At 37.5% G+C, this 72,089-nt stretch overlaps 1 protein-coding gene and 2 long non-coding RNA genes across 16 annotated transcripts; 2 read left to right on the top strand and 1 right to left on the bottom strand.

The window, feature by feature from the left end:
* Positions 1 to 18,609: 18,609 nt before the first annotated feature.
* On the top strand, positions 18,610 to 20,546 carry LOC113285726. Its single transcript, XM_026534497.1, has 4 exons — positions 18,610 to 18,897; positions 19,268 to 19,421; positions 19,892 to 19,985; positions 20,127 to 20,546. Exons 1-4 carry the CDS (start codon positions 18,809 to 18,811, stop codon positions 20,423 to 20,425), a joined length of 636 nt encoding a protein of 211 aa, XP_026390282.1. The 5' UTR covers positions 18,610 to 18,808; the 3' UTR covers positions 20,426 to 20,546.
* Positions 20,547 to 21,064: 518 nt separating this feature from the next.
* On the top strand, positions 21,065 to 25,949 carry LOC113287801. 11 transcript variants are annotated; one of them, XR_003330331.1, is made up of 6 exons: positions 21,162 to 21,690; positions 21,783 to 21,895; positions 22,413 to 22,557; positions 22,853 to 22,981; positions 23,875 to 25,271; positions 25,351 to 25,949. It is a non-coding gene; the product is annotated as an uncharacterized LOC113287801 (long non-coding RNA). The 11 variants fall into 11 exon arrangements; XR_003330330.1 differs by having other exon boundaries at positions 23,875 to 24,058; positions 25,351 to 25,942; XR_003330332.1 differs by lacking the exons at positions 23,875 to 25,271; positions 25,351 to 25,949 and adding an exon at positions 21,065 to 21,155 and having other exon boundaries at positions 21,564 to 21,690; positions 22,853 to 23,472.
* Positions 25,950 to 68,467: 42,518 nt separating this feature from the next.
* Positions 68,468 to 72,032, bottom strand: LOC113287802. Of its 4 annotated transcripts, none has more exons than XR_003330342.1 (5): positions 71,119 to 72,032; positions 70,699 to 70,789; positions 70,497 to 70,577; positions 69,184 to 69,387; positions 68,468 to 68,800 (listed from the first exon to the last, which is right to left on the bottom strand). It is a non-coding gene; the product is annotated as an uncharacterized LOC113287802 (long non-coding RNA). The 4 variants fall into 4 exon arrangements; XR_003330341.1 differs by having other exon boundaries at positions 69,184 to 69,391; XR_003330340.1 differs by having other exon boundaries at positions 70,497 to 70,581.
* Positions 72,033 to 72,089: the final 57 nt, after the last annotated feature.

Below are 72,089 nucleotides of genomic sequence, written 5' to 3' on the forward strand. Positions count from 1 at the left end.
TCATGCAACACGGTAATATCTTTCCTTAACTCTTTCGCTTCAAATGGTAACAGTTTCTCCTTGTTCATGCTTTTAGTTTCATCTTTAGAACATTGAGGACAATGTTAGATTGAAGTTTGGGGGTATGGGAGAAACTTTTTAGTTGCTATTAATAAACTCCAGAGCCTAGAAATTTATGCGTATTCAGGATGGCACTAACTAATATAAGTGTATGGAAGCATCTTGGTTGTAGGAGTTGAGGAACCAATATGATTAGATGGAAACATCTATAGAGTCGATTCATAAAAGCACAGAGCTCAGGTGTTAGAAATAACATGATAGTTGCACCATATCTCGTTGAGTCCTTTTCATTTCTTTTTTTCATTTTATTTTTTCATATTAAACTATATTTCTCTAAGTGATTAGGTGGGGCACACGATTCAAGTTGTTACCACTGCTAGGGTGAATTAGAGTGTCTGAGTTACTAAAAAAAAAAAAAAAAGACCGGACCAGTTAGACCAATCGGAATAAGTATTAACACTTGGATAGCAATATGCGTGTGTTCTCCCTGTTTCCGTCGCCTAAGCAAGCGTGGAATGCAGGACCCGTGGGAACTATCGTGTAATCTGCTGACAAGAAGCATGCGCTTGGATCAAAAAGATTTATTCATGCCGTTAAGTTAAAAAAAATGGTTATTGTTCTGTGTAGTCAACTGCTGGTTCCCTTGTATTTGCCAGTTTGTTGATCTAGATTTAAGTTATTTACCACTGGTTCCCTTGTATATGCCAGTTGTGTTGATATTAGTCAGACCGGTATCTCAGTCCATTAGGATAGGTTCATTCTGGCAGTGGCCTTCAGACAGATACGTGAAACATCGATCATTTGGTTAACATCAAAACCATCTACATTTTTCTATTTCCATATCCTTTTTTCTATCCATATGATTAGTTTGACTCCGAATATGATGTCCATAGTGCAACTATCTGAGTAGATCTCTGTCACTTTATATGAATTTTAGTATGCTTGAGTGTAAACTCGTGTACAACAATTGGAATTTCGCATCAGGGTACTTCCTCCTGTAGTCAGTGATTGTAATCCAACCAAGGAGATTCTTTAGTGCCTTCCAAGGTTCGTTGTAGATAGCTAGGGTCTGGAGTAAAGGTTTTGTGGGTACACCTCTGGTAAACCCTCCGGAGACAACACTCCGCCGCTAAGGCCACCTAGTGGTTTAACGGCTTGCTGCACGTGCTAAGTGTAATCATTTTACTTTTTATATTAGATTTGCTCGAGGACTAGCAAATAATAAGTTTGGGGGTGTTTGATAGACACTTTTTTGTGTCTAATTTTTCCTCAATGTCCGTATTGTTGGAACTCTATTTTTGTACTAATATTGTGTTTTTATGTATTTTTAGGAAATAAACATTTTTGGAAAGATCTGCTCGAAAAATTATGCGGGGCATCCCCGGAGGACATTTGTTATTCGGACTCTCATTTTGGTTAAGGGGCAACCCAATTACTAAGGGGCACCTCAGTTGGGCATTTTCTATTTACACTCCACAGACGATTAGGGGCACTTCATCTCTTTAAATTCAAAAACTTTTTTTAGCGGGAAATGAAGTTCTCAACTGTTAGAGTTTCAATCAACAAAATGAAGGTGTTTTAGGGAGATTCAATCGCTCAAACTTGGTAGGAAGATGTGATATGGCATGAGGAACACATTATGGGCAGTGGGTTCGATCAGAAGTGGCTGGAAAACGCGTGATGATCCTTGAGCCCAAAACAGAGCACGTGCACTGTAACACGAGCAAAAATGGAGTTCTTGTGTGCATGGAAGAGTCATACTAGCGTTGGAAGAGTGTTGAGGCGTGGATAAGACATTTGGGAGCGTGCAGGATCAAAGTTAACGCGTGCATGGGATTAAAAATGGAAATTTTTGTTATTATTGGCAGCCAAGAATATTTGGATTAAATGGAGAATATATGCAATCAATGGTCGGATTTTTGGCTCCAATTCACTATAAATACAAGGAAAAACAGTTTGGGAAAGGATAGGAAGTTTAGGGAGAGTTTGGAAGAGAATAGAGACGTAAAATCGAAGAACTAGGCGCTGTGAAGAAGAAATTCCTGCTGCTAACTGAAGAACACGAAGAACATTGGACGAGGCAGGAAAGTCGTTAAAAACTGTCGCTTTATTGCGACACTTTTCCACTCCTTTCCGCGACTGAGTCATTGTACCAACAACACTATCTCTGTGTCGTTGATTCTGGACGCCTTCTGTGGGTCGCAGAATCCTGTTTTATACTATTTACTTCTCTTTCTCTTCATTGTAAAACACTTTTGAGCATCAATGAAATATTTTGAGAGGTTTTCCAACATGATGAGCGGCTAAAATACCTGGTGACTGAGGCGACGGAAGAGCTATTCACTCATGTTTGATTGGTAAATTCTTTTTATAATTTCTTAATTATTTATTTTATTTAATTCACTTGGATCAATTAAAAAAACAGATAAAAATGGTTTTCTTAATTATTTGTGAATCAGTTTGATGTTTTATGCTTAGAATTAATTCTTTGATAAATCATGCTTAAGGATTACAATTTAATATTTGGACACCTTATAGATTAATAAGTGATTTAATGGAAAAAGAACTAGATAATAATTATGAAATATTTTTGTAACCAATCAACTTGAAGTAATAGTGAATCCTGAGCCTTAATCTTTCTAAAATCTTGACATTACTATTAATTTCCTTCATTTATTTATTTGTTTAAATCTTAAAAAAAAAGAGTTACCTTCACAAGTTCGAAAAAAAGCCAGTTTTCACCACTATCTACAACAACATTTGAGTTACATCAGTAGCCATGGCCGCTGGATTTTTGGCACGTTGGTGTTAGATTCAAACGTGGTGTGGCAACATCAGTTTTAATAGCCACATTGATCCCCATGTTCTGTGGAACATTGTTTGGCTCGGTTGGCGCGACCACTTTGCCTAAATTAGGGTTTGGCATATCAAAACCCTAATTAGCGTGTATGGCATGTAGTATGTGGCATGTGACACGTTTGGTATGTGCACTTGGCATGCCTGTTTGGCGTGTGCGATTGGCATGCTTGGCATGCTGTTTGGCATGTGCGCCTGGCATGCGCGTTTGGCATGTTTGGCATGCCGTTGGGCATGTGCGCCTGGCATGTTTTTTTTTAGCATGTTGGCATGGTTTTGGGAAGCAAACTTGGTAGGGTAACATTTTGACACAATTTCCACCCTTTTTAAAGCCGTGGCAGGTTTAAAGAAACCTGATTGGTCAATGAAGCAGGGAGCCAACCAAGCATGGGAGTGGCCACCCTTTTGGTGCGCGTGGCAGGTTTAGTTCGACCTGATTGGTCGATGGGAAACAGGGCCGACAAGTATGGACCCAGCCACAAATTATGTGTGTGTGGCGAGTTTAAGGCGACCTGATTGGTCGAGGGAAATAGGGTCGGTTTAGGATGGGGCGTGGCCAATGGAAAATGGCGCTGGTTGGCCTAAGGCATGGCCACGCCTCTTTTTGTTGCTGCTCCTATCATGCCACTCCTTGTTTTCTGATTCTGGGCAAGATTTTGCATCTGATAATCCATGCCGGATTAATTACCTAGTTTTCCTAGGCTTAATTTCGACAAGCAAGATCTGATATACTGCGCAAGACGCAAAACTCTAACTTTTGCAAATACGTCAGGATAATTGATTGAATTTTATATGTTGACACAGAGTTCTTTTAAGTTCGTTTCCAGAGAGCAGCATGTTGTCTGATTGAATACCTTATGTAACGACCTTATCTTTGATATTTGGAAATGCGTGCTACTCTGATGCGAGTGAGCACAAATTTTCAAGCCATATCAACATTAAGGGTTCAGCCGGGGAACATATCACAGAAAGCATTTAAAGAAACTTATATTAATTGAGTGTGGGCAAGGTGCCAAAATTTACAGAATGCCTGGGATTGTTGCTACATGCATCATTCTGGGTAAATTTCATAAGAAAATATTGAGTTGCTCAATAAATGTGGTAGTGAAGAGGTTGACACTCATGGATCCGTTTCCTTACAGAGTGACGTCACATCAGATGTAAGGTTTTACAATTCTAATCCTAAGCTACAAACCACCATCAACACCATTACAGACAGAGGTAACCCGAACTTCTGCATATTTTAGTTTCCCATGGAGGAAGTGATAGAGTCGTCAGTACGGAGGCAAGATGGTGTTACCTTTATCATGGTCAACCCACTGACCATATAAGAAAGAACCGCGTAAACCACACTTGGGGACTGAGTCTCAACACGAAATCCCTTCACTGTCAAGGACCTCTTCAAATCAGAAGAGACAGTCACACAAGAATTCATAACCATGACAAGTTCACCACTCTTCAAAGATGTAGCGTAAGGATATCATCATATCCCTGTCTAGAATGGGCCTGACCAACAAGCAGTATTTGGCTCGGCCATTCATAAGAATTGAAGAATCAAAGAGGAAAGTTGCGCCTCAGCAAACCACACAGACCAACCGCATCAGGTCCGCCACATCACCTACTCAGAACTCAGCACCGCCTACCCAAAGCCTGCACTAAGCTGCGCATCAACAACCACATCACCGACGAATTCAGATTCAGTGTTTTTAGATTTCCAATTTCCTATGGAAAGGGGTGCATGGGCTGCCAGAAGTTTGGATACAATACAGGAGAAAATAAGCTCAGGATAATTACACCTGGGGACTGCCAGCACGAGATGCCTTCACGTCCCTCAACCAGGTTATTTCTGATATCAACATCATCACTGTCAAAGCTTTACGAGCCGCATGAATTTCTCAACATAAAGCCGTATACTGCATCAAAGACCCCAAAAGAAGATCCAGAGATGCTTATAGCCGTATCACCCCTGAACAAAGCCAGAGACGACGCCCCTCAGCTGCAGGATTTCTACCAAGGGACTCGCCTGATGATCAACAGTAAAACAGAATTATAGTTCCCGTGAATGTTCCGATATTCTGTAATAAACAAGAAAATTCGCATTGACTGTTGCATGAAGCACAATTACATACGAAGAATCACGTGAATCGTACTTGAGGGATTGAAGACTTGCATAAAATCCCCTCACCATCAAAAATCTATCCATCTCATAGAATATAGACAACCAGAGCGCCGCAAATTTGATGAGGATTTATTGCCCTCCAAAAGTACGTCGCGGAGATATTTTTACATATCCGTTCATGCCATCGGATCTAAAGTGTAAATGGGGACTTCTCATCACATCCCATTCCATACAACACTCCAAGATTCAGAGGATGGTTCAAAGGATGTCACTTGGAACGAAGCCAAGCATATCGTTATCGCAATCATAAGGGCAAGAATGAGCCTATGAGATAAAGAGTCAGAATGAACGCAATTTCATTCCAGTCAATGCTCAGGACTTTAAAGAACTTTTTAGTTATGACTCAGCAGTCCAGGCACCAAACAACTTAAAGTCAATGCCTCTTGCAATTGAGCGTAATGGAGTTTGGAAAATTTTGAAATCCACTGGAGAGGCTAGACACTCATTCTTATGGAGACAGAACCTCATTACACATTCCAGAGAAGATCGATGATACAGCTTTTACACCCTTTGGTCCAGGAAGAAGAATCATCACATGATTAAGATGAGTCCTAACAGCCGTATAGGACACCTCCAAGAAGTCATCATATATATTTGGCATGTCTTTGGAATCATTAATGCCTTATGGCTTAGCAGCGGGGATATCTCCATAAAAAAGCACCTACCTTGATTTCTCCTTGCTCGCATTGCTGCTGATCATAATTATTGGAGATTGCTTTGTTATCGTTGACGCTCGCTCTACCTCCCTAACAAAGAAAGTCATTCACACTGAACCAAATGCTCAAGTTCGGTCAACTACTCGTGGATATTATACTCCCAGACAAAATACGAAGACGAGATCAACTTACCTTGCTGCTGATTGGCGTACACGAAGATAGGGGAGAACCCGGTTGAGCTCAAAGGCCTTGATCAGACATGCTCGCTTTCTTTTCTTACCATTGATGTTCGATGAGCGGTAATTTGTTAAGTCCTCTGCCAAGGAAGTTTAAACCAATTAATATCTCTGCGGTAAGATCTACATACTTCATCTTATTAATTTTGTTTTCGTATGTCACCGTCTAGTGCTTACCCCGCAACAATGTCACTGTTACATGCTAAGAAGGGGACTTAATATTGATGGTGGTTTTTAGTTTAGGGAGAAAACTGTAAAAGTATGTCTAGCTGACCCGTTGTCAGAAATAGTAGACCTTGATATGTCCATATTCCACAAGGAGTCTGAAGAGTAGATTAAAATATGATGTGTGCCTATGCCACTCTTCATATTGTATTGAAACTCAAGATCCTAGATGAACTGTTTACTAGTATAGAGCCTAATGAGTATATAGTCTCTCGCCTGCATTATTCATTAATGTATAGCTTATTGAGTATTTTTCCCATTCTATGTTCCCCGGATGAACTCTTAATATCGATATGACATGACAATTAATGTTCACTTGCATCTGAGTAGCATGAATTTCCCGAAGTATCAAGATTAAGGTATGCATGAAAGTACTTAGTCAGAAGACGCGCTGACTTCTTTCTGAGAATAAAATTAAGAATTTTGTGTCAACGCACAAAATTCACCAAATTTGACCAATTTCGCTGACAGCTCGCAAAATTCAAATTTTAACCTAATTAATTTGCAAAAATTAGGTTTTTTGCGCCCTGCGTAATGTCTCGAACCCTATTGTCGAGACCAAACCTAGGTCAGCTAGGAAATTGATCCGCCATGGACTAGTAGGAGCAAATCCTACCAAAAATCAGAAATAAACAAGAAGTTGCGGCAAGTAAAAGCAGCAGCAAAGAGAGGCGTGGCCAATATGCTCCAACAGGTGCCGCCTGTGGCTGGCTGGCCACGCTCCATGTTGATGCTTGCCGGCCCCCTTTCTCATAGACCAATCAGATCACTTTAAATGTGCCACACACACTTTTAAATAAAGTTGGAAGTTGGCTGGTCGGCATGCCTAAATTTATTAAGGAATTTAATATAGACTACGCATGACGGTCTTAAAACGATTATGGACGTACATTTTGGCCACTCGGTTTATCAAGCTTAGTCGCTCCCTAACGCGACCGGACAAGCATCATCAGGAATACCGGCGGGCCCACTAATTCCTTGGCCAATCGGAGTCCTTCCAAATCCCAAGCGAAGCCACTAAACGTTTACCCAAAGTAGGTTGGCCGCGCGAGTTACAAAACCATAATTTATATTAACAACAGTATATTGCTTCCGCAAAACGATCTTGGCCGCCCAACTTCGCCAGCCAAATTTACCGACCTATATTCAATCTCAATCAATGGGAAGGTACATATACGCTCACTAGCGGCCCGACTATTCTGCTATCCGGACGAACAACTCCCAGCTCGTGCCAAACACCAAAAACGTTGTCCTAAAATAGGTTTGGCCACACGTTATTTTTAAAACCTAAATTGAATCAATGGCATCCATTAACTGCCACAAATTTTCTCGGCCGCCCAACTTTGCCATATGAATCGGCCAGCCTAACTCCTATTTTAGGTATCCAACAAGGTGCGGTCATGATATACGACCACTCCCCTTCCATAAGACACAATCGGCCAAGCCACGGCCTCCCGATATGGCTCCCAAACGATCATCCAAAAGGGGCTGGTCGCGCCGCATACATGAATTTTAAGGCAGCCATTAACTTCCGCAAATCATCTCGGCTGTCCAACTTCGCCATCCGAATTGACCGGCCTAGATTAAATCTTAGGCGGCCAATAAGATGTCACCATAATCGCCAGCCATCAATCTCCTATAGGGACCGACCGGCCTACCTTTGGCATGTATAAATGGCTCCCAGCAGCTTCCTGAAAATGGACGGTCATGCTCTTTTTAAGACATTAGGTTTCGCGACCAACCAAGATAGGATTTATACAACGATGCTTTACATGCATCGATTATTCTGAGCTGCTTTCTTAAAAGCGATGCTTTACATGCATCGAATACATACGATATTTTATGAGTATCGGCTTCATAAATAACTTAGTTATTTAACCTAATAGCGCCACATGCTATTCTTTGCGGAAAGTCTCATGACTTGGCTCGTCACACATGACTACCCGCCACCTAGCTTGCGCGTGATTTGTCAGATAACTAGGTCTTGCACACAATACCCTCTCAGCAACCTGCTGCATATTTTCCAAGAAAATACTCGAGACATCAAACATGTCACAAACTGGGGGATGTTCATCAGGATATTGGTCTGGCGGTTTACAGCGTGCGACATGCAACTCTCACATTATAAGTGTCAGGAAAGGCGGACAATTAGTGGCAACATAGAAGTAGTGGGTGTTAACCAACCAGTTTTCTATCAGAAAAAGACGTGGTTTCCAACATTTTCACACGATCCCACTTCTTCGTCACTCAACTACTCCCACTTTCTATGAGATCAGGGTGCGTTCAACTATGACTTATACAAATAGGTTTTCAACCTATTTCAACCAACAACAGAGTTTTGGGTTATCAACACTAGTATCCAAAAAAAACACCAAGAACTGCTTACATTCCGCAAGCCAGTTCCATATTCTGATACAAGTCATAAAAAAGCCACACCTTCAGAATTAACCATTCTGATATCAATAACTTCTTCGCTTCCCTCCCTAATATCAACCCTTCTCTTTCATTTTGTGACCAAAGCAAGACTAGAACGACTATTTCTTGGTTTAGGCCAGAGTTGTACAGATTGATCTCTTGAATCTAAAGTACTCCCCTGCAATGCATTTGTTTAGGGTTTAAATTCGTTTCTCGGCGGCATACCCAAATTTACCTAAACCAGCAGAATCAGTTTTTACCCCAAAACAAATCTTAATGAATATTTGTTCATATTTGATCAAATTCGGTGGAAAATAATTTATTGTTTGGAACCAAATCATGATTCAAGTTTATCATTCAAAAAAAGCATGGAATAATGATATGTGTCATTGATGTTATTCATGAATGTTGCTGATCGATTTAGAGAAACATAGAACTATTATATTCGGAATACAAGACAGTGTTATCAGTTTGAAGACGTATTACATGTATTTGTACACGTAGCGGAGTATCTATAAATCGACTTTCAGATTTGTGTGATATGCATACTCGTATGTACATCATGGGAGAATCTGTTTGTTTCGTGATCCGGATAGGTATGTATATTCATATACAAACCATTGTGGAACTGTGGTAAGGGAACCGGGTTAAAATAATCAAACCGATATGCGAGCCAAAACAGTTATATGTTCTATAACCAGTTTAGTACATAAACCGGTACGCAAGCTGAATGTTCTGTGACCTCCGGAACCGGCAAAGGTATTGAGTTTGCAAACTGGCACGTGAACTAAAAAGTTTTGTAGACTCCGGAACTTTGACTTGGTTTAAAGTTTTCAAAACGGTACGTGAACTAAAAAGTTTTGTAGAGTCCGGACTCGGTAATTGCATAAGTTTGCAAACCGGTTTATGAACTGAGAAGTTCTATAGACTCCGGAACTCGGTTGTTGCATATAAGTTTGCAAAACGATCCGTGTAATGTGACTCAGCCGACTCAAGAACGGTTCAAGTAATTGTACTTTGTACATTTACAAACTATGTGGATTATGTTTCAATTGCGATTAAATTATTTTTATGAAATAATTTGCATTTGATCGATTCTCTAATTAATACTAGACTCATTTGATCACATGATTATGACTCAATATTAATGTCTTAGTGAACATGAAAATGAGTGTTAAGCTTTTAAGTTCAAATCGTCTAGTTTCCGCTAACCATGTTGAAAATAGTATTTATACACGGTTCGGTTACGGTTTACCTAACCATAGTGTATATCTGTTATACGTGAATAAGATTCAAAACTTTCATTTAACGGTGAATATTGATTGCTTGGTTCCAAACCTATCTTTGCTTAAACTTAAAGCAACCGAATCCTTGAAGTTTATATAAGGGGAACTCTTGGAAACTGGGATCTTTGAGTCCTGACACTACTTTTTGGTATGTCCTAGTTGTATCTAGAGTCGTCCTCTCCAGAAACCCTTTTAGGGTTTAGAGAATACAAAGACTTCACTAGGATTCGTGAAGCCAGGTCAAGTTATCTTTTATCTTGATAACTTGAGTATCTTGATCTTAATTTTTTGTAGAGCCTTTCTCCATCAATCAAGAGAGATAGTAATCAACAAAGTCTCTTCGTACTTTGTTGATTCCGCAAGTTTTATACTTGTAAGGTGAATAATAATCTAGGCTGCACTTCGGGTTGCATAAGTCCGCATTTTGAAGACGAACATACTTTTGCCAAAGTTGTTATCGATTTCCATCACCTGGATCTATTGTTTGATCTGATCATCTGTTTAGATCGTAAACCAGGAAATCAATAATAGGCTTAATCTATGGGAGGAAGATTTGTTTTAAAGTCTTCAATAGAGTTGAAGCAAATCTTAGTTGGTATGAGCCGTCTAAGGGAATAAATGGCGCGGAGTCCTGCTAGGATTCAATAGGCGTAAGGAGCACGATTGTACCCGAATCATTGGGAGACTAAGTCCGGTCTCAACTTCATTCCAGACCGAAGTTAATTGGTACAGTGTCTTTAACGGCTTAATACAGTTTGGTGTTCAATCTGGACTAGGTCACGGGGATTTTCTGCATTTGCGGTTTCTTCGTTAACAAATTTTCTGGTGTTTGTGTTATTTATTTTTCCGCGTTATATTGTTTATATTTATAGTTTAAATATCACAGATTGTGCGTTGATCAATCACAATAGTTAGGTCCAACTTTGTTAGTTGGATAAGACCTGATTGATCCTTGGACATTGGTCTTTACTACCGTCCAAGAACTCTCTTTGTAGTTAGGTTCACAGATTCAATTATGTAAACGTTCTAACAACAAGAGAGAGATACATATATATAAATCTAGGCACTTTCCTTGATTAATTTTTTACTCTCGGAGTTGTGTTGAGTTTGTCCATACTGATTGCTTAAGAAAAAGTTGGTGGTGTATTTTGGTACCCTTGGCGTTTCAAAAACAGCCAAACATGGTTAATCTGTTGACTGGGCACCAAACCCAAATATGGAAAAAGTTGGGCACCAAACGTAAAGGTATACCATTTCATAGGCACCAAACTCAAAATTTCCCTTTTAAAAATTGTGCCTAAAATGAGAAACACTTCCAAATTTTTCGTAAAAACTCTAAATTTGATATTGTTGTTTGTACTCATTGTGTATATCTCTTTAAAATCTTTCCAACGAGATAAAATTTTTAAAATTCCAAGGCACGAATTTTTAGGCATGTTATAATCTAGTTTGCTTGCCAATTATGCCCCTGAAAAAATTGGATACATAGAGAGTTATAGTAATTGAACTAAAAGGGAGCTTTTCAGGTCCCAAAGACTACCATCAAACCATTTCCAATCTTTTTGTCAAATTACACATTTGCGATATGCTTCATTTTACAAAAAAGGGACTCTCTCCCTTCGGGCCCTCCGGTCGATCGGCCCAATTAGATTTGGACAGAGGGAGGGAACACATTTATTTTTATCAATTTATTTTTTAAAGTATCCAAAAATAAAAAGTCTAAAAGCAACTCTAGACTCAAGTGATGCGAGTATAACCAAAGAGAAAAAACAAAAAGCAAAAGAACTAAAAAGAAATGGTTTACTCTATGCTGCCACGCTACGGTGTGGGAGCAAAAATTGGTCGATCCCACGTAATACGTTCGCTTGGTTCAAACGTAGTTTAAATCTTTAGTTGTCATTAAGCGAACATTATACCTTGCCCCACTTTATACTTGATCCTGATTGAAACAGATATATAACATCCGCCCCCACCGAAATTCGAAATCCAAAGTCATTTCCAGTAGCAAGTACTGGGTCGACTAGAGAAAAATCTCCTAAAAGTTGAACATGGGTTTTACGCCGGCCTGTCCGAGATTCGCACAACATCCGCCCCCACTATCGCCTCACCATCGTACAAATATATAACACATTACAAATAGTTACCATGCCTATGCCTGATAAAAACCACACTTTTGACCTTTGCTCGACTATATAGTTTTGGTACGGATTTCGGACCAAATATACTCCGAAACCCTAAAACAAAACCACCATATTTGGTTTAGCCCACTTTTGGACCAAATTTATGAACCATTTTTTGGGAACCAGCCTTTTTTTTTTGAGGGGACCATTGTTTTATTAGGCCACCTTCCCTATACTTATAAGGGGTGTCCTAAAGATAGAAAAATACACATTTACCCTTTACTCTAATTTAAATTAAAACTAACCTAATAACTATGTAAATCTAATCATATATATATATATATATATACATATATATATATATATATATGTGTGTCTAATCTAAATGAATCATTAATCAAAATCAAAAACACCGAAAATCTTTTGTTTTTGAAGTTCCTTGTTTAATTCGTTTTTGATTGAGAAAATTGATCGGAAATCATCAGAATATTGTTTAAATAGAAGTTACAGTGGCACGTTCGGTTAGAAATTATTTACAAAAAACCTAGTTTGCTAACCGAACATTCTGAAACCAAGAACACGAAGAACACTTCGGTTATCACGAATTTATTTTTTCGCAACCGAACTCGGAGTTCGGTTGGTTCGTATTTTTTTTTAACCGAACCCTTCTCTGAAAATCAATATGTTGAGTTCGGTTGGTTCACAAAAAAAAATTGCTAACCGAACATATGTTGATGAGTTCGGTTTATTTGAGAATTTTTTCTCCTAACCGAACTTCACTCTGATATTGAGTTCGGTTAGATATGCTGTTGGGTAAAAGTTTGCGAACTAACCGAACTTCTTACACTTGGTTTAATTTTTTTTTTATGTATCGTTCGGTTAGATGGTTGGTATGAAGTTTGCGAACCAACCGAACTATGTACACTTGGTAAAATCTTATTTTCACGTGATGTTCGGTTAGATATTGTTTGCAAACCAACCGAACTTCTAGATCCTAAAGTTCGGTAACATTGCGGGCAAACCGAACATTACTCTGTAAATCCTATAAACAAAGTTCGGTAACATGTTTGTTAACCGAACGACCTAAAACCTCCATTAACGAGCGAGTTCGGTAACCTGCGTGTTTGGAAAAAGTAACCGAACTACACTTTCAGATGTGTTCGGTTACATGTTCTTCACATAAGGTAACCCAACAAGGCCAAATCTACTTCAAAAATTTACATTTTTTTTGAAAATGTGGAGCAATTCAACCAACATTATCTAAGTTTGAAGCATACCTGGGTACCCAAATACTCTTCCTACGATTTTGTTCGGTTACATGATTCAGATGAGGTATCATCAATTGAATCATCATTTGAATACTCAAGCTTAGTGAACTCAATTTTTGTTTCCATGTTTTTCTTCTTCATCTTCTCTAACTTTACTCTCTCAATAATTCTACTTCTTTTAAAAAAAAAACCATCTGATTTTTTAATCTAACTAATTATCTTTAACTTAATTATTTCACTAATCATTGCACTAACTATTATTATGACTAACTAATCATCACCCAAAATTAATCAGGAAGGTAATTTAGATATTAATATAAATATCTAGATAAGGGGTGACCTAGATTTACTTCTAATGTCTTATCCAAAATAAAACAATGGTCCCCCCAAAAAAGGATGGTCCCCAAAAAATGGTTCAAATTTATAGTTTTGCTCCTCCATTGTGGACGCTTTAAGACCAAATAATACGAGGGAAAAATACGATTTAGTCCAAAAATCAATCCAAATGTATAGTTTAGTCTAGTCTGAGTCAACTAGGTACAAATTAGTCCAAAAATATGGAAAGTACACAAATAACCCTCATTATTTACTATTCAGTCCAAATATTTGCAATTTAGTCCACGCTGACTCATGATGATATCAGCAATTTTGAAAAATATAAAAAATAATTAAAAACAATTTATCTTTTGAACCGCTCGTCCAAAACCGACAAACTTTATATATTTAGAAAGCATTTTTCGAGAGCTACAAAAAGAGTACCCATATGGCTATATAATTTTTATTTTTTAAAAAATTTAATTTATATTTGTGTGTACAATTGTACACCGCTGCAAAGATCCAGAAAACCCCAAATCCATGATAGCCAGACTGCCACCCTAGTCCGCACAGACTGAGAAAAATATCAACCACGCCAAGCTCTTGTTGGATAATATCCAGGTAAGTTTAGCAGATAACCTGCATCGAGGACAGAACAATGAACACAAGAAGTCGCAGCTTGAAAAGAAAGTGATTACCTTTTACCAACATCCACATAAGAATACAAAGCAAGAAAACGATCAAAATAAAAATTAGTCATTTCATGGTCAGACACAATCTATGTGAGCATTACTACACGAACTTAATATGCTTCGAAACATCCCAGTACAGTGATTCATTGCACTTTACCAAAAAAGAGATTACTAACATGCACAATAAATCAATCATACTCACACCCAGACCTACTTTTTCATGAGAAGTATATTGGTGCATTAATATATTCATCCCTGTGAAACATTCCTAAAACCGATCCTTCATAGCCACAAACAAACCTACTTTTTCATTGAAAATACACTGGTGCAGCAATGTGTACACCCCTGCAAAACATGCATAAAATCAATCATTCATATTCACACTCGGGCACACTTTTTCATGGGAATTATATAGGTGTACCAATGTGTATACCCCTACAAAACATGCAGAAAAACGACCATTCATAACCACACATAAACCTACTTTTACATGGGAATTACAGAGGTGCACCAATACGAACATCGCTTCAAAACATGGATAAAACTGATCATTCACAACCTCACACAAACCTATTTTTCATGGGAGTTACCTCCCACAGGTGCAACAATATGTACACCGTTGTAAAACCAGGGAAACCTACTTTTTCATAAGATTTACATAGATGCACCAATATGTACATCCCTGTAAAACATGAACAACACCAATCATTCATATTAACTATCAACAAGTTCACAACTATATACACATTAACTATCTACATGTGTATAATTATGTACACATTAAGATTAAATATGTTATTTCATTAAACGAAGGTGTACTTATGAAATTCAACTAAGAAAGCCTAAAGCACACAATCATGTTATCAATTAGGACCAATACTAAGGTAGGAATCATCAAGGGAACCAAAGTATACAACTAGAACAAATACCTTGCACCGTGTTGCATCATCTTGAGTTGCAAGCATAGCAACATAAGTTGGGAACTACACCTGTAATTGGGATAAAGAAAAAGGTTGAGAACTTGAGATACTAACATCGGTATGATTTTTGTAATTTTTTCTAAATATTGGCAGTTTTCTTCTCAATATTTATATCGACCCCAAAACTATTTTGTAGGCAATGCTCTAATTTGCGGTTTATAATAAATACTAACCAAAGACTAGAAAATCTCAGAGGAGGAAAGTCTATTACTATTAAAAATGTAAGGGAGAACCTGATCCGTAACTTTTATTAAGTCCAGACTTTTTCAGTACTGGCTGCTCCTCTTGTCAGCACGGTTTATAATCCAGAGAAGCTTTGCTTCACATATTGCTGATTCCATATTCAGGTGAGTTACCCGAGCCAATCAAAAAATCTGGACAGTTGGAGCTTAAACCCAGCATCAACAGTAGCTGAAACCATAAATGCTAGAAGCATGACGAAAACTAAACAACATGCACATTAAAAATAGTTTGGAATTTTGACAACATCATCAATCAAGACAAAGGAATACATTCATTCAAGTGAAATACCATGGAAAGCTACAGAAAGATGAAATGCAAATTCTGCATGTAATCATGTTGACAGTAATGACTTGGTCCACATTACATATCAATATGTTTATCTAATTTCTTATACTTCAAAATGAATAACATGTGTACAACTATGTACACCTAAATAATCAATATGTGTATAAATATGTACATCAGAAAAATAAAATATTGCACATCAACAAATTGATCTGACGAAAAACTATAAACAAAAAACAACTACAAAATTATGCCCAGCTTCAAAAAGAATTAACACGGTGTACAAATAAAATGTAAACAAAAAACAACTAAACAAAAAGGTGTACAACTACGTACACAACTACAATTCTTTACAGGTATGTACATATTAACAAGTGTACATGTATGTACACATGTTTTCCAAAGAAGTACAAGTACACATACTACTATTACTCACCACTGTTCTCTTGCTTGACTTACCTATTGATTTTTTACTTGAGTAATAATGGTGAGCTTAAATCATTTCAATAATTGAGGAGAGAAATTTAAAGTAAAAAGGAGAGAAGGTTGTGAAATTTACCAAAGAGACACAACACAGATGAAACATGTCACCATAAATGAAGGATCATAGGTAATGAATATATGATCCCATTTTACCTGCATCACACGGGTATATGGAAATATTATGCGGGGTATATATATTGGGAACCAGAATTCTGTTAGATGTGTCATTTGATAACCTCGGTTAAAAACATATGCTCAAGAAAATGGATTGACACAATGAACTATATCTAATACACCATCTCAGTTCCTACAATAGGCTTATTTCTAGGATGAAAATGGCAGTGAAATCCACCTGCACTCATCTTGTTAAAGGTGGATCAATATGTACACTTGTATTACAGGTGCACCAATTTGTACACTTGTATTACATGTGTACAATTATGTACACATTAACAATCAACATGTGTAAAACAATGTACACATTAAAAACAGGTGTATAATTATGTACACATTAAGAATCAATATGAACTTACCAAAGTCTCACTGAAAGCCTTATGTACAGTGTCCTTCAGTAAACTATGAACCTATGATCATAACACAATGTGTAAAATGAAAGATGAATTCCAAAGATACGATCTTATCACATAGTAAAGCACAAGCAAAAAAGAGATAATCAGCCACTTGTAAACAAACAGATACTTACTTCTTTATCTTTGTCAGTTAGGGTGGGGAGATCGATATGGATTTGAGAGACGTGCAAAGTGAACAATGATCCAGATAGTACTAAAGCATGCTTCACTATGTACATAAAGATGCATATACTTAACAAGTGGTTTTACTTAGTGTGATTTATATGTTGATATGGCATAACAACGTCACCTCTTTAGATCCTATAAATAATAGTAATGCCATTAAAATGAATTACGCAGGCACGTCAAATGGTTATCTATCACTTGCAACTCTATCTAGAAGGAAGTAAATTTTTGTTCTACTCAAAGAATATGGTTAGTCATTAACCTTAATTCTCTTGAATTGATTGTTCCTAGCCTTTTCTCCCTCCCAGCTCCTTCTTAATGTTGCCAGTTCCGATTAAACGTACAAATTGTTATGATCCAAACAGTAGCTAAATCCAGGGAAAAAATTTGTACGTATAAAGCAACAAAAACAAAAGGTGTGAATCCACTAGATTCATACAAAAATAATACGAACAATTGAAAATACGGAAGGAAAAGGGAATGCGGAAATTTGTCTTACTTTCTCTACCAAATCGAACTCAACTATTATCTACTGAAACTAAATTTAAGTTTTAATGTCAATCAACCTCAACTATTTCTTAGCCACAAAAATGCAAAGAAGTTCAGAATAATAAATAATATGATTGGATTATGAATGTACATACCTAACTTCAGTAACAATAGTCTCAGTTACAGCTCTCTTATTGCATTTCCTTTGCCCACGAGTAAACTTCAACGATTTATACAGTCTCCTCAATCATGTTGTACCGTATCTCCTACATCCAACAAAACACCAACCATCTAAATTCCACCAACTTAAAACCCAAATGTTAATCTAATCTCACAATCACAAACTTCATTAGACTATAAAACAACATATTAACCAATTCACAGTTAGATTCCAAATAGGTAGATCTATAAGATCTCAGAATCCAAGATAAACACGAATATGAATCATATATTCATACAATTGTTCAATACCTCATATTTTACGAAGAAAAATTAAGAAAATAAATTGAAATCTAAAAAGAATTTAATCGACAAATCCATTATACGAACACATCCATAAATAATCAAAAAAAGAAAACACAAGAAAATGGGGAATTACCGTGCGAACATCGCATTGATGTTAATAGAAATCAAATTTCTTCAGAGAGTAATTTCAAGTCGTTTTTCAACTTCAACAACACGGATCTCCGCCCGTTCATCAACTTCACTACCAAACTCTATGAAAGACTCTTGATCATGATCAATGTCTTTCCAATTTTGAACATTGAGAAAGAAGATTTTCACATTCAAGAGCCAATTTCTGATTCGCCTCTCTTCACAGCGCTTCACACCGAGACATCGAAAGAATAAGCACAAAGATTTTAAGATCCGGAAACATAAATAGGGTATTTCTGGTAAAATGAAAAAATTCGATTTTCTGGATCGGGAGAAGTTTGGACTAACTCGTCCATATTTGGACTAAACTGTTGTGGATGGGGATTATTTGGACCGGAGAGTACTAGGCCACAGATGAGTGGACTAAACGTCTATTAGTCTCGCGTTCAACCTTCAAAGATTCGGCAGCTAGGTTTTTTTAGAGAAACATGGGAGAAGGTGGAATCATGAGAACAGCAGCAGCAAAGATTGCGAGTTTCAGTTTTCGCGGAACTCCTTCATTAGTACCTGCCTAGTAGGGTACTAGAAGGCCGTCGTGGGAAATCGATGATTGGGATTTCGCTGATCAGGAAGATGAAGCGGAAGTTTTGTTATCGGATTCCATTCAAAATATGCCTAGTAGGGTTATATTTGGAGGCGTTCCGAGTCTAGAGGAAGCTGAAGAAGCAACTTCAGACCTTAAAGTTGCTCTTGATGATATGTAAGGATCCCTCTTATTACCTCTTGATTTAAATTTATAGTTTGCAGCACTATATATGTACACAATGTTCTGTTTCGTTTTATCTTTGATTTCCCCTAATGCTACTATAACTTAGAAAAAATCTTCCAAACATGAAAATTGACCAGTTAAACGACTAAAACTCCAGTGTGTATGGCAGAAAATAGATAATTCTATGTCTATTACAATTTCACATAATTAAAATTTGATTACTTTGTTTCGTATTTTGATAATCGTGATAATAATTTTAGACTAGCTATGCTGTATTGTTGAGAAAGTTAGGTTTTTTCTTTTGGAGCATATGTTCCTTTAGACATATGTACTAATGCTATGATAGTATTAATGGTTGCAGGACATCATCCTTTGATTATGAAGAGCATGAGTCAGAAATTTCAGAATCTAAAGCATGTGTTACTACCTCCAGTGAGGATCCGATTACTATCCCTTCCGAGTCGGGACCTATTTTGCAGGCGTTCTCATTGCTTAAAGAAAGTCCTGCAGCTCAGGTTTTAACTTGAACTTGACTTTCCCTTTATTGCAATTGATTTCTTTAGACTTTCCTTTTTGCATTAAACCTGAGACCATGACATAGTTATGGTGAGTAGATGTCTGTACATCAGAATTGAGTTTACTTGTTCACAGATTGCTCGATTATGACGTGTTGAGTTTATTCCGATTAAACAATATCTGGTCATTTTGTTGCATTTGGCTGAAACTCTTTTGTGCTCACACATGGGCACATATCTATCGTTGTTCCATAGGAACCTAGGAATGGTTGTCCTTGAGAGGAAATTTACATGTAGGCCCTTGAACACGTTTATCTTACATCCATACAGTTTTTCTCAGTGAAACTTCATGATAGCAGCTTATATTCACATATCCCAGTGAGCACCTGTGGCTGTTTAAATGTCCCTTAGGTGGTGGCTTAGTTCGCTGCTACTGAATGTGTGATTTCAGATAATGATTTTGTATGCAGAGTGTTGTTTCTTCACTTGCCTGTGACGAAAATGTCTGGGATGCTGTTATGGGAAATGAAAAGGTTATGGAATTCCTGAAATTACATCAGACTGGTAAGACCAACTCTTTTACTTTGAACCTTTATCAACAATTTGGCGAAGTAAAGATAAAATGTGGAACCAAAAATATTTTTACCTTTTCTTCTGTTCCTCCTACAAAAGGTTTTCATTTCTGTACTCTAAAACCCTTTGCAGATGACGAATACCATGAGCATAAAAAACCCTCGATGTGCTTTGAAGACGTTAAACAGACTGAAGGTTTAGGAAACATGTTTACCAATACAGTAGATACTTTCAAGCTTAAAGTATTGGAGATGATGACCAGTCTATCTACATTGTTTCAAGATCTGTTTGGAGGTCAAGCATCAGGAAGCAACATTCACTTAGATGCCAATGGGAATGCAAGGGCAACCATTGTAGACAGAATCAAGGGATCTTCATTCATGGCACTGGCAATTATAGTGATTATGGTAGTTATCCTAAAGCGTAGATAAATATTCTGACATACAAAGCATTCACTGTTCACAGATAATAGTTCTCGAAGATGTTGCAAGTTATATGTGTGTCTGTAATTATTATTCGTCCCTTTGAAACCTAAATTTAGACGTTTTATAACTTTTGTTTTATTATTGCAACACTTGAGATTTAGCTGGCGCAGTATATATTAGTTCGTTTGCAACTTCTTCTGTGCCATGGGTTTCCTATAATTTTGTGGCAATAAGCTATTGGATGCATGACGTGTGCGCAACGGCAACGAATGTGTAGTGGCAAAACTACCTGCATTATTACCTCCATTGTTACCAGAATATACGTTGCTTCATAGTTAATGCAGGCAAAGACCGTCTTTGTGACTATATTTTGTTAAATGAATCATAATTTCTTTGGTGATGGTATTAGTTACCAGTCACCACAAGTCTCAAGATAAACTGTGGCACCTAGTAACCTACTGGCCTTGACCTTTATCAGTTTATCCGCCTCAGATTTTCTCTTGTTGACAAGTTGTACTATTGTAGTCTTCTAGTTGTAGACCACGTATGTACCAAGCCCCATAAAGTAGAAATTGACGTTTAGTCCCAAAATTATCGGGCTTTAGACAGTCTAGTCCTACCATCTCAGACCTAGTACCGTTCACCAAATCTCGAACGAGTTAATCCATTTTTGAACGATTAAGTCCAAAACCCAATTTTTCATTGGGCAGAAATACCCCACACCTAAATGTTCATCGTAAGTTCAGTTTCCATTTTTTCATTTTCGTTTCATGAAAACTGGTTTTCCAGGCGAAGATAAATAAATCATAAAACCGAATCTCGTCGTTTCCGTGAAGTCTCAAGTTTCAAACCTAATTATGATAATCGAGAAGCACTGGATTCATCTTTGAAGAACCTAGATCGTTTTCATCAGTCATTTGAAGATTAACTGAAAATCGATAGATTTTAGCAAATCAATTCGAAGATGTCATCATTTGGAAGCGATGAAAACATGTTTTTATCATTTAATTTGATTTAATCTTCCTCCCTTTGAACTCTTTAAACAAAGAGAGAAACTCTTTCAACTCCTTTTCTTTTCATCAGATCTGAAGATTTAGAGAAATAATTTTTGTTTTGGTTAATGAAAAATGGATTTCATGGACAGATTACGGAGGGTGGAACTAATGCGTTTGGAGAAGATGCCATTTATGCAGCTTATAATTCCCGTTGAATCTTCTCTTCTGATTTGATTTCTCGAGTGGAAGACATTGACGTTCCTCATTTCCCTCGTGGTAAGATTTTATCGTTTTCTTAGATACACCTTTAGTACGTATGTTTTAGTTGTTATTACAATTTTTTTTGCATTATTGAACTGTGTTTGTAGGAGGAGGGAGTACTTTGAGTAAGCAGAAGAAAACAAATACAACTGAAGATAATGATTTTGGTGGTGACATTGCTGGGAAAATAACTAGATATGCAAATAAAATCGCCTTGAAGGTAATAAAATCAACAAATTAATTTTTGCAAATAGAATCACCTAACTTGAATTTTTAGCATGCTCAAGCAGCTTAAACACATTTGAAGTATTGAATTTAATGTTTAATATGCATGATATTAGTAGTGAACTTATCGGGTCTTTGAATATTCAGAATGTTGCACATGGAATGAAGCTTTGGGGTGTTATTGCAAAGCCAATTCAATTCTCGTGTAAACATATTGTTACAAACTCTTGTCAACACGTTTTTCTGGTCTATGTGAATAGCTAGCTTCACTTTGTTTAATGAATATCCTAACATTGAGTATTTCAAATTGGGGGATAGGAAGATTAACATGGAAACTTGAGATTTTTATCACTTTAAGCACAAAATGAATCGCATCCGAATCCAAATAGTTTAGTAATTTATGGTGAGAGTCTTAAAAAAGAGAAACAAAAATAAATGAATGAATAAGACTAGACCAAAAACTGGGTTGTGTGGTGTGTTCAATGCCTTACTGTCGGTCAGAGATTTTGCAGACAAACAAATGGGAGACTGGTATAGCGCGAGAGTTTCAGAAATAGTGGATGCAGCGGAATGTGCATGTGTAAGTTCAAATAAGTAATTGACACACACGAGAAGCTACAGATCAAAAGAGTTGATGATCACATGCAGGCGTCATGGGTGAGTAAGTGAGTGTCAAGTGTATGTATATGCACTATACCTTGTGGCTCCGTGCACATTTATCATTTTTGTTGTTGCCTGACTGACATATTAATATGCACACGTGATAGAGTCTTAGTGGTAATTGCATCATCACTAACAGTCAATTCATCAAACTAGTTTTATGTATGTACTCAAGAGGTTTTTGATTTTTATTAATGACCAAACACCATTATTGGATTCATTTGAAAAGAAGAAATAATATTTTTTTTTCTTTCTAATCTCATCACACTTTTGTTTATAATGTTAAGAACAGTAATGTCTGAACTTGCTCGGGGATATCTTTTGGGAAGTTTCTGGAGCTCAGCTTTTCCAACCATGTAGCTGCAAATATGGTTCCAAACTGTGGTCATTTTCTGCATAGAAACTGTCTTCGATTTGACGGGTATTCTCTTATTTAAATACTCCGACATTTAAAGGGTAGATAAAGCATTTGGGTAAAAAATAACTTATGTTACGAGTTAAAAACAGTTTGTATTATTAATGTGTATATTAGAGAGACTTATCAGATGTTAGAGAGACCATTAGTCCAAGTTTTTATCTGATTCTCTCCAATCTGCGGGTGTTTTAAACACTTGCTTAATTTATTAGTTTGTGTACATTTTGTTTTTGAATTATTAATGTGTACATATTTGTACACAGGTTGATTATTTAGGTGTAGGTAGTTGTACACATTTTATTTATTTAGGTGTACATAGTTGTACACTTATTTATACAAACCAAAAATTAGGGAAAGCACTAACGTGTATTGGTATTGGAATTTTTATAGGTGTGTACATTGTTGTACACCATTGTGCTATCCCAAGATTTTATAGACTTCAAATTTTTGGGTTTTATAGGTGTATAGTGATACAACTGATATTTTTATTATCAAAATTTTCTTGTCAACTATGTCTCGGTATCTTGTTTCTACTAAGATGGATTCTTTATAACCAACCTTTGTGCATATCAAATTGTTTAAGTTTAGACTTTCATGTAATTGAAGTCTCATATACAAGTAGGTATCTTGATCAAATCTACGTAAAATTTTAGGAATTTATGGATAGTTTTTGAAATGGATCAGTGTGACTAATTATGAGTATTACTTTTGTATGATTTTTTTTCTGGGTTGTTATTAATGGTGTGGTCGTATGGATTTGGGATTTTTGGATTAGGGGATTCAGGTACCCAATTTCTTTTAGGCAGCTTACTGTATGTATATTTGTATTTTAATTTGTGTTAGTAAATGAAAATTTTGATCTTGTGAATCCGTGCTTATCTTTTTTTCCTTTGTTTCAGTTTGGGGAGGTAGATATATATTGATAGTTCATTGGTTGCTAGCTGCTCTTCTGTGGTTGAAGTAACTGTTATGGTCAATAATGAATGTCTATATTGGACTTTGAGAGAGGATTTATTTAAAATTCTTTTGGAATTGGTTAATAAGAAGCAAGATAAATTTGAACTTGTCTTTATAGAAAAACAGGTACGTCAAATCATTTTGCATAGCTTTCAGGTTATCGTTGCTCTCAGTTTTGGATTTTTCCAGAGTTAGTTTGATATGTGTACAATCTGTGATATAGAAGAGTCCATAAGCTTATACTTGCATAGAGACTAGGGTGTACAACCTGGTATACATGTAAAAACTTGATACCATAAGCTTATGCTTCTATAAAATTAGGGTGTAAACACTAGTACACATATGGAAAAATGAATATTAGTTTATCCTTGGGTAGATAAATGGGGAGTACAAACTGGTACACTTGTGTAGAATTGACTCCATAATATTATGCATGCATCAATAACTAGGGTGTACGTGTGAAAAGAAATGGCTTCATAAGCTTATGTTGCATAAATAACTAGGGTGTACAAACTAGTAAACATGTCTAAAATTTACTCTATAAGATTATGCTTGTGTAAAACTTGGGTGTACAAACTGGTACACATGTGGATAAAATAACTCTATAAGGTTTATGCTTGGTTAAATAGAAAGAGTGTAAAATTTGGTACACATGTGAAAAATTGACTCCATAAGATTATGTGTGAGTAAATAAGCTTATGGAGTATTGTGCTTACCTTTTCTTTCTAGTTACTTAATTTTTTTTTGTTTGCTTCTCTTGTAACCTCATGCACTGCCTTAGCACTCTTAACTGCAAGCAAACATTCATGTCCCAATAAGAAATTGATGCCTCACCCGAGTATCACATGTTTAAGATTTGTTGATTATCAATTTGTACATAGTTGTACACGTATTGATTCTTAATGTACACATGTTCAATTTTAATGTGCAAATAATTGTACACTCGTCAATGTAAACATGATTGTACGCCTATTGATTGTTCACGAGTGCACATGGTGAAATTCATTTTAATTTCAAATTTATTGATTAAGATAACTACCTTAGGACATCTCCAACTTAATTATTCTGGAGAAACACTTCATGTTGTTCATTCATATCCGTTTACACTTAGCTCGTCTTTCATGAACTCTCAAAATTGTCGGCGGTCCTTGCATTTTTTCTATTGTACTGGCAGTTTTATACTTCCCACTGAGCTTGCTTCAATTGTCTGTTAGATTTCTCTCGAAAATAATAGCAAAATGAAAGGAAATGATCATGAAAGACTGGTATTAGGGTCCGATGATATCACCATGTTCCTTTGGGAAACTGTTGTCAGTAAACACCCTAAAGCACCTGATTGGTAACCAGCAAACACTTCTTGGCCCTCTTATTCATAGAAAATTCATAAAAGCTAATGGAAGCTGGTCTTTTCTGTACAGCTACACTATCTTTTTAGCCTTCTCCCACTAAGTTCGTGATGCAATCTACTGGTTCAAGGTATCCTCGTTTCTAATGTTCAATCTCAAACGGTGGAGATGACTTACAGGGTGACATAACCAGATGGAATTGGTGCATCTGAGTAATTGGTGCTATTGAGATGGTAAAACTCTGAAGTGGTGATCTGGTGAATAAATATGAAATGCCAATGGAATTGCAAAGATGAAATCTGAATTGTGTGATGTTGGCGGTAGAGAATTTATGTTGTTGTTGGATGGGTAGTGTTGTTGTAGAGAAGTGCAGCTAATATTGCAAAGCTACAGAAACGGATAAAAAATTTGAGTTGAATGGTTGAGGTGTTGTAGTTGTTTGCCGCAGTATGGTTAAGAGTGGTTGAGCGTTGGAGCTGGTTTTGGTAATGAGTTTGGGTTGTAAACATGTTGTATTTTTGTAGATGTGTACATGTTTGTACACCAATGTAAACAAAGTTTTAAAAAAAAAAATGAAAATTATATAGTCATAGGGGTACTCTTTTTGCAGCTCTCTGAAAGAGCTTTCCGAATATATAAAATTTGTGAATTATGAGTCACTTTGGACTAAACTGCAAATATTTGGACTGAATTGTAAATTAAGAATGTTATTTGTGTACTTTCCATAAAAATGGACTAATTTGTACCTAGTTGAATGGGTTACGACTAACTAGTATATTTGGATGGGATTTTGGACTAAACCCCCCCCCCCCCCCCCCCCCCCCCCCCCCCCGATAAATGGGTAAATTTAGCAGTTGGGATTCGATAGGCCGGTTCCTAATTTCCCTAGTTGGCCTCGAAAACCATCCTCGCCATGATGGGAAAACGATTAAGTGATGGAGATGCTATTTAGCGACCTTGACTACAACACTAATGATAGAGTCTTTATTGCCGATGACTTATTTATATTGCTCGATATAATGAATATCTCGAACGGTCTACTCTATCATGTCTATAAATATCCACACCATCCACCATTCCTCTTCATACTTTCTCTGTTTTCTCTTCTTTCTCCAACTTTTCCTACACAGAAATCTTTGATACCTTGTTATTATCATTAAAAATTTTGAAATGGTAAATATACTAATCCACAATGTTATTATTTTCGGTATTGGTGGTTGTTGATAGTGGATTTTTGACGAAGGTCGGACCGGTAAAATCACATCGATAATTATGTATCTCTAACCACATTGAAAGAATAAGAGATTTTATGTCTTCACCTTCCGTGAGAGAAGTGAATCGCGGTAATATGACCTTGTTAAAACAGTGATACATGAAGGCAATATCAGGGCCTCTTGCTCAAAAGCTCTCAATGTTCCATGTATCTCATGCTGAGAAACTCAGTATTCCTTTGAATGTTCGAAATACATTTGAAAGATGTCTGGTGCTATAACCATTCCCAGAATAATATTCAGAACAAAGATGATGCTGTCATCTCATGTCTGAATCAATTAATCGCTTCTAGAGAGGTTGTCTTCTAGTATAAGGCGATTAATTAAAGCGCTTCTAGACAGGTTATCTGCTAATACAAGGCGTTAATCTAGTGCTAATTCTGGATGGATTCCTTTCAGGCATAAGAGGCACCCCCGAGTAAACCCTGAGTAAAAGGCACGGGTGTATTTAGTAATAATGCTCAAAAGAACATCAATAAATGTGGATGAACAAGGATATGGAAAACTAACCAAAAGACGAAATTGAGAGAGAAAAATATTATTTAATTATTATTTTAGGGTTTCATCTTTCAAGGCTCTTTCAATCAAATTCTTTGATTTTCCATATTTTTTTTCAAATCTTGCTTCATGGACCATATGGTTTGCAAAGCAAGTGGTCCCGCAATGATTATGACTTTCTACCATAAAAGTATTAAAAGAATATTATTTTAATATTTCCAAATATTGGTCATCCAAGCGAAAATCTACTACATCATTCGAGCAAAATCAAGAGTTTCAGTCAAGATTGAACTCTTCTGAAAATACAAAACAATGCTCGATCGACCATCGTAAGAATACCAAAATTCTCAGGAATGGTCCGCGGATGACATGGTAACACGGTCACACCACCATTAATGATTAATGACCTAATTTATCTTCTGGAGTTCATATTTGGTTCTGTTAGAGCATTGCTCGGTCGAACTCACAAGTGTTGCTATCTCAAGCTTGTTGCCAAATTTAGTTGTCAAAAATATATCTTGATTTCTAGTCTACAATTAGTTAAGTCTCGGATTAGGATAAAAGTGTAGTTGAGAAACGGACATCGCGGCGTTCTACCGTTTGAAGGCGAAGATCAAACGAACTTTTGGAGAACTTCTTCAAAAAAAGGTAAGTGAAGACTGAACTACCTATTTCTCAAGTTATATTCATCTTTCTATCTATGGGACGATGTCGCATAACTAATTAGACTATCATTAGCATATCAAGAATTTTGAGTCAAGATTCATCTTGTAATTAGTTCTTGAAATATGACTAAGCTAAATGAACACTGTTCATACTTGATGAATTTCGGTTAAGGAAAATTTATTGTTCGCAATCAAAATCATGATTCAAGTTTTATCATTCGAAAATAGCCTGGGAACTACTGTAGATTCGGATATAAGACAGTGTACATACCAGTCTTATAAACTGGGAAAACTGTTATAAGTCTGAAGATGTAATGCATGTACTCAGTACACGAACCGGAGTAGCTATATGTCGAAAAACTGATTTTTGGTACACATATTCGTATATACGTCTTTTAAAAGTTTGGGAACTCGTGAATCCAGAAACGAAGTAGCTATATGTCGACAAACAGATTTTTGGTACGCATATTCGTATGCACACCTTTAAAATTCTGGGAACTCGTGAATCCGGATTAGTACGCAAACCAGTACGCGTACTAGAAAAGAACTGTGGGTTACAGTACTGGCTTGGTATCCATACCGGTACACGTACCAGAAAAGTTTTGTGGAATCCGGAACGTGGCTATGTTTAAATGGTATTCATATCAGTACACTTACCACAAAATTTCTATGGACTCCGGAACTCGGCTATGCTTAAATGGTATCCATACTAGTCACATACCGAAAAATGTTATGTGAAGTCTGGAACTCAGATTATGCCAAATCCCGAGTGTGTTCTAGAAACCATCGATGTTGATTTTGGTAGTGATCTGAAGAAGATGATCGGAAAACTTTGTCATGAAAAACAACGATTGGTAAGGAAAATCGATGAACTTCACTGTGAAGTTTACATTAAAGATTCTAATATTCGATAAGGATATGAAAGGGAAAAAACTCTCCAAGAAAAATTGGATGAACAAATTCAAATTAATAAAGGGTTCATTGCTGAAGCAGATCATTTTGTATCCGCTCTCGATAAAACTCTTGGGATTTCGAGTTCTGTTGAAACTTCCAATATCCCTAAGGATTTGAGAAATTCTCTTAATTCGTTTCTGAAGAATTATCGTCAGTCTGGAGATAAAAGAGGCTTCGGCTTTATGAAAACCTATGCGACTCAGATTGGTTCGAAAGAATCTAATAATGTCACTTCAACAACTATTGGCTCATGTATGGTTTGTGGTGCTCTCAATCATTATCAACATACATGTAATTAAGCTTTTCAGGGAGAAATTTAAGGTTGCTAGTTGTCTTAATAAGAAAGCTAGAATTTTTTTTTCTAACCTCATGAGTCTTAAAAATATAACAAAATATTCCATTAGGAACAATAATGTTAATATGGAAGCTTTTGCTTTAAAGTCAACATCACCGTTTCAATGGTTTATTGACAACGGATGTATCCGACATGTGACAAGCGACCTTCTGTGGTTCGTAAATTCGAGCGACTTTCATGGAGGATCTGTAACATTCGGAGACGGGAGTTGTTGTTACATTAGCAAAAAGGGAACGATCAAGATTCCTGGTGTGCCTAAAATCCATGATGTATTTTACGTCAAAGGTATGAGTGCAAATCTTTTTTCTGTTAGTCAAATTTGTGATAAAGGCCATAAAGTTATCTTCAGTGCTGAAGGATGTGAAATTGAAGATAGGACTGGAAAAGTAATTCTTCCGGGAATTCGTGGAAAAATAATTGTTATCTCTTGGATATTCAGTCTTGTTAGAGAATAGCTCGGTTGAACCCACCAAGCATTGATACGTCAAGTTTGGTTTTAATATTTTAGTGAACCAAAACTCATTTAAAGAGTCGCTTTATTATGTACTAGAGTCAACTTCGTATAGATTAGCTTGAAAGTATTAGGATATGAGATATTAAAAGTATTTCCAAGAGTTGAAGAAGTGAAGAAGTAAGGAGCTACAACGACAAAATCATCCTTCCACTTGAGGTTAGTGATATTTGACTTGAACTGTTTCATTCCCTAACGTATATTTCAAGTCGTGCATATTGAAAACATAACTGCGAAGCATGGATGATTACACTCTAGTTAGACGTAGTATTAAGGAATACAATACGAAGTTGTTAGAGCATTTCTCGGTCGAACTCGCATGGGTTTCTATCTCAAACATGTTTGTCAATGTTAGTGATCAAAACTATAAGTCTTGATTTCTAGTCTATTATAGCTAAGTCTCGGACTATGATAGAAAGTGTAGTTGAGATCAAGGACTTCATGGAGATTCATCATACAAGTAGAAGAAATAATCAAGGAACCGGTGGAACTTCTCGACAAAAAGGTATGTGAAGACTTGAGCTTATCTGTCACTCAAAAGTCTATCTACTCTATCTCCTACTCTTTGAGACAAGAAGTCGTATGCTACATATATAGACTTGGATTATACACATTTGGTATTTCTATCCGAGTATACCTCGCCTATCTATATCTCGAAATATGTGTTGGTAAGCTTTTCGCTTCGATCAAGTTTATCTTTACCATGTAACGAAAGTCATGATATGTTTCAATCATCTTGAAAATTGCTTTGACAAGAAATGGTGTAACAACTATATAACGTCCTCTAAGAATTTTTCAATGAGTAAAATGAGAGTTTAGATTACATAACCAATGGTGGACATAAGCATTATTGTGGAAACACATTTATGTATAAGTCCTATTCCTTGAACCAAAGTTTGCGAACTTTGTTGATCAAGAGAACTGGAAGAATGGCGTGATCCAAGTCCGCGAACTGCCGAAGTTCTCAAACCCGAGAATTTCTGCTGGAGTTTGTAACTTAAGTCCGCGAACCTAGTCTGCGAACTTGAGAAGGTTATATATCTGAAGATGATTTCTGAACTTAAACTTTAAAAAGACTAAGGAATGCAGTTTTCAAACCTTGGCTATAAAAGTTCATGAACCGATTCAAGTGAATCAAATAATCTTTGATTCAATTGTGTCTTGTGTAGTACATGATATTTCCTTGCAATTGAACAACTCTATAACTAGTTCATTTGAAGTCATTTGAATTAGTTATGGTGAAGAAGAACATTGTTGATATGAAACGCTCATATGGCTAAGCTTTTGGTTAACTATTGTTAAACTAACAAATGCATACGTTTGGGTACGGTTAACTAACCTAGAAGCGTGCATTGTCAAGTGTGTGTAACAAGCTAAGTTTTCGATATAACGGTTGAGAAATATTAGCTTGAATCTAAATCATGTTTTCATCTAACAGTGAATATTGAATGCTTTGTTACTAAGCTAACATTGATTGCAAACCCTGATTTGAAATATTATATAAAGGAGACATCTAGTATTGTGCAAAACTAATCCCCACACCTTACGTGTGATACTAGTTTACGTACTAGAGTCGATTCTCCTTTAACCTTTGGTTTTATTTTTCTAAAACCAGGTTAACGACTTAAAGACTTCATTGGGATTGTGAAGCCAGGCCGATACTACTTTTATCGTAGTTGTGTGATTTGATCTTTCATCTTCTATCGTACGAGTACAATCAGATTGATTGGCTTGAGATTGATACTCCGATAGGCAAGATATAAAAAGTAATCACAAACATCTTCGTCTCATTGTTTCCGCAACATCTTGTTTCGCTACCATACGATTAAGATTGTTGTGAGGTGATTGATAACTCTAGGCCGTTCTTTGGGAATATAAAACCAGATTATCAATTGGTCCCTGTTCACCTTGATTATTATCAAAAGACGGAACAAAACTTTTAGGGTTTTATCCGTGGGAGACAGATTGATCCTTTGATAGACTTGTCTGTGAGAGACAGATTTGTTTATTATCAAAGCCTGCGATTTTGGGTCGTAGCAACTCTTAGTTGTGGGTGAGGTCAGCTAAGGTAATCAAGTACGCAGTATCCTGCTAGGATCAGAGGCGTAGGAGCATAACTGTACCTTGGATCAGTGGGAGATTGATTGGGGTTCAACTACAGTCCAGTCTGAAGTTATCTTGGAGTAGGCTAGTGTCTGTAGCGGCTTATTACAATGTGTATTCAATCTGGACTAAGTCCCGAGGTTTTTCTGCATTTGCGGTTTCCTCGTTAACAAAATTTCTGGTGTCTGTCTTATTTCAATTTCCGCATTATATTGTTTTATCTTTATAATTGAAATAATACAGGTTGTGTGTTAGATCATCAATTAGAGTAATCCAACCTTTGGTTGTTGATTGTCATTGATTGATCCTTGGATATTGGTCTTTGGTACCATCCAAGTTATTCCTTGCACTTGGTTAGAACTCGAAGTTCCTGCTTGAGTAAATCAAATCAAGAGAGAGATATAAACTCATTGATATACTTTTAATTGATTGAGTCTTGTTGATTCTCTTAAAAGTATAATCGAGTTTGTCCATACATATTGTTAAGCGAAATATTGGGTGTTTTTGTTAGACCCCCTCTTTAAGTATAACACTTATCTTTTGAACTTTGTATTTAATAATCGACATAATCGTTTAAATGCTATTGTGATTATGTATGGGTATGAGGTGAACATTTCATCCTAAGAAACAATGTTTTACATTAGTTGTGTGAATCAAAAGGGAAATCGCTAGGCTTATTGGTATTTTTATTCATTGCATAATATGTGTGATTAGTATAACCGCTCAGGACTTGTTTATGTTCTTGGTATTCACAAGGCCTGACTTTTGTATTGGTATGACTTTTATTAGTGAAACCGATCTTAAGTAATCTCCTGAGATGGTATGATCGGTTTAGTGTTATTGGTATGACCAACTCTAGGAAAAGGGGAACCGATCCTATGAAGAGGTACATCTGATCACAAGAGGGGAATTGATCCTTGTAAGAGGTGCAACACGTTTTTAGTAGATGGGGGAACCGATCCTATGAACATATGCAACAATTTTTTAATGAAAGGGGAACCGATCCTACGGACATGTGCAGCAAATAGAAGTAGTTACCATAAGTATGTGGGGAACCGATCGTAGTACCTAGTCAACCGAATTTTTGGAAAGCTAGTGTGACTATGCACAATACTCACATGGAGGTAGAACCGAAACTTGTTTTGGTAGAACCATGAAACCCATGATTTATGATTGAGTGTTCTTAATCAATCACATATTTCTTGAAAGTCAGGTGAACCAATTCTAAACTCGTTTGGAAGTGTGACAAATCGGTTTCAAGATTGTAAGTATGAAAGAGGACTTACAAAGTAAAGATGTCGACATACTTTGAACATGTGCAATAACACTTATCTTTTATTGTTCAAAGATATTCCTTAATAGCTAAAAGAAAAATCCCAGATCCAAAAATAAGTTGAGAATCTTTTAATTAAGGTTTTTAATTTTATTTTTGGAAAATGAAAATTGATAATGTGCATTTACTAATTGGAGATTTTCTAAGAGATTTTCGGTCAATGTTTGGACAAATCATTTCCAGGAATTATGGAAACCGAATCTGGAATATATTGCATATATTGAGAATATTTTCGGTTTTGGAAATTCCTTGGTGTCCAAACTTCCTTGGTCTATAAATACCAAAGTTTGCATTTCTAGCAAACTAATCCTCAGAGCCATCAAAACTACCTAGTTGTGTTGTTACTGGTGGAGCCGCCTATTCGGAGAGGAAAGTAACCTAATTAGGTGAAATCTTTTACGGCCGCGCAGTTTAAAGACTTCTTTGGGATTGAGAAGCTCTATTAGTACCGTTGGTGGGAAACTAGATAATTGAGGTTTATTATTAGTTTTCGATTGATTTAATTGACTAACGGTTGTTGAACTTTGATTGCACCTAGTTTGTTTATGCTTGAGAATCTTCTCTTCTGATATAAGATTCACTCAAACTAGATCGAAGTTTTGACGGGGATTTTTAGACTGTTTGTGTATCTAAAGACGTCTTGTGATAACCCATTGTTAACAGGCTCCGTTTTGTACATGATTGATTACAAGAGATTCAAGTTGATTGTGTGCAGGTGTTTATTGAAGATCTAAGAATATTTGAAGACAAAGAAAACTTTGAAGATTTCTGATTTGGGTTCATAATCTTTGGTGTGCACAATACTTGTTTCGGTTAAAGAGGATCCAACTATAATCAGTTTATCCTTGTGGTAGATTGGATTGATTAGTTGAGTAGATCAACATCAATACGTTTATTTTTGATTCAAAGTATTGATTGCAAAATCTAGACGATTACTTCGGGAATTGTTGGTAGATAGATCTAAGGACCTGACAAAGGAGTTTATTGGGATAAACGGAATAGCCTTTTGTCGAACTCACATCACTTGGTTGAAAAGAGTTGCTACCAAACAGATTTGTTGTTCCTTTATTGCTTGGAATACGAACCAAAGGAATTGTTCCAAGTACGTGACTTATTACAAGTTGGAGGCGTGGTGAAAAAGCGGGGGTCTAACAACACCACCCAATATTTCACTTAGCAATCTGTATGGACAAACTCAAACATACTTTTAAGAGAATCAACAAGACTCAATCAATTAAAAGTACATCAACGAGTTTATATCTCTCTCTTGATTTGATTTCCTCAAATAGAAACTGCGAGTACTAATCAAATACAAGGAATAACTTGGATGGTACCAAAGACCAATATCCAAGGATCAATCAATGACAATCAACAACCAAAGGTTGGATTACTCTAACTGATGATCTAACGCACTACCTGTATTATTTCAATTATAAAGATAAAACAATATAATGCGGAAACGGAAATAACACAGACACCAGAAATTTTGTTAACGAGAAAACCGCAAATGCAGAAAAAGCGGGGGTCTAACAACACTACCCAATATTTCGCTTAGCAATCTGTATGGACAAACTCAAATATACTTTTAAGAGAATCAACAAGACTCAATCAATTAAAAGTACATCAACGAGTTTATATCCCTCTCTCTTGATTTGATTTCCTTAAATAGAAACTGCGAGTACTAATCAAATACAAGGAATAACTTGGATGGTACCAAAGACCAATATCCAAGGATCAATCAATGACAATCAACAACCAAAGGTTGGATTACTCTAACTGATGATCTAACGCACAACATGTATTATTTCAATTATAAAGATAAAACAATATAATGCGGAAACTGAAATAACACAGACACCAGAAATTTTGTTAACGAGGAAACCGCAAATGCAGAAAAACCCCGGGACCTAGTCCATATTGAACACACACTGTATTAATCTGCTACAGACACTAGCCTACTCCAAGCAAACTTCGGACTGGACTGTAGTTGAACCCCAATCAGTTTCCCACTGATCCAAGGTACAGTTGTAATCCTACGCCTCTGATCCCATCAGGATACTGCACACTTGATTCCCTTAGCTAATCTAACCCGCAACTAAGATTTGCTACGACCCAAAATCGCAGGCCTTTGAAAATAAACAAATCCGTCTCACATAGACAAGTCTATCAAAGGATCAATCTGTCTCCCACGTAAAAACCCTAAAGTTTTTGTTCCGTCTTTTGATAATAATCAAGGTGAACAGGTACCAATTGATAATCCGGTTTTATATTCCCGAAGAACATCCTAGATAAATCAATCACCTCACAACAATATTAATCGTATGGTAGCGAAACAAGATGTTGCGGAATCACAAACAATGAGACCAAGATGTTTGTGACTACTTTTTATATCTTGCCTATCGGAGATATTAATATCAAGCCAATCAATCTGATTGTACTCGTACGATAGAAGATGCAAGATCAGATCACACAACTACGATAAAAGTAGTATCGGTCTGGATTCAATATCCTAATGAAGTCTTTAAGTCGTTAACCTGGTTTTAGAAGAAGAAAACCAAAGGTTAAAGGAGACATGACTCTAGCACGCAAACTAGTATCACAAGTGAAATGTGGGGATTAGTTTTGCAGATTTGCTAGATGTCCCCTTATATAGTCTTTCAAATCAGGGTTTCGCCTTGGTCACAAAGCAAACAATATCCACCGTTAGATGAAAAACTGATTTAGATTCAAGATAATATTTTTCAACCGTTAGATCGAAAACTTAGCTTGTTATATGCACGCTTCTAGGTTTGTTAACCATACCCAAACTTGTACATCGTTGGTTCAAAAATAGTTAACCAAAAGGTTATCCATATGAGCATTTCATACCAACCATATTCTTCTTCACCATAACTAGTTCAAATAACTCAAATTAACTAGTTAGAGAGTTGTTCAATTGCAAGGAAATATTATGTACTACATAAGACACAATTGAAGCAAAGATGATTTGATTCACTCGAATCGGTTCATGAACTTTATAGCCACGGTATGAAAATTGCATTCCTTAGTCTTTATAAGTTTAAGTTCAGAAATCATCTTCATATGTATAACCTTCTTAAGTTCACACACTAGGTTCGCGGACTTAAGAAACCGGGTAGAGTTTACAAACTCCAGCAGAAAATCTCGGCAAAGACTTTTCGCTGGTTCGCGGACTGGTACTCACGCCACAAGTTTGTCAACTCCAGCAGAATTTCTCGGGATGAGAAGTTCGGCAATTCATAGACTATGTGCGCGGACTTGGAAACAAGCCATTCTTCCGGTTTCTCTTGATCAACAAAGTTCGCAAACTTTAGTTCAAGTGATAGGACTTATGCACATATGTGTTTCCACAATAATACTTATGTCCATCATTGGTTATATAATCTAAACTCTCATTCCAACCATTGAAACATTCTTAGAGGACGTTATATAGTTGTTACACCATTTCTCGTCAAAGTATTTTTCAAAGTGATTGAAACATATCATGACTTTCGTCACTAGGTAAAGATAAACATGGTCGAAGAGAAACGCTTACCAAACACATATTTCGAGATATAGATAGGCGAGGTATACTCGGCTCGAAATACCAAATGTGTATAATCTAAGTATATACATAACATACGACTTTTTGTCTCAAGAAGTAGGAGATAGAGTAGATCGACTTTTGAGTGACAGATAAGTTCAAGTCTTCACATACCTTTTTGTCGAGAAGTTCCACCGGTTCCTTGAGTAGTTCTTCTTCTTGTATGATGAATCGACATGAATTCCTTGAACTCAACTACACTTTCTATCCTAGTCCGAGACTTAGCTATCATAGAATATAAATCAAGACTTATAGTTTTAATCATTAACATTGACAAACATGCTTGAGATAGCAACGCATGCGAGTTCGACCGAGCAATGATCTAAAATTCTCCCCCCTTGTCAATTTGAGTGACAAAACTATCAATACATATGGAATATAAAAAATATAAAGAAACTTTAGTAGCTCCTATTCCATATGCCTAATCTTCAACATTCCTCGAAATCTTTGTCACTTCCAAGTACTCCAATGATCCCAAAGGTTGTAAGTTTAGCATGACCGTTGTTGAAGATCCGTAGCTATAACAATGAGAAAGCATCAGTCTCGATCATTGTTATATAGTGTCATGGTATTATTACACAATGTCAAAGTCCAATTGTATAACAACTTCAACAATAATACTATGGTGATATGTATCACTCCCCCTTAGTCAATACTCCATCTCACATGGAAACCACTCCCCCCTACACAATGATCCTAAAACTATATGTCCTTGTAGGCTGAACTACATATTAATTCTCCCCCTTTTTGTCAATAAAATTGGCAAAGGTACAAGAACGGGATCATAATGAAATTGCCGTAAGAGACATTTCATGACTAAAAGAAAATACATACCATCTAATTTATATGCAATCATATAGCTGAAGCTAACATCATTCATCAAGATATCACCATTAAGCACAAGTTCAAAAGAACTCTCCCCCATTTGATGTCATTCCCAAGGGAACAACAAGAGCGACCTTAATTTCAAAAGAAAAAAAGGATTTTGAAACAAAAATGACACTAACAAGACAAAAAAAACTCCACAGAAACTAAACTGGAGTAAACCTTTTGGAGTTTCAAACTCAATTTCCCAAAAGATAGAGATAAGCATAAGGGCAAGAGTTATGTAAACGTTTTAATGAACCAAAACAACACCAATAGACTGCCGCAAGTGTTGAAACGTAGCAGTGTCTAATGTTTTGGTAAGAATATCAGCCAATTGTTATTCGGAAGGCACAAATTCCATACTTATGATACCATTTTCATAGAGATCACGAATAAAATGGTACCTTATGTCAATGTGCTTTGTTCTTGAGTGCTCAACGGGATTCTCAGTGATTCGAATCGCACTAGAGCTATCACAAAATATCTTCATTATTCCAGTATCAATTCCATAATCAGCTAGCATTTGTTTCATCAATAGGAGTTGAGTACAGCATGATCCAGCAGCAATATATTCTGCCTCACATGTAGACAGGGATTGGGAATTTTGCTTCTTGCTATGCCAAGCTACAAGATTCAGTCCTACATAGTAGAAACCCCCTGATGTACTTTTTTTGTCTTCTACACATCCTGCCCAATCAACATCTGAATAAGCAGATAGATCAGTGTTAGTATCAAAAGTGTAAGATAAACCATGCCCGGCAGTGTGATTAATATGTCGAATGATCATTTTTGCAGCTGCAAGATGAGATTCCTTTGGATTTGACTGAAACCTGACACAACAACCAACACTAAAAGAAATATCAGGTCTAGTAGCTGTAAGATACAAAAGGCTACCAATAACAGATCGATACACTTTTGATCCCCTTTTGCTCCTTTCTCATCTCTATGTAGTTTACCAGTAGTGGGAATAGGTGTTAATTTTGGGGAAGACTTATCCAGACCGAACCTTGTCACAAGGTCTCGAGCATACTTCTCTTGGGATAAGTAAATTCCATCCTTATGTTGTTGAATTTGTAATCCTAAGAAGAATTTTTATTCACCAACATTGCTCATTTCAAATTATTTAGCAAGAGAGACTTGGAAGTCCTTTGCAAAATTTTCAGAAATTAATCCATAGATAATATCATCTACATAGATTTGAGCAATAACCACATCTTTCCCACTCCATTTGGTAAACAAAGTTTTATCAGCTCCGCCTCTTGAAAAACCTTTTCTAATGAGAGAAGTGGTAAGTTTTTCAAACCAGGCTCTAGGTGCTTGTTTCAACCCGTAAAATGCCTTTTTGAGCTTTAGTAGATGATCTAGGAAATCAGGATTTTCAAACCCCTTAGGTTGAGCGACATAGACTTCCTCCTTTAAAATTCCGTTTAGGAACGCGGATTTTATATCCTTTTAAAACAACTTAACCTTAAGAAAACAAGCATGATCTAACAAAAGACGAATGGACTCAAGGCGTTCCACAAGAGCAAAGGTTTCGTCAAAGTAAATCCCTTCAATCTGTGAATACCCTTGAGAGACAAGTCTATCTTTGTTTCTGACAATCGTTCCAAATTCATCAGACTTATTCTTGAATATCCATTTGGTACCAACAATATTGACATTGGAGGGACAAGGTACAAGTTCCCATACATCTTGTCTTTGAAACTTGTTTAACTCTTCATGCATTGCATTCACCCAAAAGGGATCGTTCAGAGCTTCATCAATATTCCTTGGTTCTACTTGTGAAAGATAACAACCAAAATTGCACATATTTTGAAGTTTTCCTCTTGTTTTGGCTGTAGAATCTCTTCCTCAAATAATACTGTTGGGATCATGATTCCTTTGAACCCAGAGATGTCGTGGAGGGACACGTTCTTGTTCTTCAGGAATGGCTTGATCAGTGCTCTTCTCCTCGTCACTAGAAATGTAAGGATCAGTAACCGTTGGGATAACTTCAACTGATTCTTGAATTGCTTTGACTTTCTCAATTGTCTCGGTTGGAGGAAATTCAGCAGGAGGATTATCATAACGAAAGTTACTAATGTCGTCGATGATAACATTAGCAGATTCCATCATGACTTGCGTCTGAGGTTAAACACTCGAAAACCACGATTATCAGAAGCATAGCCAAGAAAGATACCTTCATCACTTTTGATGTCGAATTTCCCTTTCTGTTCTCGATATTTCAGAATATAGCACTTACATCTAAACCTGAGATAGTGTAGGTTGTGTTTCCTTCCGTACCACAATTCACAAGGAGTGTTAAGGGTTTTAGACCGTAAATACACACGGTTGATCAAGTAACATGCTGTAAAAACAGCTTCTCCCCAAAATCTTAATGGTAAGTTTTCTTTCTTTCAGCAACTCCATTAGCTTGAGGAGTTATATGTGGTGAGTATTGTTGAATGATCCCAAGTTCGTCACAGAATTCAAATACTTTGGTGTCTTTGAATTCAGTTCCACGATCACTTCTAATTTTCTTTAGTTTGCGACCTTGTTCGTTCTGGATCTTTTTAACAATAATCTTGAATTCACCAAGAGTCATTCTTATGAGATAGAAATGCAACCCAAGTGAATCTGGTGTAATCATCTACCATAACTAAAGCATACTTCTTACCAGCAACAGTGGGTTGTTGAATTGGTCCGAAGAGATCCATATGAATTAAATCAAGTGGAGCTTTAGTGAGAATATCTCGAGATGATTTGTGGTGAACTTTCGTTTGCTTACCCTTTTGACAGGCACTACATACACCTTCAATCTTTGCATTGATTTTGGGAATGCCTCTAACAAGTTCTTTGTTAATGATCTTAGTTAGAAGACGATAATTGATGTGACCAAAACGCTCATGCCAAAGATGTGTAGATTCCACCTTAATCAAATTGCAACGGTTGCTAAACTGAGTATCAAGTAGATAACATTTGTTTTTACCACGAGTTCCTTGAAAAATTACTTACCCAGTTTTGTCTACAATGTCACATCCATTTGCATTGAAGACAACTCGATGGCCCTTGTCACAAATTTGACTAATAGAAAGAATATTAGCAGTCATACCTTTTACGTATACTACATCATGGATTTCTGGAACACCGGGCAACTTGATCGTTCCCTTCTTGCTGATGCAGCAACAACTCCCATCTCCAAACGTTATAGGACCTCCTTCATAGTCAATAGACGAAACAAACCATGTGAGATCACCTGTCATATTTCTACTACAACCACTATCAAGAAACCATTGAAAAGGAGACGTAGATCTTAAAGCAAAGGAACCCATACTATTATTACTTCTTTGTTTAGAGTTTCCTGATAGTTTTGTATGTCCTTTCAGAGTACCAAAAAGTTGTTTAATTATATTAGAAAGATTACTTGCAACATTCAGACTCTTTTTAAATGACATACAAACCTGTTGAAGGTGATTGGAAGAATCACAACAACAATACGGGCCAAAAACTTGAATTTTTTCTGAGTGGTTCCTAGTCATATCAGTTTTCACAACAACCGGTCATTGATTACCATCCGATTTATGACTATTCTTTAAAGAGGAACAACTGGAGTTTCTCAGATTCACCAAGGGACTATTACCAGATATAAAATCCTTAAGATTTGCAATTTTTGCAACAAGACCAGAGTTGATCCGGATTTGTTCATCCAACCCTTTTTGAAGAGTAACCAGTTTATCATACTTTTTCCCACAGTTGGTTTTTAATCCTGGTGAAGCGTCACTTGAGACTTTATGGTCCATATAGTCAGATCGCTACAAACACATACTTTTGAGGTCTTGAACGTGTTTGCCTACTCTGATACCAATTGAAAAAGCGGGGGTCTAACAACACCACCCAATATTTTGCTTAGAAATCTATATGAACAAACTCAAATATACTTTTAAGAGAATCAACAAGACTCAATCAATTAAAAGTACATCAATGAGTTTATATCTTTCTCTCTTGATTTGATTTCCTCAAACAGAAACTGCGAGTACTAATCAAATACAAGGAATAACTTGGATGGTACCAAAGAACAGTATCCAAGGACCAATCAATGACAATCAACAATTAAAGGTTGGATTACTCCAATTGATGATCTAACGCACAACCTGTATTATTTCAATTATAAAGATAAAACAATATAATGCGGAAACTGAAATGACACAGAAACCAGAAATTTTGTTAACGAGGAAACCGCAAATGCAGAAAAACCCCGGGACCTAGTCCAGTTTGAACACACATTGTATTAAGCCGATACAGACACTAGCCTACTCCAAGCTCACTTCAGACTGGATTGTAGTTGAACCCCAATCGGTCTCCCACTGATCCAAGGTACAGTTGTACTCCCCACGCATTTGATCCCAGCAGGATACTGCACACTTGATTCCCTTAGCTGATATCACCCATAACTAAGAGTTGCTACGACCCAAAATCGCAGGCCTTGACAATAAACAAATCTGTCTCACACAAATAAGTCTATCAAAGGATCAATCTGTCTCCCATAGAAAAACCCTAAAGTTTTTGTTCCGTCTTTTGATAATAATCGAGGTGAACAGGAACCAATTGATAATCCGGTCTTATATTCCCGAAGAACAACCTAGATAAATCAATCACATCACAACAATCTTAATCGTATGGTAGCGAAACAAGATGTTGCGGAATCACAAACAATGAGACGAAGATGTTTGTGACTACTTTTTATATCGTGCCTATCGGAGATATTAATCTCAAGCCAATCAATCTAATTGCACTCGTACGATAGAAGATGCAAGATCAGATCACACAACTACGATAAAAGTAGTATCGGTCTGGCTTCACAATCCCAATGAAGTCTTTAAGTCGTTAACCTTGTTTTAGAAGAAGAAAACTAAAGGTTAAAGGAGACACGACTCTAGCACACAAACTAGTATCACACGTGAAGTGTGGGGATTAGTTTTGCAAAGTTGCTATACGTATCCTTATATAGTCTTTCAAATCAGGGTTTCGCCTTGGTCACAAAGCAAACAATATCCACCGTTAGATGAAAACCTGATTTAGATTCAAGCTAATATTTTCAACCGTTAGATCGAAAACTTAGCTTGTTATACATAAATGAAATGCACGCTTCTAGGTTTGTTAACCGTACCCAAACGTGTACATTGTTGATTCAATAATAGTGAACCAAATGGTTAGGCATATGAGCATTTCATACCAACCATATTCTTCTTCACCATAACTAGTTCAAATGACTCAAATTAACTAGTTAGAGAGTTGTTCAATTGCAAGGAAATCTTATGTACTACACAAGACACAATTGAAGCAAAGATAATTTAATTCACTTGAATCGGTTCATGAACTTTATAGCCATGCTTTGCAAATTGCATTCCTTAGTATTTATAAGTTTAAGTTCAGAAATGATCTTCAGATATATAACCTTCTTAAGTTCGCACACTAGGTTCGCGGACTTAAGCAACCGGGTAGAGTTTACAAACTCCAGTAGAAAATCTCGGAAAATACTTTCCTCCGGTTCGCGGACTGGTACTCATGCAACAAGTTTGTCAACTCCAGCATAATTTCTCGGGATGAGAAGTTCGGCAGTTCGCGGGCTTGGCCACAAGCCATTCTTCCGATTTCTCTTGATCAACAAAGTTCGCAAACTTTGGTTCAAGGGATGGGACTTATGCACATATGTGTTTCCACAACAATACTTACGTCCATCATTGGTTATGTAATCTAAACTCTCACTCCAACCATTGAAACATTCTTAGATGACGTTATATACTTTTTACACCATTTCTCGTTAAAGCAATTTTCAAAGTGATTGAAACATATCATGACTTTCTTCACTAGGTAAAGATAAACATGGTCGAAGCGAAACGCTTACCAACACATATTTAGAGATACAGATAGGTGAGGTATACTCGGCTCAAAATACCAAATGTGTATAATCTAATTCTATATATAGCATATGAATTTTTGTCTCAAGAAGTAGGAGATAGAGTAGATAGACTTTTGAGTGACAGATAAGTTCAAGTCTTCATATACCTTTTTTTCGAGAAGTTCCACCGGTTCCTTGAGTAGTTCTTCTTCTTGTATGATGAATCGCAATGAAGTCCTTGAGATCAACTACACTTTTTATCCTAGTCCGAGACTTAGCTATAGTAGACTAGAAATCAAGACTTATAGTTTTAATCACTAACATTGACAAACATGCTTGAGATAGAAACACATGCGAGTTCGACCGAGCAATGCTCTAACATGTGGGAATACATTCGGAACTAGGTGAACTATAGGTTTAGTTGCTTGGTCTCAACTATACGAAGTTGGTTTGATTTTTTATAGCGGCTTAATCCTGAGGGTATTCAATTCTGGACAAGATCCCGGGGTTTTTCTCCATTTGCGGTTTCCTCGTTAACAAAATCTTGTTGTGTCTTTTACTTTTCTATTTCTGCAATTATAATTGTTTTTATTATAATTAGAAGTAAAATACATAAACGTTAATTCATATTTGCTTGATAGTAATCCTATTATGTTTGTTTAAGTCCGAACCTTTTATAAAATAAACATACTTCATTGTTGTATTGTCTCGATCTCTTATCCATAGATGATCACACGAAGTGTGAACCGATTAGTTGTATTGTCTCGACTCAGTCCATAGACAATCAATTTCGGAGAAATGACTTATAGGTGGAAAAGTTTTAGATTGAGGTATATTTGGGAACCCTCGTTTTTTCAATTGGTATCAGAGCAGGAAAACATGAAAAGATCTAACAATCTGTGTTTGGTGCGACCCAGTCTATAAGAATGAACTCGAGTTCTCACGAATCGACTTCAGTTAACGTACCGCCAAGATTTAATGGGACAAATTACCCATTATGGAAGTCTGCTATGAAAGCTTTTCTTTAATCCCGAGATTTTAATACTTGGTTATTAATCGAAGACGGATATCAACAACCGATGGATTATTTGGAAACGGAGTTCAAAAGTTTTGTTAGAGCATTGCTCGATTGAACCCACTAAGCGTTGGTATGTCAAGTTTGGTTGTCATATTTTAGTGAATCAAAACTCATGTTAAGAGTCGCTTGATTATGTACTAGAGTTAAACTTCGTATAGGTTAGCTTGAAAGTATTAGGATATGAGACATTACAAGTATTGCGAAGTCTTGAAGATGTGAAGAAGCAAAGAGCTACAATGACAACAATCATCCTTCCACTTGAGGTTAGTGATATTTGACTTCAACTGTTTCATTCCCTAACGTATCTTTCAAGTCGTGCATATTGAAAACATAACTGCAAAGCATATATGGACTCTAGATAGACATAGTATTAAGGAATACAATACGAGGTTTATTTCTTAACCATTAAACATCGTAGATAAGACATCGCCATAATCATTTGAATGCTATTGTGATTATGTATGGGTATGAGGTGAGGATTTCATCCTAGGGAACAATGTTTACATGTTTTCTAAGGAAGTAAGTTCATAAACTTGTTTGTGAACCGAAAAGGAAATTTCCAGGAGTAATTGGTTTTGTTATTCATTGCATATCTTATGAACAACCAATATGTTTGATAGAGTATAACCGTTCACAACTTGTTGTGTTCTTGGTAGAACTATTCACAAAGTCCTGACTTATGTATTGGTATAACTTTTATTAGTAAAACCAATCTTAAGTAATCACCCGTGGTATGATCGGATTATGTCTGACCTTGGGGAAAGGGAACCGATCCTAGTAAGGGAAAGGGAACCGATCCTTGTAAGGGGCGCAATACATCAAGGGGAACCGATCCTTGTATGGGGTGCAGCAAGGTTTATAGCATAAAGGGGAACCGATCCTATGGAAATGTGCAACACATATAAGTTATATACCATATATATGTGGAGAACCGATCCTAGTACCTAGTCAACCGAATCTTTGGGAAGCTAGTGTGACTATGCGTAGTACTCACATGGAGGTAGAACCAAAACTTGTTTTGGTAGAACCGTTAAACCCATGATTGTGATTGAATGTTGATTTGATCAATCACATAGTTCTTGAAAGTCAGATGAACCAATTCTAAACTTATTTGGAAGTGTGGAAAATCGGTTTCAAGGTTGTAAGTGTGAAAGAGAACTTACAAAGTAAAGATGTCGACAAACTTTGAACACGTGCTGTGAATGTTTATTTCTATAAATGTTCAAAGATATTCCTTAACGGCTAAGGGAAGAGAATCCCAGGATCGAAACATAAGTAAGTTAAGAATATTTTAATTAAGGTTATTAATTTCATTTTGTAGGTAAATTACAGAATTAGTAATGTGCATTTACAAATTAGATTTTCCGAGAGATTTCGATCGTTATTTTTGGACAGAGCATTTCCAGGAATTATGGAAACCGAATTTTTGCTTTAATGAATATCTTGAGAATATTTTAGGTTTTGGAAATTCCTTGGTGTCCAAACTTCCTTGTCTATAAATACACGAAGTTTGCCTTTCTAGCAAACTAATCCTTCGTAACAACAGATTTACTCTTTTTTTTTGTTACTGGTGTAGACGCCTATCAGAGAGGAGAGTAATCTAATTAGGTGAAATCTCTTACGGCCGCTCAATTTAAAGTCTTCTTTGGGATTGAGAAGCTCTAGCGTGACCCGTTGGTGGGAAATTAGATAATTGCGGTTTATCTTTGTTTTCGATTGATTTCATTGACTAACGGTGGTTGAAATATGATTGCACCTAGTTTGTTTATTCTTGAGAATATTCTCTTCTGATATAAGATTCACTCAAACTAGTTCAGAGTTTCGACAGGGATCTTTAGAATGTTGTTAGTTTTAAAGACGATCTTGTGATAATCCATTGTTAACAGACTTCGTTGTGTGCGTGATTGATCACAAGAGATTCAAGTTATTGTGTGCAGGTTTTTTATTGAAGATTTAAGATGATTTGAAGACAAAGAAGATATTGAAGATCTGACTTGGGTTTTACAATCTTTGGTGTGCACAATACTTGTTTCGGCAAAAGAGGATCCAATTAATAATCGGTTTATCCTTGTGGTAGATTGTATTGATTAATTGAGTAGATCGGCATCAACACGGTTCTTCGGATTAAAGGTGTTGTTGGCTTAATCTTAATCGATTACCTTTGGGTGATTGAACATAAGATAGATCTAGACCTGACGAAGGAGTTTATGTTGAGATAAACTGAAGAGCCTTTGTCCGACTCATATCACTTGGTTGAATAGAGTTGATACCAAACAAATTTCTTGTCCTTTACTGTTTGGAATACGAACCAAAGGGAATGATCCAAGTACGTGACTTATTTATAAGTTGGAGGCATGGGAATACAGACGGAACTAGGTGAACTATAGGGTTAGTTACTTGGTCTCAACTATACGAAGTTAGTGTAATTTTCTGTAGTGGCTTAATCCTGAGAGTATTCAATTATGTACTAGGACCCGGGGTTTTTCTGCATTTGCAGTTTTCCTCGTCAACAAAATCTTCCTGTGTCATTTACTTTTATTTTCCGCATTATAATTGTTTTATTATAATTAAAGTAAATTACACAAACGTTAATTCTTATTTACTTGATAAGCAATCATATTGTGTTTGTTGAAGTCCGAACCTTTGTATCAAGTAAACATACTTCGTTGTTGTATTGTCTCGATCTCGTATCCATAAAGGATCACACGAAGTGTGAACCGATTAGTTGTATTGTCTCAACTCAGTCCATAGATAATCACTTTCGGATAAAGGACTTATAGTTAGGAAAAGTTTTAGCTTGAGGTATATTTGGGTACCCTCGCCTTTTCAATTGGTATCAGAGCATGCAAACACGAAAAGATCTAATAATCTGTGTTTGGTGCAATCCAACCTATAAGAATTGAATCTAATGAATGATTCAGTTAACGTAAAGAAAGACATCAAGAGTTCTGAATTAACACTTGATGATGGAATCTACGAATCAATATCTGAAGATATCATCACTAGAGTTTCTACTAGACAAGTTAATCTTGTTAATAATGTAGAAACCGATGACGACTGGAAAATACGTCTACAAGAAGGGTTAGATGAAATTTCCAATGATGATGACTCATATTTTGAGCAAGAAGTAGAAGAGGATATCTCATAATACTCTAAACTGCTGGAACCTTTGAAAAATGAAAAGCTAAGAACTTCAGATTTTCTTGGTTTTATAACTCTTCTTTGTCGTGAGAACAAGAAATTGAAGAAGGTTTTTCAAGGATATTATATTGGTTACCAAAACCGTGATTATCTTCTTAAAGATCGTACAAACGATCTAAATTCTAAGAAATTAGAATGTGAAAATATTCGAAGAGAACTGTTTTTGTCGGAAAAGAAACGTACTGAATCGGAAGCAATGTTTAGTTCTCAACAAGTACAGGGTCTTGAAGAAAAAGCCAGTGCTAGTCTCTCTCAAGCAAATTTGCTAGAGAAAGAGCGTGATGTTGCTCTTGAAAAAATTCACTTGTTGGAAGAGAAACTTGCTGAATCTGATGCAAGGATTAACTCTCAACAAAAGAGTTTTAAAGAGAAAGAACATGTATATCTCTCACGAGAAAAACACCTTGAGGCTGATCTAGCCGGTGATCTTGATAAAATCAAGATGTTGGAAGAAGAAAATTTGGAACTAAAAAAATCCAATGAAAGCTCAAACAAATTAACCTCAATGTTAGAAGCAAGTAGAAATCATCGTGATACACGAGGATTGGGCTATAAGGGAATAGATTCTTCAAATATTAGCAAAGAGGTAAAATTTGTTAAATCTACAAATTCTTCTCAATCAGAGGCTTCCACTGATGACAAAGATGCTCATATTCCTTGTAAAGAAGAGAAGTCTGTCAAGAAGGAAACAATATTGAACAAGGATAAGAAGAAGAAAACTCGTCAAGCTCCAATGGAAGAGGATCCACAAAAAGGTAATATTAAAACTTATACTTCGTATATTTATACTAAGCATTGTTATTATTGTGGAAATATAGGACACTTGCAATGGGGATGCAAAGTTCGTAAGATGCAAGATGCACGTATTTTTGTATCAAATGAACTGGCTAAGTTTGCTCCTCATAAGAACTCAGATCGATATTTTCCTAAGTTTAGGAAAAAGAATTATTATGATGATAGTTCAAATTTTTCATATCACTCGACAAGGTCATCTCATAAAATACCCAATTGTATAAAGAGAGATGACGTTTCAAATGCAAAGACAAGATCTGATGTTCCAAATTGGAGAAAAGATGTTTCACAAAGTATTAAAAAGGACAATGATCCTAATGGTATTGTGAAGGAGAAAGCTGCTCCTGCGAAATCCAACTCTAAATGGGTCCCTAAGTCCTTCATATCCAAGAAGGGACCAAAAGTTAGTCACAAGAATGACTCTCAGTTGTTAATTGTTGGTGACAATAATTACAAGAGTCTTCTTGAAAGGATAAAGAATGACATTATGTCTGAAATCTCTTGTTCTAGTAAAGGTTGTGATAATGACACTCTACATCACAAGTCAAAGAAGAAAAACAAGAGATGGAACAAGAGAAAACAAACCAAGCAAGAGGTCAAGAATGATGATTCCGTCTTAGTCACTCATGACGAACAAGACAAGGATCAACTCAACACAACCTAATTGTATTAGAATGTGTATGCTCACCATTAGTGCTCAATATTTTTAAAAGGTTAGGAAGCACATGAAAAACTGAGCACATGATCTCTCGGTTATTATATGACTGATTAACATCTTTTGGAGATTTCTTTTCTTCTATACTCATACTCTCTCTATCACTATTTGAGGTTTTGATAAAAACGGTAATTGTGAGTTTATTATGTTGATATCTACTGATCATATATGTGTATCTCTTGTTTTTACAGTTAAAACGAGCCAAAAATCACTGAATTCGGACATCGTAGGCAAAAGATATGTCGAAAATAGTTTAGTGTTGTGATCTGTCACAGGGAACACTTGGGAACCGATCCTAGTACCCTGTCATAGTGAGGGAAACGATCCTAGTACCATGTCATGGTGTGGGAACCGATCCTAGTGAGAGGTCCCCTTACGAAGAAGTGTAAAAATTGTTTTGCGCATAACTTCTTCGTCCGAACTCGGAATTACCTCATTCTTTTTGCGTTGTTTTCGCAATTCAATTATATACAAGATAAAGGTAATTGCAATACTTGATTCTTTACTGAATATTTATGGTGTATTTCATTTGTGTCTATGGGATGTTTGATTTCAGTTTTACTACCTTAATATTCGATCTCATATATTTTGAACCCTTATGGTTTGGGTGACTTTTTGATTTAGCGGGATTAAGTTCTAGCCCTAGTAGGTAGGCTTTATCAAAGGATCATGAGGGATTCTAATAGAAACAGTATGTGAAAAAGTCACAATATGTTGAATCGGTTTTGGTTTAGCATAAAAGTATATGTGTTTCGACGGTTTTCAACTTTTGCTTGCAAATGTTAAAACCAGTTTTCAAACTTTCTCTGGTAAAGGTTGAGGTGTGTTGTTATTATTTTGTTTATGCATAAGGATGACAACATGGTGATATTTCAATATCAATTCTCCCTGGACGAAGATGCTATCATATTGGAGAAGTGGATGTGAAATTTGAGGTAACAATCTTGTTAGTTAATTGTTTTCCTGTTGTTGATGGCGGTTTTTAGCTTAGGTTTAAAATCGTAAAACCTTGCATCAGATGTGACGTCACTCTGCAAGGAAGCGTTTCTGCGAGTACTAGCCTCTCCACAGACGCATTTATTGAACCGCTCAATATACTTTAAATTCTGGCGCCTTGCCAATACTAGACTCGCTGAGTACTTTCCTGTGCTATGTTCCTCAGCAGAACCCTTAAATCGATATGGCATGGCGGATTAATGTTCACTCGCAACTGAGTAGCATGAAACCTCCAAGTACCAAAAATTAAGGCCATTGCACTAAAAGCTCAGACAGAAAGCATACTGCATTCTGTAGGTAAAGATTTTTGTGACAACATACGAAAATCCATCTAATCATTGTGATAGCTTGCAAAGAACTCATAAACCAAAGTAAATTGCAAATTAAGGTTTTGCGCCTCGCGCCATATACTAGACCCCGTTAGTCGGAACCATGCCTAGCCAAGCTAGGAAACCAAATTCGCCGCAGCATGCTAAAAGTGTGGCCGCGCCCTAACATGCCGGCCCTCTTCCCATTGACCAATCAGGTCACTTCAAAACCTCCACCGCGTGTTGGAAGCTTAGCCACGCCCCTAGCATACTGGACCCACTTTCCGACGACCAATTAGGTTGCTCCAAACCTTCCACGGTCTCAAAAGAAGTCGCTATACTAGCTTCCCAAAACGTGCTAGGTTCCCAAAAACGTGCTAGTTTCTCAGACTTGATAGCTTCCCAAACGCGCCACACGCATACTACACGCATTAATTATGGTTTAAACACACCAAACCCTAATTTGGGCAAGTTACAACCAAACTCGTTCATGATACTTTGGCCACGCCACAACTAGCATACTGCTATGCCGTGTCCACTGGCATACCACCAACACGTTGCCAATATCGCTATGCAAAAAAGATGCGTCCACGATTAATGGTCATCTTTTCTCCTGAGATGCAAATCTCAGCCGTCCGAACTCGCTACCATACCGCAAGATTTGTGGCGACTTTTGGCCACAACGCCAAATCCCTTGGTTTGTGCCGCCAAACCCTAAATTGGCTACAACACCACATTCCATGGTTTATGCCAAAACCCCTAACTGAGTTGCTCTTAAAAAATGCGCGAGCATGTTGGCCATGCCGCCATGCCACAACTGCTAGTACGTCCCGATGCCACGGCTACTGGCATGCCACCATGCCACAGCTGCTAGCACGTCGCTATGCCATGGCTACTGGCATGCCACCGTGCCATAACTGCTAGCACGTCGATATGCCATGGCTACTGGCATGCCACCGTGCCACAGCTGCTAGCACGTCGTATGCCACAGCTGCTAGCACGTCGCTATGCCACGGCTACTGGCATGCCACCATGCCACAGCTGCTAGCACGTCGCTATGCCACGGATACTGGCATGCCACCATGCCACAGCTGCTAGCACGTCGCTATGCCACTTCTACTGGAATGCCACCATGCCACAGCTACTAGCACGTCGCTATGTCACGGTTACTGGCATGCCACCATGCCACAGCTACTAGCACGTCGTTATGACGCGGACACTGGAATGCCACCATGCCACACATAGAAACCTGCTACACGTTTTCCACGAAAATATTCGAGACATCAAAACATGTCACAAACTGGGGGATATTCATCAGGGTATTGGTCTGGCGGTTTACAGCATGCGGCGTGCAATACGCCCGTTACAAGAAAGTGTCATAATAGTGAGGCGGTTAGGAAATACAAGAATTAATGGTGAAATGTTTTCTTCATTATGGAAACATCAATTCCAGACGTTACCCATTACCACTTTCTTCCATTACTCAACCGTTTCCACTTCTTACGAGGCCAGGGTACGTTTCATTACGACTTGTATAAACAGGTTTCACCTATTTCCATCAAAGAACAAGTTTATGGTGAGGAGAGCAATACACATCCAGAAATCACCTGGTAGCTTTCCATTCAGCTCGCCAGTTCAACTTTTGGATACAAGTCGCAAAACACCCACAATACCAGAATCAACTATTCTGGTCTCAGCACTTTTCTTGCTTCCCTCCCTAAGACCAACCCTTCTCTTTCACTTTATGACTTAAGCAAGCCAGGAACGGCCATTTCTTGGTTTAGGCCAGGATTGTACAGATTGATCTCTCAAATCAAAAGTACTCTCATGCAGTATATTGTTTTGGGTTTATATTTGTTTCTCACCCACACACGCAATATTACCAAAATCGGCAGAAGCAGTTTTCACCCACAAACAATTGGCGAGCACAATGGGAGATTAATCTTTCGGTTACAATATCAATTTCCAATTCAAAATTTCATCTTTCAACTCAGGTCTCGGAAGATGGGAGCAAACAATCCGATCAGGATCGATAACTCGGTTATCAACAATTATCAACAATCACACGACGGGGAATAACTGGGGACTTCTCGCGAGCAATACGACGTCGCCCATGAAGCGCGGATTTACGCTCTGGGATCCGTCATGTTGGAAGGGACCTTAAAAGCAAGTAAGCCTGATGATTTTCTACTTACACTCGCAATTCAGACTTTAACATATCAAAAGACTATTGTTCCAAAATAATCTAAAACTCCTATAAAAGCAATCATCTATCAATTCAAAACTATAGAAAACCAAACCATAAACTAGGCGTTTCTTCGCCTTTCAAAAAAAAACCCTAAGCAATAGGAGTTTAGAAAACAAAAACGTTCAATAAAATTGCCTAACAACGGCTCGTTCTTCTTGGAGAAAGCGTCTTTCATGCTTTGAAGAGCCGCCTGTTTCAGCTTCAACTCCTGAGATAACTTCTCCAACTCCCTGGACAACTTATCAAGTTCTTCCTCCTGATGATTAATCAAATCCGTGGAAGGACCATCAACCGTTTCAGCCTGCAATCTTTGGATCTCAGAAAATCCCTTGCAGAACCAGGAGGCCTTAAACTCAAAATCTACACACATATCCCGATGAAACTTCCATCTTGAGACCACATCTTCGAAAACGGTGTGGCCATTCACGTTGCGCATATGGTGAATTGAAGATAGAGCTTCTTCCACACGCTTGACCAATGCAAATCGGCTAGTGAGTTTTTTGGTCGTGGTAATATGACCATATTTTTCCCATATCCTGGTATACAACTCCGCATGCTTAGCTGATACACTGAAGCCTCCAATTAACACATGGTCTTCCTGAGGAGTCAAATATGGAGGCACAAAAATGGCGCCCACAACCGAATCTGTGACCGAAAAAGGATTCCTGACTACGATTGCGTCAATGGTCGCTGGAGTACTTTCCACCATCTGGGTTTCAGTGTTATCAACACTCATTTCCAAATCACTAATAGGCGCGACTTCCATGGTTGGACCTTCATCTTGGCGAGCCTCCACCTCAAGGCCATCTTCAGAAACAATTCCTTCCTGCAAAATTACGATTTAGTTTTGTTTCAAAAGCAAAAAGAAGAAAGGGGAGAAAAATGCGGAAACTTATAAACTCATTTGTGGACTCGCCATAGAAAGACTCAGCATTACTTTCAGAAGCGCTTTCATCATCACTGGATCCCGAGCTTTCCCCTTCTTCGGATTCTTCTTCATCTTCAGGAAACTTATTGGCCGACTTTTGTGCAAGCCTGGCAAAGGCGTTTGTGTTGTCAAGATACTGAGTTGTGAAAGAAGAAAAGATGTTCAGCAACAAAACAGAAGACTTAGGTAAACCAGTCAAAATTAGTAAGGAGTCGTACATACCCGTATGTTGGAAGAATTGAAGGTCACGGGTACTTCCGTGTCCGACCAAACCACCCGCACGATTTTTAGACCTTCGCTCCCTTTTCTGAGAACGTCCCGCATCCATGCTGGGAGAATTTTGCTTAATAGAAGAAGGTTCCCTTAACAGCGGATGCCCTGCCAAAGCCGCAGGAGTAGGTTTAATACGAGTATTCTCCGCTATGACCTTCACGAATTTTTGGATGGCAAGGAACTCACCCTGCCAAAATGCGTTATACTTGGAGGTCGTCGATTTTTTAGAAAGAAAGAAAGGGAGACTTTTACCCGGCACGAGAATACTAGCATCAAGAACGGCTGGTAACGAATCCTCTGGAGCAACCGGATGACGAACAATAGGGACTCCTTGGTCGAAACCCATATTCCTAGCTGCACGATCGATATTGTAAGGGACTGTCTGACATGATCCTTGAAAGAAAGACGGTATGTAACTGATAGACGCATTTATATGTCTATTTTCATCTCAATTGTATATATTGTTATTGCTCGATTCTGTACTTATTTGGTTATTTTATGTCTTTGTAGGTGGTTTTGGAGAAATAAGCTTGTGCGGGAAAATTGGCTCGAAAAGTGGTATTTGCACTCGTGGGAGAAAATTACTATACGGACCCCCATTTTGGATAAGGGGTACTCAATTACTAAGGGGCATCCAATTGATAAGGGCTATCCTCTTTACTACTCACCACCATTTGCTATTCGCACCCAAAAATGGATTAGGGGGACACCCTTCTTCTTCACGGTTTCAAATCCTCAAAATTGGCGGGAAATGTGAGCAGCGAAGGTTAAGAATTAGGATTGGATTTTTAAACACAATTAAAGAAGATTCAATCGCTGATTTTTATCAGGATGGACTGGATTGGGCCAAACAATGTTGGTATAGGTCATCAAATGACCCAACTGGGCTAGATATTGATTTGAAGCAAAACAGGGGTTATGTGAAACATGGAAATAAGAAAGTTTATCGAGATAGTTTGGTTGGAAATTACGTGCAAGTTTGGAGAGGATATTTTGTTTGGATTCTTCAAGGGTTAATTACCGGATTTAGAAGAGTTTGGACAAAATCAAAACACGCGTGAAGGAAAAGATAAAAAAGGAAAAATCTCGAGTCTTTTGGTGAAAGAAAAAAAAAAGATTTGGAAGCAATATTCTTGGACTGTGGTGTATATATAGTCTTGGAGGAGTATTAAGAAAAAAGGGCGAGTAATTTGGGGCCTTTACGTAGTTTAGGGGGAAGCTCTGGTACGAAGAAATCACGTTGCAGAGAAAGTTGCAGCAACAGGAGGAAGAAGACGAAGTTGAAGAACATTAGACGACCCAAGTCAGTCGCAGAAAAGTGTGGTTTATCCACGACACACATAGTAGCGTTCCCAGCAGTCTTACATCTTCTGTATCGTTAGTAACAGTCGATCTGCCACGCATATAAATGTTGCAATTGATCTGTTTTATCTTTTTCTTGTATTTTCACTCTCTTCAAACACTTTGGAGTCATGAATAAATATTTTGAGCATGTTTTTGATATGAGGAGCTAAACCCAACACTGGGACGACGGAGGAAGCCCCTTTTCATCATTGTGGTAATTCTATTAATTCTTTATATGACTTTTTGCACTAAAATTGAATTGATTTATGATTTCTCTTGAATGGTTGTGATTTCAATTGATGGGTCATGCTTATCTTAAGTGTTTTGATGTCCCATGCTTTAGATTTACAGTCATTACTTTCGGAATCTACTTTGGCAAAGAATAGGAGTCAATAATCTTTATCATATGAGCTATAATTGTGTAGAATTGGTTTTTGAACCACATGAGTATGAAAATTGGTGAAATCTCGAGTCTCAGTACCACTCGTTATTGTGACAGTATATATTTTCTTTATTATTAAGTCTGAAATTGAGTCTACACAAGTCCGAGTTGAACGAACTTTATTTATCACTATAAAACCACATCAATTTTTGGCGGCGCCGACGCGGACTTGTATTTAGATTTGTTTAAGTTTATTTTTATTATTTTTTGTTCTCTTTTACGCCTTTGGTACTTTTTGATTCTTTTCATATTTGGAGCGAAGCTACAAGGAAAGAAAAAGTGCTATAAAAGGAAAGCATCGCCAAAGAAGGAAAGAAAAGAGGAGTCCAAGGAGTGGAGAAGATTTTGTATATATTTATTTTATTTGGACTTTATTTCTCTTTATTTTTAGAAACTGTAAGTAGGGTTTCATTTTTGTAATTTTTCTTTTTATTTTTGGACACTTTTTGGACTGGACATTATTATTATTTTGAAACCCTAAGGAAAGGTTAAAAATTAAATATAAATTGTTTGCAGGGAAGGACGACAGTTACGATACTGTCTCGTCCCCTCGGGTTCGTACACTGACATTGGAGTCGGTGGCCTGAGTCGACTTCAACGGTTCATCTCCCGTCTGGTACGGGAGGTAAGACTCTATCCACCCACGAATCCCCTGTCAGTGGGTTTTATTTTGTGTGACAACTCAGACCCCTGCAGTAGAATGTTGAACTGGTATTACAATAGCCGATACAACGAATATCCGGCTGAGTTTCAAAATGGACGTTACTACTTTGACCATAGTGTGAATAGTGTTTGGGAACATCAGCCTTTTGAAGGTTATGGTCCATACCATGGTGAGCACAATTACTATCCATACGCCCACCGGTCATACGATTCTACTTTACTAGAGTCCGCATGTAAGTTAGCTGAGTCGACACAAAAGTTACTTGAGTCGACACATAGTTCAGCTGAGATGAATAACTTAGTTATGAATAAAAGCAATGCAACGTGTGAACCTTCTTTCCTAGATAAAATCAAGAAGTCATGTGAGTCGACTCAGAAAATGTTGTTAGAGGCCCAGGAAATAACTGCTTAAGATAGTCTTAATTTCCAATATAGTGTTTCCAATAGTACCCTTGAAAATGAGGATAGTTATTTGCATAATCAAGATGACGAGGATATAATAGGTAACACAACTTGTTTTTTAGATGAGGTTCAACCATTTTCATGTTATTATAATGATTATGATGAGGATAGTGTTGATGAAGAATTTGAAATAAATAGGCATAGTGATCAGGAATTTGCTACTCCAACTGATCTTAATAATAATATTATTTCTAGTTCAAATCCAAATAATTTTAATAATTATTCACCTATTCAAAAGGACGTGGATTTGACTAGAGATACCCCCGTTTTAGACGATGTAGTATTTCCTTTTGAATACGAAGCTAATAATAGTTTAGAGGAACGAGTATATTTTGAGTCTAGCGATTTAGAAACAATAGACTTAGAAAAAGAAAATGAACTCATCGAGATGAGTGAGGATGTACCTGACTTAGAATAATCAATTGACCATTTTCATGAATTAGATGACCTTGAAATTAGGGAAGTTGTGACTAGTCTTTCTAGAGACACTGAAAACTCTAAGTTTGGGGGTGATTATCATTCTCCATGTGATTTAACTCTTAGAAAGGTCCCTCACTTGGGACTTGACATATGTGCCTCAACCATTTTACAAGATTATCTTCATACATGTTTTCCTGAACCTAGTGATGTCCACAAGAAATTTCAGTTATTAGGAACCCATCTTCTGGTTGATGTGGTTTACCCAGGTATGATACCCAGATTGACTTTGTTTTCCCACCAAATATTTTTCTTCCAAATGTGGGAATGTTTGATTTTCAAATGTGTCGAATATTAAGTTTTGAGACTAAACCTAATTACTTTAGGAGATTAGGGTCGACATACTTGTTTAAGGAAGATCACCACTCTCATTGTGGTCAGCTGTGTAAGTCAAATATGATTGACTTAGAGGATCCTCAATTATTCAGTTTATTATTATGTGCTTCTAAGTTTTTATTTGAGTTTTTACAGACTCTAGAACCTGAACATTGGATCTAACCTATGAGGAAATGCAACCCATGAAAATATTTTATTTGGACCCAGTTATAGATCCTGAACCTGAACCACAACTAGATGTAGTTGTCTTAAACAGGAAACTAGACAAGGGTGTGCTTTATGTGTTTACTTTCTTGACAGGTTGCAGATTCCTTTTACTTGTGATAGCTCTATTTGGTTTTGATGACCCACAGATATTTCGGCTATTACTTTATGATTCTATGAGGTGACTAATCCTTTCTTAGTCTGGCTGAAGACGTTAAACTTAACACTTCTTGGGATGTAACCCATTCTCATGCAACAAGGTAATATCTTTCCTTAACTCTTTTGCTTCAAATGGTAACAATTTCTCCTTGTTCATGCTTTTAATTTGATCTTTATAAACATTGAGGACAATGTTAGATTTAAGTTTGGGGACATAGGAGAAACTTTTTAGTTGCATAATGAAGCTCCAGAGCCTAGAAATTTATGCCTATTAAGGATGGCACTAACCAATCTAAGTGGATGGAAGCATTTTGGTTGTAGGAGTTGAGGAACCAATATGACTAGATGGCAACATCTAAAGAGTCTATTCATAAAAGCACAGTGCTCAGGTGTTAGAAATAACATGGTAGTTTTGCCATATCTCGTTGAGTCCTTTTCACTTCTATTTTTATTTTTATTTTTCTTTTTAAAATATGTTTCTTTAAGTTATTAGGTGGGGCTCACGATTCAAGTTGTTACCATTGCTAGGGTGAAATAGAGTGATTGAGATAGCCATATAAAAAAAAAGTTGAAAAAAAAGAAAAAAAAGTTGAAAAAAAAAAAGAAAAAAAAGAGAGAAATTGAGACCAGACAATCAGACTAACTGGAATAAATTCAATAAAGTCGACCACTGGAACCCTTGTATATGCCAGTTGTGTTGACCTAGAGTTAGGATTATCGACCGCTGGTACCCTTGTATATACCAGTGTGTTGTATATACCAGTGTGTTGACCGGTATATCAGTCCATTAGGATAGGTTCATTACAGTGGCCTTCAGACAGATATGAGAAACACCGTTCACCTTAGTCAACATCAAAACCATCTATGTTTTTCTATATCCATCTTCTTAATCTATCCATGTGATTTGTTTGATTCTGAGTTTGGATGCGACTATCTGAGTAGAGCTCTGTCACTTATATATGAATTATAGTATGCTTGAGTGCAAACTCGTATACAATAATTGGAATTTCGCATCAGGGTACTTCCTCCTTAGTCAATAAGTATGCCAACCAAGGAGATTCTTTAGTGCCTTCCAAGGTTCTGCGTAGATAGTTAGGGTCTAGAGTAAAGGTTTTGTGGGTATACCTCTGGTAAGCCCTCCGGAGACAACACTCCGCCACTAGGGCCACCTAGGGGTTTAAAGGCTTATTGCATACGCTAAACGATGCCTGCGACAGTGAGTTAGGATTTTATTTTCTAGATTTGATTTGCTCGAGGACTAGGAAATAATAAATTTGGGGGTATTTGATAGACGTATTTATGTGTCTATTTTGATCTCAATTGTATATATTGTTAGTGCTCGATTCTGTACTTATTTGGTTATTTTATGTCTTTGTAGGTGTTTTTGGAGAAATAAGCTTGTGCGGGAAAATTGGCTCGAAAAGTGGTATTTGCGCTCGTGGGAGAAAATTACTATACGGACCCCCATTTTGGATAAGTGGTACTCAATTACTAAGGGGCATCTAATTGATAAGGTCTATCCTCTTTACTACTCACCACCATTTGCTATTCGCACCAAACAATGGATTAGGGGGATACCCTTCTTCTTCACGGTTTCAAATCCTCAAAATTGGCGGGAAATGTGAGCAGCGAAGGTTAAGAATTAGGGTTGGATTTTTAAACACAATTAAAGAAGATTCAATCGCTGATTTTTATCAGGATGGACTGGATTGGGCCCAACAATGTTGGTATTGGTGATCAAATGGACCGAACTGGGTTAGATATTGATTTGAAGCAAAACAGGGGTTACGTGAAACATGGAAATAAGAAAGTTTATCGAGATAGTTTGGTTGGAAATTACGTGCAAGTTTGGAGAGGATATTTTGTTTGGATTCTTCCAGGGTTAATTACCGGATTTAGAAGAGTTTGGACAAAATCAAAACACGCGTGAAGGAAGAGATAAAAAAGGAAAAATCTCGAGTCTTTTGGTGAAAGAAAAAAATTTTTTGGAAGCAATATTCTTGGACTGTGGTGTATATATAGTCTTGGAGGAGTATTAAGAAAGAAGGGCGAGTAGTTTGGGGACTTTACGTAGTTTAGGGGAAGCTCTGGTACGAAGAAATCACGCTGCAGAGAAAGTTGCAGCAGCAGGAGGAAGAAGACGAAGCTGAGAACATTAGACGACCCAAGTCAGTCGCAGAAAAGTGTGGTTTATCCACGATACACATAGTATCGTTCCCAACAGTCTTACATCTTCTGTATCGTTAGTAACAGTCGATCTGCCACGCATATAGTCGATCTGCCACGCATATAGTCGATCTACCACGCATATAAACGTTGCAATTGATCTGTTTTATCTTTTTCTTGTATTTTCACTCTCTTCAAACACTTTGGAGCCATGAATAAATATTTTGAGCATGTTTTTGATATGAGGAACTAAATCCAACACTGGGACGACGGAGGAAGCCCTTTTTCATCATTGTGGTAATTCTATTAATTCTTTATATGACTTTTTACACTAAAATTGAATTGATTTATGATTTCTCTTGAATGGTTGTGATTTCAATTGATCGGTCATGATTAGTTTAAGTGTTTTGATGTCCCATGCTTTAGATTTACAGTCATTACTTTCGGAATCTACTTTGGAAAAGAATAAGAGTCAATAATCTTTATCATATGAGCTATAATTGTGTAGAATTGGTTTTTGAACCACATGAGTATGAAAATTGGTGAAATCCCGAGTCTCAGTACCTCTCGTTATTGTGACAACTTTTTTTGTGTGTATATATTTTCTTTATTATTAAGTCTAAAATCGAGTCTACACAAGTCTGAGTTGAACGAACTTTATTTACCACTATAAAACCACATCAGTAACTAGGCATACAACTTCGCATGAATACAACTTCTCCAACGCCCATGTTCTTTTAGTCAGAGAGAAAAGACATGCTCGGAGCGGAAGAAAAAGTGTTAACCTGAACTACAGATGCACACACCGGGGACCATGGATGAAAGTTAACCGCGTACGAGCTATCGAGGAAATCAATCATGTTTGAACCTGCTCTTGGGCACCTACTCGACCAACGAAGTATCCTCGAACCACCACAAGACTTGGAAAGCAAAGTCAACGGTTGAGGAGCATATCTCCCGAAATGTTCCCATAACCATGCCTGGAGGAAATCGGCATGAACATACGAGTCCACTTTCATGTGATCATTTGAAACGTGCATGTCCGTAACCAGGTGATCCAAGTGTGTGTACAAAGAACCGATAAACAAGCCGCCGATGGGGAGAACGACGCCTTTCGCCAGTTTGATGGAAAATTTAATAAGCCCTCGCCTTATCTTCTTTTTACCGGAGTCGTCATAAAAAATGTCTCTGGACAGCCACAATGCTAAAAACGCAGCAACATGGAGAGTGTCGTCTAAAACTAGGTCCGACTGCGGCTCATCATGGAACCACTCAGACACCCACCAGCTGTAGAAGCAGTTCGTCTCATAATCCCTCCGAACGAATCCTTTTGACTTCTCGAAAAGAGTGACACATATTTCTTTTTCATCGTCAGATAACGTGATGTCAAGATTCCCTGTTATTGGAAGACTCAACAAAACATCTACACTCTCTAAAGAGATGGTCATTTCACCCCACCTTCATATGGCGGTGTGATTATCTAGACACCATCTGGAGATGAAAGCAATCAGACCCGGTATATCTTTCCTAATTTGAAGTGTTGCAGAAGCCATGCAACATCAATGATTTGCGCCTTGGTCAAGCTAGCTCTTACACGGTCTTGACTTATCATGAATCGTACCCATTTGTCAAAAGAACGCAATGGATTCGCGGAGATTTTAAAATCAAAAGGAGAAGCGAAATACTCTTTCCTATGAAGGCAAAACCGTATTACATCCCTTGGCGGAACCGAACAAATCCCTCCTTCACTCTCCGGACCGGTCAGAAGGATCGACACATACTTGGGATGATTTCTCCTAGCAGAAAATATCGTGAAGAATTCATCATCTGTGTTTGGCTTGGAGTTGCCAACGTTTTTCGATAAAGTGGAAAGACTTTTCTCATGTGACATCTTAAAAAAATTCCTTATGCTTTTGAAGAAACTGCAACGAAGCAAAATGAAGAATTACTACTTTAGAGAAAAGCATGCATAAAGTCTTATCAAAATCGGTTGCGAACAACAACACATTCATTACGGAAATTTCTCTTCGGCCACATGTCATGGCATTCATGACTAAAGGGATGGGGACTGGTGTCGCTCAATACGGTGTAAGAGATGCCGCGAGAAATGCACTCTTGGCCGAAACTAGACAATGTCGCAGGAAGCATGCAAGGTCGCAGACGATACAACCTGGGTCAAGTTATGGGAACATGCTTGCGACCAAGAGAGGTATGTTTTCGCATGGCCACAAAAGGGAAACGAAATCCTGAAACTAAGTTTTCACGATAAAAAAACTAATGACGGCAACCTATTCACGCACGCACACTTTGCATAATACTTGGTTTTTCTTACTATCGACGTGACGGCTAATATTACTATGATACTGCTATCAAGGAAGAATCATTCATACAAAAGTATTTCTACAGGTTCATGGGGAATATATCTATGGCTAGGGTGTGCGCCAACAAAAAAAAACGTTGAAGCACATACCTGGAATACGCTCGCCTACTTCTCTGCTTCGTTGCTAACCCAGAGATGTGGAAACAAAGCCAAAACTACAAAAAAATACAAGAGGCGCGGAACCCTTTATATGTATATTGCTTTGTAGTTTGGGTTAAAGAAGGTTTCCTTTTATAAGCACAACACTTTTGGAATTAGGACGGAAGAAGGTTTCTTGTTTAAACTACGCACGAAAAAGGCAATCGGGCCCGCGGAGGCAATGCTCCATGACACAACCATTTCGCGGACAAGGAAACGCCACAATGTTCGCGCCTTCCTTCCAAGCCAATCCAAGCCGATCCCAAACCGAGTCGCGCCCAAGCCATGTCGCATGCAAGCCGCATTCAAGTCACATCCAAGCCGCGTCCAAACCTCTTCCAAGCCCCGTCCAAGCCATGCCTAAGCCGCACCAAGCCAAGTCGTGTCCAATCCACGCCGAGCAAAGTCGCGCCCAAACCAAGCTAAGCCGCATCCAATCCCCGTCCGAGCCGCATCCAAGGCACGCCAAGACAAGTCGCGCCCAAGCCGCGCCAAGCCAATTTGCGTCCAAATCGCGCCCAAGTCGCTCATCCGCTACTTCAAGCTAAGGGTGCCAACGTCTCATGGTCAAAGTGAATCTATGCAAAATCCGCCAGCACAAGGATCACAGGTTTCTAACACCTTCCACTAAAGGTTAGTTGAATTTTCTCGACAATCTCGTCATGTCTTGCTTTCTCGATTTTACTCTCGCCTGTCACCATCTCATGCTTACCTCGCAACAATGCTATTGTTGCGTGCTAACCAGGGGACTTAATGTTGATGGTGGTTTTTAGCTTAGGGTTAAAATCGTAAAATCTTGCATCAGATATGATGTCACTCTGCAAGGAAGCGGTGTTGCGAGTATTAGCCTCTCCACCGACACATTTATTGAACCGCTCAATATACTTTAAATTCTGGCGCCTCACCAATCCTAGACTCTTTGAGTATTTTCCTGTGCTATGTTCCTCAGCAGAATCCTTAAATCGGTATGGCATGACATATTTATGTTCACTCGCAGATGAGTAGCATGAAACCTCCAAGTACCAAAATTAAGGCCATTTCACGAAAGGCTCAGACAGAAAGCATACTGCATTCTGTAAGTAAAGATTTTTGTGACAACATACGAAAATCCATCTAATCATTGTGATAACTTTCAAAGAACTCATAAACCCAACTAAATTGCAAATTAAGGTTTTGCGCCTCGCGCCATATACTAGACCTCGTTGGTCGAAACCATGCCTATCCAAGCTAGGCAACCCAATTCGCCGCAGCGCGCTAAAAGTGCGGTCGCGCCCTAACATGCCGGCCCTCTTCCCATTGACCAATCAGGTCACTTCAAAATCGCCACCGCGCGTTGGAAGCGTAGCCACGCCCATAGTATGCTGGCCCCACTTTTCGACGACCAATCAAGTTGCTCCAAACCTGCCATGGTCTTAAAAGAAGTCGTTATACTAGCTTCCCAAAACGTGCTAGCTTCCCAAAAACGTGCTAGTGTTTCAAACGTGCTAGCTTCCCAAACGCGCCACACGCACACTACACGCTTTTATTAGGGTTTCAACACACCAAACCCTAATTTGGGAAAGTTGCAACCAAACTCATTCACGATACTTTGGCCACACCGCAACTAGCATACTGCTATGTCGTAGCTACTGTTATACCACCAACACGTTGCTAAACAAGATGCGGCCATGATCAATGGACATCTTTTCTCCTGAGATTCAAATCTCAGCCGTCCGAACACGCTACCAAACCGCAAGAGTTGTGGAGACTTTTGTCCACAATGCCAAATCCCTCGGTTTGTGCCACCAAACCCTAAATTGGCTACAACACCAAATTCCATGGTTTATGCCAAAACCCTAACTGAGCCGGGCCTAAAAAATGCGCTAGCATGTTGGCCATGCCGCCATGCTACAGCTGCTAGCACGTCGCTATGCCTCGGCTACTGGCATGCCACCATTCCACAGCTGCTAGCACGTATCTATGCCACGACTACTGGCATGCCATCATGCCACAACTGCTAGCACGTCGCTATGCCACGGCTACTGGCATGCCAATGTGCCACAGCTGCTAGGACGTCTCTATGCCACGGCTACTAGCATGCCACCATGCCACAACTGCTAGCACATCGCTATGCCACGGATACTAGCATGCCACCATGCCACAGCTTCTAGCACGTCCCTATGCCACGGCTACTGGCATGCCACCATGCCACAGCTGCTAGCACGTCGCTATGCCACGTCTAATGGCATGCCACCATGCCACAGCTGCTAGCACGTCGCTATGCCACGGCTACTGGAATTCCACCATGCCACAGCTGCTAGCACGTTGCTATGCCACGACTAATGGCATTCCACCATGCCACAGCTGCTAGCATGTAGCTATGCCACGACTACTGGCATGCCACCATGCCACAACTACTAGCATGCCGCTATGCCACGACTACTAGCATGCCACCATGCCACAGCTACTAGCACGTCGCTATGCCACGGCTACTGGCATGCCACCATGCCACAACTACTAGCACGTCGCTATGCCGCGGACACTGGCATGCTACCATGGCACACGTAGCAACCTGCTACACGTTTTCCACGAAAACATTCGAAACATCAAAACATGTCACAAACTGGGAGATACTCATCAGGGTATTGGTCTGGCGGTTTACAGCGTGTGGCGTGCAATACGCCCGTTACAAGAAAGTGTCATAAGAGTGAGGCGGTTAGTAAATACAAGAAGTAATGGTGAAATGTTTTCTTCATTATGGAAACATCAATTCCAGACGTTACCCGTTACCACTTTCTTCCATTACTCAACCGTTTCCACTTCTTACGAGGCCAGGGTACGTTTCATTACGACTTGTAAAATAGGTTTCACCTATTTCCACCAAAGAACAAGTTTTTGGTAAGGAGACCAATACACATCCAGAAATCACCTGGTAGCTTTCCATTCAGCTGGCCAGTTCAACTTTCGGATACAAGTCGCAAAACACCTACACTTCCAGAATCAACTATTCTGGTCTCAACACTTTTTTCGTTTCCTTCCCTAAGACCAACCTTCTCCTTCACTTTGTGACCGAAGCAATCCTGGAACGGCCATTTCTTGGTTTAGGCCAGGATTGTACAGATTGATCTCTCGAATAAAAAGTACTCCCGTGCAGTACATTGTTTTGGGTTTAGATTTGTTTCTCACCTACACACGCAAGTTTACCAAAATAGGCAGAAGCAGTTTTCACCCACGAACAACTGTTTAAGAAAATCCGGAGTTTATATTATATATATTTGTTGCTTTTGCTTAACAAAATTTAGGTTCAATCTATATTTATTCCATGATGTGTGTGTGGATGTGTGTTTCAATTGGTTCATGTTAAGAAAAACTATTGTTATCTTGCTTTATTGTGTGGTATCAATCGTTTAGGCTTACAAAATTTCGGTACAATTGATGTGTGTGTGATTCAATTGGTTCCGGTTAAGAAAAACTATTTTTATCTTTCTTTAGTATGGTATCAATTGTTTAGGATTACAAAATTATGGTGCAATTGCGGTGCTTTTAATGTCTATGTTGTTTCAACTGCTTCTGGTTGAGGTGAATAATTATGCAAGTTGATTTATTTTGGTTTGTATGAATTATTTATGGTTTAACAAAATAATATGTGTACGGGATGAGTTGTTTAGTCCAATTCGATTCCGGATAAGAAACTAAGTTAATCCTGATCTTAGTTTGTCTTATCAAAGTGAGGTTTCGGTTATGCAAGTCTAATCGAATGCCTAAACAAGGAAATGCTAGTTAACTAACCTAGTGTTTGTCTTGTTTAAAATTTAAAGGTCTAAGTTTATGGATAATTAGAACCTGATGAGAAAAATGGAGTTTATCTTTATTTTGGTCTTATCGAATTAAGCGGTTGTTTTTGAACAATCGGTTTAGCAAAGGGACTAATGTGACTAGTTGTTTTTGGTTTGCTAAACTAAATGGAAAAAAATTATTTCGGGCAATTGTTTCCTTGGTAACATATCAAAATAAGACTACTTGTAGTTTCGGTTTTGATAGTGGTTATCATAACATGATGTGTGGAACCCTCGTGCCTAACTCTACAGGTTTGCAAGTCTATTCTGAGATTTGTAAGATTCTTTTCGTGTTGTCCTTTATTTTTTCGTTTCTTTTTCATTTTTTTGTGACAAAAAGGGGGAGAAATATATGCGGTAAATAGGTGATGCTGGTATTGATTTTATATTGATTGGCATCGCTAGGAAAAAGAACATTGGTACTTGAATGTTTTATCTAACAAAAGAGTGAAAGCACGGACTAAGGGGGAGTAACATGTCATATTGATTGGTATAACAAAGACGTGCGGATTGAATATCTACCTATCTTCCTTAGGGGGAGTATTTTCTTTGTTATTATAATGTCAATAACGGCATTTTCAAGGATTGAATGTAAGCAGTTTTATTGTGTTGTTGAATCGGGAATCAAGCGGAGTGTAATGAATTCTTGTAATTTGTTTATCCATATGATGTAAGTGTTTTGTCACTAAAATTGACGAAGGGGGAGATTGTTAGAGCATTGCTCGGTTGAACCCACCAAGCGTTGGTATGTCAAGTTTGGTTGTCATATTTTAGTGAATCAAAACTCATGTTAAGAGTCGCTTGATTATGTACTAGATTTAAACTTCGTATAGGTTAGCTTGAAAGTATTAGGATATGAGACATTACAAGTATTGCGAAGTCTTGAATATGTGAAGAAGCTAGGATCTACAACGACAACAATCATCCTTCCACTTGAGGTTAGTGATATTTGACTTGAACTGTTTCATTCCCTAATGTATCTTTCAAGTCGTACATATTGAAAACATAACTGCGAAGCATATATGAACTCTAGATAGACATAGTATTAAGGAATACAATACGAGGTTTATTGCTTAACCATTAAACTTTGTAGATAAGATATCGCCATAATCATTTGATTGCTATTGTGATTATGTATGGGTATGAGGTGAGGATTTCATCCTAGGGAACAATGTTTACATGTGTTCTAAGGAAGTAAGTTCATAAACTTGTTTGTGAAACGAAAAGGAAATTGCCAGGAGTTATTGTTTTTGTTATTCATTGCATATGTTATGAACAACCAATATGTGTGATAGAGTATAACCGCTCACAACTTGTTGTTTTCTTGGTAGAACTAGTCATAAAGTCCTGACTTATGTATTGGTATAACTTTTATTAGTAAAACCAATCTTAAGTAATCACCTGTGGTATGATCGGATTATGTCTGACCTTGGGGAAAGGGAACCGATCCTAGTAAGGGAAAGGGAACCGATCCTTATAAGGGTTGCAGTACATCAAGGGGAACTGATCCTTGTATGGGGTGCAGCAAGGTTTATAGCAGAAAGGGGAACCAATCCTATGGACATGTGCAACACATATAAGTTAGATACCATATATATGTGGGGAACCGATCCTAGTACCTAGTAAACCGAATCTTTGGGAAACTAGTGTGACTATGCGTAGTACTCACATGGAGGTAAAACCGAAACTTGTTTTGGTAGAACCGTTAAACCCACACTACACCAAATTTAGCGAATAGCAACAGCAACTGGCAGTTGCAAAGTGGGGTCGCAACAGTTCTGCTCTGTTATGAAAGTCGATGTGCAAATTTTCGCAATGGCAAAATCGCTGTTGCAAATATTTGGTCGCAACAGTTTGACTTCGTTGCAACGTCTAAAAGTCGCAACTGTTGTCAACTGTTGCGAAATTAGGTGGAAGCAACTGTTTCTAGCCGTTGCGAATATTTTGTATGGTAAAAAAAATATTGGTTTTGACCGGTCAAAAATAGTGTTTTGACCTGTCAAAACCAGGTCAAAATTATAGCTCCCCATTCATTTAAAATCAAATGAATCCACCAAAATCAAGATACCTCTATTCTAGAACAAAATTAAGCTAAACAATGTACTTTACAAAAATTGTTGAACAAAAAAATAAAACTAGAAATGAAAAGGACTTCTTTTCCATAAGATATTTCTATGTTTTGCAAGTGCAGCAATGCAAAAAAATATGACACTTAGCCCAAAAACTGAAGAGGAAAGAGTACACAACTTGGGGAATGAACTTGTTTCGTGCCTGATAATAATGCTGAGTGCACCAAAAAGAGTGACCACAATAGTTGGCCCAAATGCATAAGTTGCAAAGTCAGCAACTTCCCGACAACCACTGCAAAAATGAAATCATCCCATTAGTAACGCAGTCTTGAAATAAAACATCCTGCAACTCAAATACATTCCTAATATAATATAGATGCATTAACTTCATAAGAGATATTCCATGTTATGAATGTTAATAATTTACTCAGCGGGTATTAAGTTAACCAAAAACACACAACCTTAAAGAAACCAACATGGTACCAGTACACAACTTAAAAACAATTGATACACAAAATAATTATGATGCATTGCCCAAGGCATTATTGCAGAACTAGGTACACCCAAGGATCTCTAGTCAATCTTGTCGTTGGCTCTACATTACAAACAATCGGTTCCATATTGTTAACCATTTCACACCAATGATTTCAAATATACAAAAGTTTTTAAGCTCACCTTCATGCCACCCGTTACAGAGCCTATCACAACGCCACATTTAGATTATTACAGGCAACATCTATCTGAAATAAGTCGATAAAACGAGTAGGTCCAATCTTAAAACATGTCCTAGTCCGGGCAAATTCTTTAACATACTCCACGCTGAAATAATGCCGAGCATTTTATGAATCCACCATTCCTCCAACGTGCACTTAAGAGCATCTATCTGATAAGAAAACATGAAATCAATCAAAAAGGTCCAGATAACAGTTGCATTTTTTGAGTACCCAAGTAAGCCAGGTAATTTTGCAAACTTACAACCAGGGAGCAAAAGACTGTGGTTATGATGTAATTAGTAGTATGCATGCTGTGCCGTTAATGAAGCCTCACTTTTGAGCAACAATTCTCCATTCTCGCTAAACTAAAAATATAAAGATGGATAAATAAAGAAATAACTAATCTACTAAAAAGTGGACAGATAAACTTAATATAGTGGTCAAGAATTGAGTAGTCTTTGCATCTCAGCAAACGTACATAGAAAACTAAGTGCAACCAATCATTAAACACACTAAGACCCCATCTGGCAGCAAATTCCACAATATTGATCACAAGAAAAACAGAGCATGGTAATAATATATGACATAAATAGGTTAATCACTAACCTCACCTCTTGTGATGTTATATGTTAGTCACAAGATTTCCATAATGCCAACAATGATTAAACATCCATATACTGCACGGAAACTAGGAGCTTATTCCTATGATAAACCTTAGAAATATGAATTAGCTACAAAACCCAATTTTAAATTATAATTAAGCCTTCTCTGACACAAAGACAAAACAAACTTGCCTTGTAATCTAGAAGCATGCAGTCACGATAGCCCCAACTCTGATCAAAAGCTTATGCCAAAACTCTTTTTATATTCTTTCAGGCTTTTAAGCAAACATCTTGATGTGCAGTTTTTCCGGTGCCCAAATGTGCGTTTTCCCTGGTTGTATTGAGCTCCTCTCTTAATTTCTTCACATGTAATTTCGAGTTTAATAACAACAAATTTATCATTGCATTACTAGGACTTGGAATCTCCTCTCAATCCCATCACTAACAACACCTTCTTGACTGTTTTTTAGATGTGAAATATAGTCTCAATCATCATTTATATGGGTTCCTCGGCAATCAGCCTATTGTAATTGATTTTTATAACTATTCAGTATCAGATATAAGCCAAATTCAAATCCAACCATCCATTTCTAAGAGAAGCTAAACAAAATACTTCAATGATATTCACACAAATAAAAGAAGGATGTCATATGTGAAAGAAAAAATGCGGAACCTGAAGTACAGTAGCAGCCATGGCATCGTTCTCGTTAATCCAACCCATGTGAACTTCAAATACAAGTCCAACATGAGTTACCTGTCTTCATAAAAGGAAAATGAAGAACTTGTCAAAAAAGAACCTTAACCAATTGAAGGGCAATATGAAACGAATGCCCCATTTCCAGTCTATGAAAGTATGAACAAATTCATATACATACCTGTCAAGCAGCTGCAATACGGAAATCACCTCATACATACTTACCATTGGAGGAGGTATAGCATGTGTACTTGGACATACAAGAGGATCACCTGCAGGGTAATTTAACCCTTAATAAATTGGACATACAAGTTCACATAATCCCAAAGTAAACCAACAATATAAAATCATTAGGTTGCATACAAGGTTCTTATGTCTGTACCAACTGAAATTTCAGAAATGGTTAAGTTCCACCAACCTAATCAGTTATTTATCCCATATCAAACAAACCCCAATTCATAAATATCCTAAACACCAAGGTGAACACAAAAAATTCAACCTAACAAGCCAAATTGATGTCAAGAAACACAAAATCTCATAATTCCAAACAAACACATAACCAAAATCATCGCAGAAACAAATAAATGAAATAACCATTCACCTTTTCAACGTGGAGAGAAAGACAACCAGTAACAATGGCAACAGTCTACAAGCTAACCATTTCCAACACTCAACTGTTTCACAACACATTCCCTGCAAAGCATTGCTCTACGAACACCAGTCATCTCCAACTCCAGTGCAACCATTGCAATCCCAGAAACACCACCACTTGCATTTCTGAATATTCTCATTCCTTGTCTCCTAAATCAGTCCTAACCATTGCACAACCACCACTTAGTAGCAGCACCGACACCAAGAAACAATGCCATCTTCAGTTCCTCAGCATAGGCTTCAATTCTCAAATGACAGCACTACTTCATCATCTGTACAAGGTAGTTAAAGCATCTTCAAACTCCACAAATCCAACCACCAACATTAGTCTCTGCAAACCCATTCAATCTCAGAATCTCGAATCCAATCCGAACTTTAAATTTTTATCTTTTCCACACAACTTTCAAACTCAAACCCAACCCTAACTTTCAAACTCCACAAATCTCAAACCCTAACTTTCAATTTCTATCTTTTCCACCCTAACTTTCATTCTCAAATCCAACCCTAACTTTCGATCTCCACAAATATCAAACCCTAAATTTCAATCTCAAATCCAACCACCAACATCATTCTCCGCAAACCCATTCAATCTCGATTCTTGCAGCAAAGCAGCGGTTCATCTCAAAACATAACCTCAAACCCTAACTTTCAATTTCTGCAGCAGGAACCTTAAATCTGTTCGAGTAAATCTAGGGTTAGGGTCGAAGCGTAGGTTTTCAATCTAGTTGGTTTTCAATAGGAAATCTGCAGGATAGTGATGAAGAATGTAAGTTTTCATTTGACCGATTCGTCAACAAATTACTTCGAAACTGAGATAAAGAGAGAGAAAGAGAGAAGAGAATGAGTTAAGAGAATGGTCTGCTCGATAACATAATAGATATTCGAGTCAGTTTTCTATATGAATGGGCTGAATACTGAGTC

Source organism: Papaver somniferum, chromosome 6, assembly GCF_003573695.1.
Source record: "Papaver somniferum cultivar HN1 chromosome 6, ASM357369v1, whole genome shotgun sequence".
NCBI lineage: Eukaryota > Viridiplantae > Streptophyta > Magnoliopsida > Ranunculales > Papaveraceae > Papaver > Papaver somniferum.

What these genes read in the sequence shown, in the direction of transcription:
- LOC113285726 (XM_026534497.1), top strand. Translation starts at nt 18,809, where the DNA reads ATGCCTAGTAGGGTTATATTTGGAGGCGTTCCGAGTCTAGAGGAAGCT. An exon ending in AAGAAAGTCCTGCAGCTCAG is followed by an intron (nt 19,422 to 19,891) that starts GTTTTAACTTGA and finishes TTTTGTATGCAG; the next exon opens with AGTGTTGTTTCTTCACTTGC. An exon ending in CCTGAAATTACATCAGACTG is followed by an intron (nt 19,986 to 20,126) that starts GTAAGACCAACT and finishes AACCCTTTGCAG; the next exon opens with ATGACGAATACCATGAGCAT.